This window comes from Gadus macrocephalus, chromosome 1 (genome assembly GCF_031168955.1).
Source record: "Gadus macrocephalus chromosome 1, ASM3116895v1".
Classification (NCBI taxonomy): Eukaryota; Metazoa; Chordata; class Actinopteri; order Gadiformes; family Gadidae; genus Gadus; species Gadus macrocephalus.
In genome coordinates, this window is record NC_082382.1 from 13411521 (window position 1) to 13477056 (window position 65536).

The window sequence follows — 65536 nt, forward strand, 5'->3', positions numbered from 1 at the left end:
AACCAATACGACTATGTATCATACTATTGTAACTCATCATTATCTTTCTACTCTGGTACTTTCACCTGAGCTCAGCTATTCATCATGCCTATACATCTTCAACAATTAACCTTTTATTCAGCTCATTTTACACGACAGAACCTTTTCTAACTGATGTTCGCTCTCCTTCTCCTCAGCTCCACGAGAGCAGCTACGATGCCGGCAAGGCTCTTCAGCGGTTGGTCAAGAAGCCCGTACCCAAACTCATAGAGAAGTGCTGGTCCGAGGACGAAGTGGTAAGGCACTGTTCAAAAATGTATACGTTTTTGTGAAATATAGTTCATGTCTCTTTGTTTTTAATGAACATCATTCACACGTTCCATCATTAGAGGTCTCTCCATATGGCTCTGGCATCAGGCATGTATCTACGGCTCTACTTGGGTTGTGCGCTGTGCGTCTGCTGTGGCTCCTGTGAGCAGGCAGGCTTGTGTCTTTAGAGGGTGCTGTTAGCCAGTTAGAGGCAGCACTGCTGCTGGACGGGGATCACAGGACGTCACTCGCTGCCCAGACGCCGCGCCGAGGCTGAGCAGCAGCTGCATCCTGTTTATCGCCCTCTGAATAAATCCTCACCGTGAAACGACAGCAACGTGGGATAGGGTTGGCGGTCGTGGGTGGGGGGAGGGTTAGGGGGAGATTGAGAGCCGCTCACGTTGAGCTCAATTTGAATTTAGATTTGAATTTTGCTGCAGCAGCGGTGTGGAAAGGATGGCAGCCAGAAAATGGCTGCTGCCCTTTCTCATCTAACAACACACAGAGATCAGTAGCAGGAGGGGGTTGAGGGAGCACTGAAGATAACCATGTCAAAACAGTAAAGATGAAAGGCTTTGTCCTTGCTGCTACATGACATGTACTATGCACTGTTTGAATAGTAGCCACGCTACTGGAAAGCTTAGACGTCTCACACCCAAGCAAACCTACATTTGTGTTTTGGGTCGAATTTTTGATAATAGGAAATCTCAAGGGCTTTTCTCCGTCCATGACACCGGTAATGTGGACGCTGTACCCAGTTCATGGTAATCCAGATACTTTACTGGTCTGTTACTATAGAGTCTAACAGGTAGGCTTTCCATCCACTCAGATCAAATTACAACCAATGGGGGTATTTATCCTGTAATTGAACACACGGACACATTAGAATAAGGACGGCAACCGTAGCAGGGCCATAGAATAATGCAATTATTTAAGTCGTCCTTCCTTCAGTTAACAGCATTGAGGTATTTTTATTCATGCAAGCTTGGGGCTGGCTAAGGTGGGCTGGAAAATAATGTTTTTTCTTTTGTGAAGTGTTTTTAGAATGAGTTATGCATGTCTTGCACTACTTGTTCAAATGGTAAAATTTCTTATTTGCATATTTCCTTAGGCATGATGGGGCAAAAGTACATAAAATAAGAAATGAAATGGTTTTAACCATATCATTGTAGTTTACTGAAGGATTTTAAGGAATCTGTTTCACTGTATTATAATTGCGTAGCTGTAATCTGCTGAATTGCAATCCATAACAGAATGAATTTAAACAGCTATGCAATCCAGACAGTCAATGAGCTGTGTCTGTAGCGCTGTCCTTCATTGGGCCGGGCTCAGGCCAGCCAGGCGCCCCTCACTCGTCTGATTACCGTTTGTGCCTTTCCAGCCGCGCAGCCTTGAGGGACAGGTGTAAACGCTGGCCTCGGCCTTGACACTGCCCCACATGCTCCTCATTTATTCATCATCTCTGCGTGGCCTCTCCTTTTCCTCCTCATGCCCGCGACCAGTCCCCTCAAGGAACAGGGTCATTATCCCTTCCTCTCCCCTTTCTCTATACATCCGGAGATGTGAATAAAGGTGACAGTGGCAGCCACTAAAATGACAGATTCAGCCTGTCTGCAAGGTCTCTTCTACCCATCCACCCTCCAGCCCCTTTGACACCCCATGCATGCGCCTGTCCCCCCACCCTCGGCTCTTCGTGTCTGCAGCTGTGGCCATATACCACATGCGACGGCCCTGTGTCTGGACTCTCAGACAGTCTGTAAAGTATAGTCTCTCTCAGGCTCTCTCCCTGTCTTTCTCTGTCTCCTTTTCCACAATGGTATTTTTGAAATGATCACCAGCACCAACAATGACTCTTAAATCATCATTATTAAAGCGGTTGAAGAAGGTGACGACGCTAACACTTTTATCGCCATGCCAATGTAAACATAAAGTAATGCTTACATGGTGACAGCTCAGCGATCTATTAATGCTGTAATACTTCCACAGCTTCCATACAGGCCAGTACATTTCTAGCAATGTATCATGTTTCCCTTTTTTTATTAAACCCTACAAACATCCCAATTCTTACCCAGCTACTTACTTAATAAAATCAAACTACAGCCGAATAATGGTAGAATTATAGCCACAACATAATGGATTTAAAATGAATGACTGAACTTGATGTGAACAAAGAAAAGATTATGGCTGACGTTGACATGGATAGTGTCGATGCTTTTTAATGACTTGGCAATCTGTAATTATTAGCTTTATTTTGCAATATATTTAATCTAATGGTGCAGTAAGTAGATCGTTTTTTCACCCACAGTTAAATGCCTTAATTAAGGCTTAATCTTTTCAGTAAGGCATTTGTTTACACTGATGCACCCGCAGGCTTATATTTTTTGCTTTTTTCATAGTCCTTAGACCCCTGAATATGTCTTGCATATCTATTCAATGTGTAGGTGTACTCAATATAGAACAAGCCCTGTTTGAAAATATAATTATAATATATATAATAATAATCAAAGAAAATACATGTACTCGATGCAACGCCATTTTAATAAGTGGCATGACATTTGTCAGCAAATACATTTGCTTTCAGATTCTTCAGTGAGGCATATAAGCCGTTCATAATTTGAAAATCCTCCTCAAACTTGAAGTAGTTCATTCATCTAGTGGTGTATGTAAGGCTCTGGCCAACAGGAGGTGCTGTCTAGGCAGTTGGCCTTCCCAGCAGCTCCTTGTCCCTGTGAGAGAGAGAGGGAGCGGTGTGGAGAGGGGGGTGGTAGATCTATCACTGACGGGGGACACGGGGTCAGGCGAGTGGGGGGTTCTAGTCCTCAGCCCAGTGCGCTGTGCCTTGGCTTATCCCCGGCAGGGTCCTCAGCTGACGGATGGCTCGTGCGGGGGCCTGACAGCCCCGCGGCTGTGCCCGGCGGGGGGGGGGGGGGGGGGGGGGGGGGGTGAGCTGCAGGCCCTCAAGTGGTGAAAAACAAGCCTACATACCGGAGATGAGCGCCCGGCCGAATGCGCCCTGAGACGGATAGTTCAACCCGTGCCTCATGCTCCATGTCCTCCTGTCTTCATCCTGTGTAGTCTTCTTAATGTCTGCCTCGATGATTACCTCCAACCCCCCCCCCCCCCCCCCCCCCCCCCCCGGACTGGGAAGACACGGCCCCGCTGTCGGGTTCAAACCGGAGCACGGTGCTGACAGCATATTTTATTACCGTTATGCTGCCCCGCCAGCAATGCTCTTTACAGTTGTTTAGAAACCAAATAGCGAGGCAGGATGGGTGTTGGCTGGAATTTCCTGTCACCTTTTGTGTACACAGGAAATATAGGATGTTTCTCGCCTGCCAATACTTGGCAGCATCTAGCCATGAATACACTGTACTTTTTTTAACAAAACAAAATAACAATCTCCAGCACGTCATCCACTGGAAAGAGATATAGACGGTGGCCGTGAGGGGATACAAAGTAGTTTGGAATATCTAAACTAGGACGGTCATGCCATGTGAACACGGGGACGTTTCATATCTGGCACTTGTGATTTTCCCCCAGTGCACCGTAGCCAATCTCATTACGAACTGATATTTCATAGCATACAAACAGGGCTTTTTTCCCATTGGTTTTGGATAGCTGGCTGATTGTCCACAGTTCCTCTGGGTTTATACACAGCATGCCCGGAAAGGTCAGCTTTAAACAACGAGTCAAGTACAATGACTCTGTATTGACTCAGAGTGGCTTTGTGTGCCTTTTGGACAAGCCGTACATAGAGAGTCTGAACATTTCACTTGCGTCAGTGTTTTCCACCGGATGACATTTAATCTGAATTGCGTTCCCCTCCCTGTGCCTTTGCCTCTTATCATTACGATGCCATCTCTGTGCATATCCCGTGTGATCCTAACCAGTTCTACAACTTTTAATAATCCGCTCCGAGGCAGGAACTGCGCACGCACCACAATGACCTTTTGAGCCATATGCTCTCTTTCTACTCCTTCCTTTATGTTTTTCCTCCCTGGCGCCACAATAGTGCTCTGTTAGACACAAAGGGAGAGAAGGGAGGGAGAAGAAGGGTAGCCAGCTCTCTGGAACGATCTCTCACTGAGAGAAGCCTGTTGTTTTTCTTGTTCACTGGCTGGCCATTTGGTAGTGCTGCCTTGCTGCCTTTTTCTCTTGCGCTTGCGTGCGCTCTCGCTGGCTCACTCTATCTCACTCTATCTGGCTCACTCGCCTTCTCTCTGGCGCGCTTAGCCCCCCCCTCTCCCCTCCTCCTTCTTCTGTGTGTTGCCTAGCAACGGAGGGCTGGAGTAACCGGAGCCGGGGCAGAGCGATTCATGGAGCAGATTGGCGGATGATTTATTAGCAGGGCTGGGGAGTAGTGAGCCCAGGCAGCTGAAATGGAGCCTCAAAATGGAGCCGACGTGCAGAGAGGGAAGGGTGAGGACCGGGGGGGGAGGAGCCCACCGTCTAGGGAGAGGAGGGTGGGGAGGGGAGCACAGCCCTCACACCCCACGGCAACCACAGACAGATAAGCAGTGTAAACGGTACTGTAGGGAAATGTTATTAAATAGAGATAATCAGAGGAATGACATCGGTTGGCTGTGATAGAGTTCCGTGTCACGGCGGGTCTTTATCCAGACACCAGGTAACTGAAACGCCAACCCCCGGTCCGGAATACAATATGACACCCCAGAGCATATTAAAGACCCCTCCCATACCTTGACGCAAACTATGAAGACGAATATTAGAGGAACCATTTATGGTAGGTTGACGTGGGTTTGTGGTCACCGACTCCGTAGCCCACCCTGTTGTTGTATCCTAATCTCTCCATCTCTCGCGTCTGGTTCATCTCCACTGACTGACAATCATGTGGTTGTCTGCCCTTTAAGCCCTCGAGTGTGGTTAAGGAACCCAAACTGCAGCGCTGGTACTGGAGATGGCTCCATCTACTGGCTAATCAACCGCTACACCTTGGCTCTGTTAATGCAAATGAACCCCCCTCACGGCCGCCGCTGATAAACATGCCCTCTCCATTACGGTGCCCCGAGCACAGCTAGGCACACCTGGCAAAGACGTGTACTTCTGCTTGTTTGTTGTTGGGGCACAAATGTTTTCCTGTTGAAGCGTGTCATTTTTTTCTGAGCTTGTGCATCCTTGTTTGCTGTGTATTTTTTCAGCAGTAGTTTCTGTTGATTTAGACGTCTGGTTGTGTCTGTGTTGCTGTAGCAGACGAGTCATGTGTTAACTCAGTAATATTGCCCTTTCAGTCCCCTACCAAAGCTCACTATGTAAACAATCTGGGGTTACATAATATACTGTAAATGGGCTGGAAAGATTACTTTGCAAGCTCCATGTCTGGTTTTCCCACCAGCTTGTCTTTTCCCGACATGTCCAAAGCCCTTTTTTTCTGCACACACACACACACACACACACACACACACACACACACACACACACACACACACACACACACACACACACATTGCATCTGCCCGCCTGCCCTCTCCCACTCCCGCTAGTAAGGCTTGTGCCTCCGAGTGCGTTCCAAGTACTGCTGGTCTTCTAAAAGGGAAAGGGTCAACTTTGCTTTAATAGTGAGAGAGAAAGAAAGGGCTCCAGCTTGTCTCTGCAGGCGTGTGTGGGGGGGGTGGACACACGCTAAGCCTGCCCTCGTGTGACAGCCTGCACAGCGTCCTGAAACGGAGAGCTGTGTGTGTGAATCCAGGATGGAGCGCAGAACTCCACCCCGGGTTTTCCAGGCCACTGTGAACCAGAGGCTCTCTAGCAGAAAGATCACATGTAAAGCCTTCCCCTTTGTAGTGGAGGAGCAGAGAGTGACAAGCTATTTCTTGCTTGTAAAAAAAAAAGAAGCGATGTACCGACAGAAGCATTGTGGATTTGCTCCCTAATTTTTCCTTTTACCTGTGGCTGGACGAGGAGATTTGTACCCCGTCTCCCTGAGGACTTTTCCCCGCTTTACGCCGGAGTTACTTGCTTGTTACTTGGAAACGGTTGGTTGAGAGCACGGAGGATCGGGGCTTGCCTCTGGAACAAGAAAGTAAATCTGTTGGTTGTCTGCTTCGCTGGTTATGAATGTTTTCAGCCTCGGCTTTTTATGGCTCGCGCTCTCTGTGGCTCTCTTAAAGGAGAAGAAATGCATTTAGGTGGGGATTACCTTCTCTTTTCTCTAACGCTTTATTCCTGTTTGCTGCTGTGGTTTGCTGTGTTTGTTTTGGACTTGACCGTATGGTCACAGTTAAGTTTTACATGTCAGAATTAGGCAGGACATGTAATGTGGCAGCGATTCCTGTAACTGCGCTGCTCCCTGTGTCCTTTACGTATTCTGCCTTTTTGAAGGGATTTGGACATTTTTGTTTATTATCATGTGTTTGTGCCAGTTAGACATGGTCAGATTTCAGATATATTTATTTGTTCATAAATAAGCAGTAATATTTTATAGGACAAACAAGCACAAACAAGCCTGTGTTAAGGGCATTGGCATTGCTTTTTGTAGACTCAAGTTTACATTGTGACTTTGAACTTCGGAGTTCTATGATCAGCAGTGCCATCCACTGTTCTGTGGGAAACATTATAATAATTTATAAATCTTCCTTGTGCACATTAACACGGCAACATCGTCTTAGCTTCTCTCTTACTATGACTTGTCCTTTCCTTGTTTGTTTTGTACCCAGACAAATCTGTGTTTAATCCGGACTTTAAACTGAGGCTAGTGTCGTTCACATGTCACATTAAGTGGTTGGTCTGACCTAACAAACCCAGCTGATGTTGTTGTTGTCGTTCTCTTTGTGTCTCTCTTCTATGTTCATCTCCAGAAACGCTTCATTAAAGGCTTGAGACAGTTTGGCAAGAACTTCTTCAGGATCAGGAAAGAGCTTCTTCCCAACAAAGAAACGGTAAGTTCATGTTCATTCCTTCTTGGTTAGAACGGGTGTTTGAGAGTGAAAGAGAGACGTGTGTACCTTTTTATAATGTTCGTTTTTATATTCAGACATGGCACATGGAACGAGCCACATTTGTCTCAGGATACGCAGAACCGCTCCAACAGTAAACATTTATTTTTAATTTGGCGTTTAGTGTGCAGCTGTTTCCTAACCTGAGGCCTTATTGATAAGCACTTAGATCAGCCTGCCATCCTGAGCCCCCTGCTTTGCAATACCTAGTTCTCTCTCTCTCTGTGTCTGTGTGCGTGTGTCTCTCTTGCTCTCTCAGCACGCTGCTATGAAACATTTAGTTGTACCCAAGCTGAGTACCAGGCCGTGGCCATGTTTGCAGCCATTTAAAGTATACATCTGAACACATTGAGGGTTTATAAGCACCTACAGTTGGCAGGCAGGTGATGAGAGGTGTAAACGTGACGTGAATCATTATCCACAGCACAGTTCATTGTGTTTATTATATACTGTTCTTTCACTATAATTGCATCGGAAGTTTACTTTTGAACTACGCAGAATAGTATGAAAGTTGTTATTCCAAGTTCAGTGAGATTAATCAATTATTATATCGACCTGCCTTAATAAGCTTGTTACACTGTTTATATAATGAGGTCAACAGTTCTTTAATTTCCGTCACAGAATACCCGACCACCAACAGGACCGATGTCTCATTTGACATCCGGTTGAGTGCATGAAACACTTCTCCATCCTGATCAGCATGGATGAATGTGAATCCTAACCAATCAAATGAGTCGCTCACTGCATTTCACTTTGAAGTGACATGTCTGTTGTTTTAAGCCTTGCCATTTGCTGATAGGCATGAAATGTAGGTAGACAGGCTGAATTAATATCTGTCGCACCCAGCGGCTGAGATTGTTTTGTTTATATTCCTTGGCAGAGAGATGTACCTCTGTCAGAGCTCCACCCCTTATACATACGTGTGTGTGTGTGTGTGTGTGAGCATTCTAACATTATATTAATCGTTAAACCAACCTGTGCCCTGTTAACGTAGCAGAAAGGGAATCATTCCGAACAATGATTAACCCAGAACCGAGCAGTTTACCCTGCAACCATCCGGCAACCTTGAAGCTGAACATAAAGAATGTCTGCCATACATGGCATGGGTTGTTTTCTTTCCTCGTTTTTTGTGGGGACCAGGCTACATGTATTTTTCTGTTCAGTAATTCTATTAAAGTTGACATTTAGGGTTAAGGGTAAAGCACATTTTAGTTAAGTGACATGCAAAGCAGCTAAGACATTTCCCACGGCAGGGAAAAATGTAATCATATATAGCGGAACACAATACAGTGATACACACCATGCTTTTTGTAGTATGCTGGCTATTTCTAGAAGTGGCAGATGATTGCCACAGTCTTGAAAGGGAAATCAAAGGGGATTGTCACACCCGTCACTATTTCATCCCCTAGTTGGTTTGGAGCTGAGGAAATGTCAAAGATGTCCCTCTCAAACCTCTATCTGTACATGCAGGTATATGTCTTGATTTCTCCCTACCACTTCAGTCTTTGCATCATTAGTTGTGTTTGTATGTGTATCAGTGCGTTAGAAACGTCTTATCTTTTTCTTCCCAAAAATCTATTTGTACCTCTTTAATGTAGGATTACGGTCCCTGAATATTCATTTTCCTGATAAAAAATCATCTGCACTTATTTGTGCCGGGTTAAAAAATATGGCGTGCGTCTGTGATTGGCTTTTGAGGACGTAATATAGCCTGTGTGTATGTTCATGGGCGCGCGCGGTAGAAGATGTAATACAACCCCAGGACTCGGCACAGACACCCCCAGCGTGGAGCAGGGACAGATTAATCCTCGCGCCTCCCTCTCTTTGGCTTTCAAATGGAAAGATAAACTGCCCATTAAACATAGGCAAAGACGAGTGGATGACTGGGAGAGAGTAAGGTAGCGTAGTTCGAGCCGGCTAAATGTAGCCGCTGGAAAGCAGTGTTGCAGGGTTGTTACCGAGGCCAAAAATAAACGGCTTGCAGAAGCCTGCTATGGAACCTGTGCTTGTGATTAGAAAGGCTGATCTGTGAACTTGCCTGTCAATTCAGCCCCCTCAGGAAAGCTGCTGAACATGGAAGAACCACAATCTCACAAGATTGTTGGATGTCCGGGAAATGGAGAGAGGGCAAATTGAGGGACGGGGGATTTCTCCATCGTGCAATGCCAAGCCATGCGAGGAGATGTGCTCTGTATGAGTGCGGGTGTTCCTGTAGCATGTCCTGCCCAGGGCCGTGCACTCGATCACCCAGCGTCCTCAGCCAGAGCCCAGGCCGGGAAGCGCTCTGGTCATGATTAGCTGGAGGGTTAGGCTTCAGAATGGTCAGTCCTCTACTGCCCCCCCCCCCCCCCCGCAATACAGCAACTAATAGCTGTGCTGGCCCTGAAGCGTCAGGGGCACTGCAACAGCCAGTGCCAGGGCCAGCCAGTACGCTGTGTAAACACACCAGGCCTGACTAGCGCTCAGGAATGCTTTATATAAAGTCACATAAAAGCCCGGAGGGGGAAGTGGGTGTGTCGCCTGGATGTCTGCAGCGATCCCGCACCGCCACCATTTTCCTTCCACTCAGGAGAGAATGTCACAGAAGTTGAGCCGGCCACTACTATCGTTCCCAATGGTTCACTGCGCTGAAGCGGCTTGATCAGGTCTTAGTCTTGGTCCCGATATTTTCCACTGGACAAATAGTTTGGTTTGGCTTAATAGAGGCTCAACGGAGCAGCGCTACATATGCTCTGGTTGCAATGGTGCAGAGTTTAAGTGGTCACAAGTTAAAGTGGATGAGTTATGGGACAGTTTCCACTTTAATTTTATGAAAGGAACAGTTAGATTTTTAATTTCCCTCAGATACATAGCAATAAAGTTTAATCTTGCTAATGATAATTAATGATAATTTTATTGAATCCTTTGATAGATGTGTGTACCCTTTTATCATTGCAGCAGTTAAAAAACATAACAAAAATATGCAGCACAAAGGATATTAAGGGGGTGAATAAATATTATTTGTTGAGCTGGTTCAATTGTATTGTCAAATAACTATTAAAACTAAATTGATATTCTCTCAAGAGAAATAAAACATTTAGATTGAATTATTATTTATATTTTTTATTCAGCATTGTTTCGAACTGTTAGAAAAATATAATGCACACCAAATATCATTGCAGTCTTTTTATCACCCAATAGCCGTTCTTTGTGTAGAATCACAAACGCCACAGTGTGTGAACATGTACCGCGGTACCACTGTCGATTTAAAAACACATAAACCAGGAGGAGATCTCCTGAGATGCTGTCAGAGGAGCATCCAGACGAAGGGGACATGTGACCCTCCCTCCCTGCCTGTAGGCACTGTCCTTCACAGGCAATGTGGTGGGCACCATGCGAGCGCTGTTTACAACACAGCCTCACAGCAGATGTTTGCCTCTGCACAATCTGTACACATGTCAAGCCCGATTCATTGCCACGTCCTTCGACCAGCGGCACGGGGGCCCGGGGTTGAGCCTGATTATGAGTACTTTGGGCCCGACGCTGATTAAACCAGACCCACGTACTGCCAGGCCTGCTCTGCAACAGCTGCAGCCAGATTGAGGGAATAGCGTCCGTGTGCTTAGTAAACGATGTAGCGTGTTCAAATGAACGCTCGTCAGGGATAAATGATCCTCCGGCAGGCTACTGGCGATTTAGCCTCCCTGTGAGTGTAGTCAAACCTTGTTGAGCCTAATAGATGGAGTGGCTGGAGGAAGGGCGCTTCCGCTGTAATTGAGTTCTTTGGTCAGCTCCGTGTTGTGATTTTTAGGGTGGGACCAGCTTATCAGCAGAACGACCCCCCCCCCTCCCCCTTTCTGCAAAAAGCTCTGTTGTTATCCAATCGGCTTTCATTGGAAAAGCGCTTACAGCAGGAAAAACATGAGTGCTGATTCTTCAGCGTGTGCATCCCTGACCTGTGAAAGCAGAGCTTATTCAGTCATTCTCCGGCAGAAAGGCTCCGCGCAGCAGGGAAAGGCTGTCTATTTAACTGCCTTTCACACACATGCACACGCACACTAGTGGCCCAGCCAAGAGCCTTTCAGTGTTCATTTTCACCCGCCTGTCTGCTTGGAGGCATTACTGAGCAGAAGGTCTACTTTTTATTGAGCTGCGTAAGGCCTTTACTTATAAGGTTAACATGGTCTTGTGCTGTCACTGGTAAAAAGAAAGGCTGGTTCTAATTGAGCCGTGGAGCTCTTTTATATATGTATATTGTACTTCACCATAAAAGTGTAATCTTTTTTTTACCGGTATTCAGGCAATTAAAGTATCGCAATTCATTGTATATTCAAAACAAATGATAATGCTCCCACAACTGTATGGTAGCATTGAGAGCGTTTCTTTCTTGAACAGCATTTATTTTTATGAAATGCTAGTTAGTAAATTTTAAAAAGATAATGCAGTTTAGCACCCGACAAACTAGTTGTATAATATTCAGTAGTGATTCAAATCTTTTTGCAGAACTTAAATCTGGATTGAGGGACAGATTTAGTTTTTCCAGATGTGGCATGAAGGAATAATATTCCCCTCCTAATAACATTAAGCCAAACCTCGTCCTTTCCAAAATGCATTGGAATGATGCAAAAGTACCACTTACTGGAGAAATACACTGTATTAACCATTCGACTTAGTGAGCAGTGGAAAGCACATGCGTAGAGGTGATGTGTCACCATTAAGCCTCGGTTTAATTCAACCCCAAAGATAAACATTCTCCTCTGCCTCGCTCTGAAGTGAGCCTCACAGCTCCTTTCTTCCTCCCACTCCTCCTCTTCCTCCTCCTTCCTTCGGCTGCACACTGTGGAGGGAGCAAGAGGGGAACAGACCGGCAGCCCTAATGGAAGTTTACACAACTCAGTATCAGCCACCAGGAACAGACACACACATACACACACACACACAAGCACACAGTGAGGGAACATATCTCCTGCTGTTTTCTCAACTCCCTAACTGACTCATTGGTCTAAAATGTAGGGGTGATTTTTTTTTTTTATTGGGTGATTTTTTTTTTAATGTTGATTGTCCATTGTTATCCTTCGCTGGTTCTCTCCCCAGCCCTCCCCTCCCTAATTCCCCTGTTCTCTCCTTCCTTTCCGGCTCCTGCCAGTAACGGCCTTAACCGTTTGGCTCTGTGTCAAAGTAGGGGCCTTTTGTGGCCGTGTCACAAATCTGCCAGGAAAAACAGAAACCATCTGCTGTGGCCTGCGCCCGAGAGGGGATGAGAGTGTAAATACATGAGTTTAGCCCTCGCCCTCATCCCCGCCTGCAGGCCACACGCTGTCCTCTGTAGGCTTTCAGGATGATGGCTCAAACATACCGGAAAGGAGTAGGGGTAGGCTGTAATTACCCTGCAGACGCTCAGGAGAGTAAATGCACACCATTATGTGTGCTTGTGTTTGAATCAGAAGTATTTTGAAGACATCTCGCTGGTACTTTGTAATGGTTCACTTTTAGGTCCAATTGTCTACTTCGAGAAGTGTAGAATATCTCTTTTTGAGCTGCGAAATCCCGTTTGGCAAGACACTGAATCCTGCTTCAAAGTTTATATTATTTTAAGCTGTCAGCTGTTAACTGTTTTAGAGGAATGATACATCATATCTGTCTAAACAGCAACAGCTTTCTCCACTGACCATAAAGGGGACATATTCTACCACCAGGTGTGAGTGTGATTAGCCTTACAAGTCGTTTAGAAAATCTGCCACATATGACATCATTAGTGGGTGTGTCCACCTAGATCTGTGCTGGATAGATGAGCAACGTTTACTTCAGTCCACTTGGTTGGCTGGTAGACTGATCTATCCAGCACAGATCTAGGCGGACACGCCCACTAATGATGTCATATGGGGCAGATTTTCGAAACGGCTTGTAAGGACTAATCACACTCACACCTGGGGGTATAATATGTCCCCTTTAACTCCAAGCATTGCGAGCTAAGTTTGCTAATGTTGCCACTAAAGGTGCTAGTAAGGTGTTTTTTTGCTAGTGAAAGTAAATGAGAGTATATAGTAGTATAGAATACAATTAATTGGCGAATTTGCCAACGATGGTCAAACTAGTGGTAACATGGAGAAAGATACACAGCTGCAAGCAAAATGAAAATAGTTGGTAGAGTTCAAACATGTACATTACACACGCTACCATTTCAAGAAGCAATAACTGGAATGGAAGCCCTGAGTGTCGTGATATGAGGTAAGCCCATTCCTTGTCGGATAATCCACCACCCAGAGCGCTCCTGCAGATGGAAGCATTTGAAAAAGGCCTTATAATACCAAGCTTATGTTGTCACTATTTCGTGTTAGTGGGAGCAGACGCGCACTCTACAATGATTTAGTGGCTTGGTAGAAATGATGTTGCAGAGGCCAGGGCAAGTCTTCCATTTCATTTTACAGCCTGGTATTTATTTTGTTTATTATGTACTTCATACCAGTGCGGTTTATAAAAATGGTTGGGGAGAAATGCCAAAAACATGAAATGGCCGCACTATCTTTGAATTTTAAATGAATGCAAGGCCATATTTGTTTAGCCCAGCCAAGGCCATGATATTTAACGCTTTAAACTAGAAATGTAGCCTTGGGCGTATGCCTCTATTACAAAGATTTAGTGACATTTATGGATGGGGTGAGTCAGTGATTGGATTTTAGGCTTCAGAGAGATCCCACTTGACTGACAGGCAGATCAGTGGAGCTATATCAACTGTCAAGCTGTCTGTTAACATAAATAGCACAGGAATGACATTTTCATAGGCAACTAAGAAACCCATTGGGGTAATAGGCAGTTAAGGGAGTTAAATGCCTATTTTTCTTGATCATTATATTCTTGTTATTTGTGAAAGGAAAAAACAAATCCACCGTATGCAAGCAGTTGTGCATTGTCTTTTTCCCTTTTTTTTTTTTTTTTTACCTCTATGAGGTTCACACTGCGCCAGGCCTTTCACTGGGTCATGAAGTATCTGTTCTCTGACTGAAGAGACTACCGGTATATACCCATACCCAGTTATTTTTTATTTTTATTTTTTACACTTTTTCACACCAGTTACCAGCTACCCCTCGGTTGCACCTGTTAGGTCCCATTCAAAAGCCCGGGCTAATGTTTTCATTTGTCCCTGCCCAATATAATGGCACTTGACACAGTGCAAGTGATGGAGGGGCAGGGTGACCTTTCCCCCGCGTCTGTGGAGACCATGTGGTTGTCAGCCTGCAGCGGCCAGGCAGAGGGCCACTGCTGAGAACAGTCATTAAGCACCAGGCAAAGCCAGCGCTCGGCACCACTCGACACTTTTGATCTGCACATTTCAATTAGATTTCACATCGGGGCGCCCGCCTCTCCTCAGTTTGCACCTGCGCTGGCTGCCTGTTCAACCTGCCCCTTCTAAAGAGAGAGGCAGGCACACAACAAGGCAGCCCTGCATCCACTCAATAACAGGGAGAAACACATGCTAACTCAATAGAGCCTGAGGAGCACTGGGGCCGAATGACGGGAGGGAAATAGCTTTTTGTTTGTTGTTGTTACCATCCGCACATTCTCCTTAATAGTTCTTCCAAAAGGCTTTATTTTCCCGGATAATAGTATTGCCGCTCTAAATGCTACGGGGGAGTGTACCATTCCCCATTTTGTTCCGATTTGTCTTTGGGTTATGAGTCTCCCCTTGTGATTGGTCTCTGGGTTACCAATCCTCCCAGGGTGATTTGTATCACGTGAACTCCCATTGGGAAAGACATGTGGAATGCATCCCACTATTCCAGATGCGTGCTCCACTGCAGTCGTCCTCCGAGCTGGTTGTGGAACTGCTTCCGAGCTCGTAAGATTCAGGCGACTTTCATGCTGGAATAAATAGCTTCTGCCGCCTCCCCACGGTTAAATTCCCCCAAGCATGCGAGAGGTTTCATTGAGCCGCTCAATATCCTCCCTTAGTGTTGCCAGCACTGCTCCGCCTGATAAGATGGTAGTCCTACAGGCATGGGTGGATACGCATCGCATATCCCCACAGCGCTACATAAAGGCAGATCTGGTTAAAGGGGCATAAGCTGCCCAAGTGGAGCTCTTTGCCAGTCAAAGCAGTCACTGAGAAAGAATTATCTTGTACCGTTAATGTCAGATATTTACCCGGCTCGTTGGAGCGATAGAGGGACAAGCCCGTGATCCAGGCATAGTGTTTAGGCTGGCAAACATGGGGAGGAGCCGCTCGCCAGAGACAGCTCTGCACTTATCCGGATAAAATATTATGTTGAGGAGCAGTTATACTGTGAGAATGTGTTTGTTCCTAACCATTATATTTTTTGATCATTGCATGCATTTAAAAATAAATTATTTGATGTGTCTTACGGCTTCCTGCCTCTTGCAGTTAATGTCGGTCATGGAGCTTTGAAACGTTACAAAGTAAATGCATTAAAGCAACTTGGCACAAGCTGGTCTTTGCAGCAAAGCTATTAACATGTTTTAGAGCAACGCACCTCTTTAATTCATGTCAAGTTTCTTAGCCAGACCTGGAAAGAAAAAACAATCGATGGCCATTAAAACTGAGAGCTTTGTTGAGCAGCAGTTTAACAGACCGCAGGGCCCATATCTTAGACAACTGCCCTCTGTGCCCTAAAGATTACAGGTGACTTACAGCTCACCCAGCAATCCCTTCCACTCCCACCTTCATGGATTTATTATGGCACTGGTTGAGGACCACTAACAAGTTAGAGTTCACGACATGGCAGTCAGGCAAACCCCCACAGGAAGCTGCATAATTGCTACTGACTCCGGTGGCCAATTTTCAGGACTTATTTATTATTATTTTGAGTGTGGCTGGAAAGCGGCAGTTAATTTGCACAGACTGCCCCGGCAAAGTGCTTTCTGATCCATGATTGCATGTGTTAATGTTTCAGTTGGCTATTGATTTCCTAGCAGCCCTTTTGTGAACTGGATTTATCCGCCTTGCTCACTGGCAAGGGCGCCCCTCCGAATGTTTGATTAAAGTTCAATTGACTCTTCCAGTGGAGGGGCAAGGAGCCATTTCACTCCCTATTTGTAGCGCCAAAGCTCTCCCCGACATGTTCTTTTGTTCCCATTCAAGCCCCTGCCACCCAGGCAGCCAGCACGGCACTGATCCTTATAACCCTGCATTCAGCCAGCCTCCTAACCTAATCCTGGGGCAGACACGGTCGTAGCACAAACACACCCGGACAGCCGCAAAACCCGGCATGGATTCTGTGACCATGCTCCATTATAATGCTGCTCTTGTTGCAAACAGTTGGCCGGATTAATCTGCGTTTCTTTGAATGTATCAAAATTTGGGTGACGTTGATTGTGGAACACATTGTGACAATGTGGATTGTGAATGTTCCCTCTTTTAGCGGTCTATAAAATATATTGTTTAATTATCTTTTATGCAATTGAGGATATGATACCGTTCTCCACCACAGCATGGGTCCCTCAACATCACTATTGTTTTTTTCCTTCCCAGGGGGAACTAATCACCTTCTACTACTATTGGAAGAAGACCCCAGAGGCGGCCAGCTCCCGAGCCCACCGCCGACACCGTCGCCAGCCCGTCTTCCGGCGCATCAAGACACGCACTGCCTCCACCCCCGTCAACACGCCGTCAAGACCCCCCTCCAGCGAGTTCTGTAAGCAAACACTCGCGCTGCCTCCATTCGAAAGGCTGGGGAATACATATCACGCTTCCTGTGGTTGGTGGACCTGTCTGTGGCGTTTCCGTGGCAGGATTAGGATGTATTAAATTGTGTTGTCTCCCCTCTTGCAGTGGACCTCAGCTCAGCCAGTGAAGATGATTTTGACAGCGAAGACAGCGAGCAGGAGCTGAAGGGCTACGCCTGCCGACACTGTTTTAGCACCAGTAAGATACTTCTATTTCTCACTTGGCAAATTGTCACTTTTTTCTGTGCACACGTCCGGATAACCGCTACACCGCAGCCCCACATGACTACTCCCATCATGATTCTGATCCGTGCCCCCGCCGGCCCCCACCCCTGCCTGCACCACACAGTGCCGGGTGACAGATGGGCATCAGCGGATGTCAGGACTAATTTGATCAAATCAGACACAAGCCCACAAGCCGGTTGACTTGCTGCAGCTCATTATCCCGGCCCTCTCTGCACACAGCTGGCTCCCCGTGTCAGCTCCCCATCTGACAGAGCTTAACATGGCTGCTGCCACAACAGGACCGGCTCATAGCTAGGCCTTTATGGTGTTAACTCCTTTTAACCTCGTCTGTTCTACGATACAAATAACAGAGGCTTAGGAAAGGGCTTGCAGCTAACCCTCTTACTACTACCCCAAGCTTTTGTTATAATTTTAGTTGTTAACAAACAGGCGGTCATATGTTTTCAAGTGTCAACATGAGCATAGCCCTCAGATGTCACATTAGAACGTCGTTTAAGGCCTGTGTTCCCCTTGTGGTGACGACTGGTTACGGGCGAGGTTCCTCTCACGTTTGGTTGCGGTACCTCTCTGTAAACTGCCTTTCCCCCCCCCCCCTCCCTCCTTCTAGACTCCAAAGACTGGCACCACGGGGGCCGGGAGAACATCCTGCTGTGCACTGACTGCCGCATCCACTTCAAGAAGTACGGCGAGCTGCCGCCCATCGAGAAGCCCGTGGACCCTCCGCCCTTCATGTTCAAACCTGTCAAAGAGGAAGAGGATGGACTCAGCGGGAAGCATAGCATGAGGACCCGACGGAACCGCGGCTCGGTGGGAACCCTCCTCTGCCCTCACACTCTCCTCTACCCTCCTCCTCCTCCTCCTCATCACACTCTCCTCTACCCTCCTCCTCCTCCTCCTCCTCCTCCTCCTCCTCCTCCTCCTCCTCCTCCTCCTCCTCATCACTCTCTCCTCCCCTACCCTCCTCCTCCTCCTCCTCATCACTCTCTCCTCCCCTACCCTCCTCCTCCTCCTCCTCATCACTCTCTCCTCCTCCTCCTCCTCCTCCTCCTCATCACTCTCTCCTCCTCCTTCTCCTCCTCCTCATCACTCTCTCCTCCCCTACCCTCCTTCTCCTCCTCCTCATCACTCTCTCCTCCCCTACCCTCCTTCTCCTCCTCCTCATCACTCTCTCCTCCCCTCCTCCTCCTCCTCATCACTCTCTCTCTCCCCAGAGCCTTGGCTTGAGAGCAGTTATCCATCACTCTGTACACTTAGAGCAAGCAGTAGCACGTTGAGACGTATAGTTTATGTTTAGTCGTTGCGAACGCTTTAAACTCTCTCACTCGGTCCCCGATGGCATGTCAACACGTCTAAAGGACACCGAATAACAAATGGAAATGATAAAAAGGTAATCTCGGCCGCCTTACCGTGTGCGTGTTGCTGTGCTAACCGGGGGCTTGTGGTGTCGTCTGGGCAGATGTCGACGCTACGCAGTGGTCGTAAGAAGCAGACGGGCAGCCCCGATGGCCGCGCCTCGCCCACCAACGAGGACCTCCGCTCCAGCGGCCGCACCTCTCCCAGCGCTGCCAGCACAGACAGCACGGACAGCAAGATGGACCCCATGAAGAAGACCAGCAAGGTACTGCGCCAGCCACGAGGCGGCCATTAGGCCCCATGTGGGGATCACCAGTCCTCATATATTAGCTGAACCACATTAAGCAACAGCATTATAATGGCATGGACCATTCAGAACTAGTGCCATCCTAATAAACGGCCCACCAAATAATTGATCATGAGAGTAACGAAATGTTGGACTGTGACCAAGCATAGCAAATTTGGCCAAAATGAATGTACAGTGGGCCGCGTGAAGCCGCGATGAGCAGGGAAACGGAGTGAAGCTCGTGTTCCGGGTTTAGACTTGAGGGACGGCGCGTCCTGATAGAGTCTCTCCTAATGCTGTGTTTTGCACCCACAGAAGATCAAGGACGAGGCACCTTCACCCATGAAGAGTGTCAAGCGACAGAGAGAGAAGGGTGCGTCCGACACGGAAGAACCCGACCGGGCCGGCCCCAAAAAGTCAAAGACACAGGTGAGCGGTTGTGTTTGTTATGGCGAAGCATTATTGCTCTAACTGCTGTTCTAATTAGCTCCTAAATTTGACCAACCAGAAACAGTCATTCCCTAACCTGTGTGATACAAACAATGTAGTCTAGTATATAGTAGTATGATGCAGGTTCCACCTTCCAAGAGCTGACACCTCTCCCGTCCTCTGTCCCTGAAGGAGCTGAGCCGACCGGACTCGCCGTCAGAGTGCGAGGGGGAGGGCGAGGGCGAGAGCTCGGACAGCCGCAGCGTCAACGAGGAGCTGAGCAGTGACCCCAAAGACATTGACCAGGACAACCGCAGCTCCTCGCCCAGCATCCCCAGCCCCCGCGACAACGAGAGCGACTCGGACTCGTCCGCCCAGCAGCAGCAGCAGCTCCAGCTCCAGCTCCTACAACAACAACAACAACAGCAGCAGCAGCAGCAGCAGCAGCAGCTCCTGCAGGCCCAGCAGCACCCTCCAGTCATCCACTGTCAGCCGGGCACCTCCTCAGCCCCCGCGCCCCCCACGTCCTCGGCCCCCCTCATCCCCCTGCCGCTCCCCCCTACAGCGGCCTCGGCCTCCTCTCTACCTCCCCAGCTTCACCCGCAGGCTGGCCCTCTGTCTCTCATCCAACCGGGGGGCGCCCTCCATCCTCAGAGGCTGCCGTCTCCTCACTCCCCTCTGACTCAGCCTCCGGGCCCCCCCCAGTCGTTACCCGGCTCGCACCACGGGCCCATGCCCCCCATGTCTCACCCTCTTCAGGCGGGCCCCTCTGGACACATGCCCCACCCTCCTCAGGGCTTCTCCCCCATGGGCCAGCCTCAGCTGCCGCCTTCCTCCATCGCCAGCCAATCGCAACCGCGGTCCCACACGCCCCCGTCCTCCTCCCAGGGCATGGGCCAGCCCCCCCGGGAGCAGCCGCTGCTCCCCGCCCCCATGTCCATGCCCCACATCAAGCCCCCGCCCACCACCCCCATCCCGCAGATGGCGAACCCCCAGTCCCACAAACACCCGCCCCACCTCTCGGCCCCTCCCTTCCCCCAGATGCCCTCCAACCTGCCCCCTCCGCCCGCCCTCAAGCCCCTCAGCTCGCTGTCCACCCACCACCCGCCCTCGGCGCACCCGCCCCCCCTGCAGCTCATGCCTCAGGGCCAGCAGCTGCACCCCCCTCCGGCCCAGCCCCCCATCCTCACCCAGTCCCAGAGCCTCCTCTCGTCGTCCTGCCACCAGGCCCCCTCACAGCCGCCCCCCCTGCCGCCGTCGTCGGCCGCTGCTGCTGCACCCCCCGGCTGTGGCCCCCTGCAGTCGCCCTTCCCGTCCCACCCCCCTCACCCCCCTCACTCTCATCCCTCCCTGCCCTTCAGCCCTACCCTGGCCCCCGCCGGCCCTCCCCCAGCCTCGACGAATCCCATGGAGCGCTGTCAGCCTCCCTCCGCCGCCTCTTCCTCCTCGTCATCGTCGTCTTCCGCCCCCTCGTCTTCGTCCATCTCCATGCCCCTCCCCGCGTCCGCCTCCTGCACCAGCGGCGGGCCCCCGCTGCAGGCCGTGCACATCAAGGAGGAGCCCCTGGACGAGATGGAGGAGCCCGAGAGCCCGCCTCCGCCGCAGAGAAGCCCCTCCCCCGAGCCCACTGTCGTCAACACTCCCAGCCACGCCAGCCAATCGGCGAGGTATGTACACGAGCCCCCCCCCCCCCCGCGGGCGTTCAGAGGAGGTCGTCGGAGTGAGGTGCAGCTTGACTCCGGGTTAAGATGATGTGTAGCTCAGGACTTCCTCCCAGCCCGTAGGCTTTCAACTGCATATCTTCAGCCTAACCCTTCGTTCAAAGCCCAGATTAGCTTCTAGCTCTGACTGGCTGATCAGAGCAGGGAGATTAATCACAGTAGGATGGGTCCGGAGGCTTCTTAAGTGGCCTTGTGCTTAAGTGGCAAGGAGCAGCATTGAGGCTTTCTTTAAACTCATAATGGAGGTTTAAACTGACGGACAGGGTAATGGGGTTCCTGTTGGATACCGCAGGATAGCATGGGGTAAGACCAACAACAGTAATGTATCATAATGTATTTGTTTATTTCTGGACCACAGGTTTTACAAGCACCTGGACCGAGGCTACAACTCGTGTTCTAGGACAGACTTGTACTTCACTCCGATGGCTTCCTCCAAGCTGGCCAAGAAACGAGAGGAGGCTCTGGAGAAAGCCAAGAGGGACGCGGAGCAGAAGATCCGGGAGGAGAAGGAGAAGGAGAGAGAGCGAGAGAAGGAGCGGGACAGAGAACGGGAACGAGAAAAGGAGGCGGAGAGAGCAGCGGTAACCCTTTTCATACGATGCCCTCATCTGTTGTTTATTCTGAAGCATAATGTAAACAAATAGAACCATTTGATCATACTTAACTTGTCCCTACTTCTCCCCCCTCACAGAAAGCCTCCAGCTCTCACGACAACCGAATGGGCGACCTCCAGATGGGGGGCCAAGGCCACGGGCGCCCCTCCTTCGAGGGGCCCCCCACCACCATCGCCGCCGTGCCGCCCTACATCGGCCCGGACACGCCCGCCCTGCGCACCCTCAGCGAGTACGCCCGCCCCCACGTCATGTCGCCCACCAACCGCAACCACCCCTTCTTCGTGTCGCTCAACCCCAACGACCCCCTGCTGGCCTACCACATGTACAACGCCGACCCCGGCATGAGGGAGCGCGAGCACCGGGAGCGCGAGATGCGGGAGCGGGAGATGCGCGAGAGGGAGCTGCGGGAGCGCATGAAGCCCGGCTTCGAGATGAAGCCGCCGGAGATGGACGGCATGCACCCCTCCACCAACCCCATGGAGCACTTTGCCCGCCACGGGGCCATCAGCCTGCCCCCCATGGCCGGCCCTCACCCCTTCGCCTCCTTCCACCCGGGCCTCAACCCCCTGGAGCGGGAGCGACTGGCGCTGGCCGGCCCCCACGGCCGGCCTGACATGAGCTACCCCGAGCGCCTGGCGGCCGAGAGGCTCCACATGGAGCGGGTGGCGTCGGTGGCCAACGACCCCATCGCCCGGCTGCAGATGTTCAACGTCACGCCGCACCACCACCAGCACTCGCACATCCACTCACACCTCCACCTGCACCAACAGGACCCACTCCACCAAGGTGAACGCACCCCCTGCACCTCCACGTGGAGGCTGCTGTAGAGGCTTTAAGAGACTGACACCAAGTGGTCCATTTTATACGCACATTTGTTATCGTAAAGGGATACCGATTATAATGATGCCTAATATTTTTTTATTAAAAGCTGTAGAAATATTTCCAAAAGTCAAAGAAGTGTCTGAAGTTAATACCCGTTTTATATTGATTCATGTGTATGTTACTTATTTCTTTAGTCTCTTTACACTGCAGTTACAGTGATATTGATGCGTAGAGCGTGCCACTCTGATACATGATGCTGTGATGAGTGCCCTGACCCTGAAGATACTAACCCCCAGAAGGTGGTGGCGAATGCCTTGTGTGTCCTCCAGGTTCCGGGGGCCATCCGCTAGCGATGGACCCCCTGGGAGGAGGACCCCACTTGGCCCGCTTCCCCTACCCACCCGGTGCCATCCCCAACTCCCTCATGGGCCAGCCGCAGCACGAACACGAGATGCTGCGTCACCCCGTCTTCGGTACGAGACCCCCCACACTTCCCCTCACACCCCCTCCACCTCCAACACCTGCAAAAGCCTTGCTTCAAATACACTCTATACTATACTTACACAGACACGCTCAATCACTCACCTCTCTGGCTTCCCCCCCCCCCCTCCTCTCCAGGGACCCCCTACCCCCGGGACCTCCCGCCCGGCCTGGCGCCGCCCATGTCAGCGGCCCACCACCTGCAGGCCATGCACGCCCAGTCGGCGGAGCTGCAGAGGCTGGCCATGGAGCAGCAGTGGCTCCACGGGCACCACCACATGCACGGGGGCCCGCTGCCTGGCCAGGAGGACTACTACAGGTGAGCCCCGGGCCCCTCTACTGGACTACTGTCAATCTCCTGCCCCGCTGGCTCGTTAAATGAGCAGTTAAGGGGTTGGCTATTTTGCTCAAGGAGGCCTCCATGTTGGTGGGCAGACATTGGGCCTCGGAAAGAACACTCAGAATGTTCTTGCAGGAAGTCAAACCCGCTTACCGCTAAACTATCCTTCCCTCTATTGGTCAATTTGTGGATGTTTCTATTCAAAGTGACTTTCTGTTATTTTGATCATTAAGTCGTTAAGGAGAAGGTAGGCATAAGGCATCTTGCTCAAGAATGCCAGCAGGTAGACAGGGAACACAGAGGTTCAAACCCTGAACCTTCTGGCTGGGATTCAAACCCCCTAACCTCTAGACCAGCCTGCTCGCCCGTATCAGCTCTGTATCTAACGTACGTAATGTTGTTGCGTTTCAGTCGACTGAAGAAGGAAAGCGACAAGCAGCTGTAAGGCCCGCCCCCCCCGTTTCCCTGAGGGGGGAGGAGCCTGACTGACAGACACGGAAGGACGTTGTTACGTACTGGTCTGGGGAGGGAGGCGAGAGCTCCTTTGAACACACATTCAGTCACCAAGCGCAGAGCGGACGAGCGGATCGTCTGAGAACTGTTTGTTTCGGCTTACGTTCCTGTCCATGGACCTTTTTTTTTTTCAAGACATTGACTTTCTTTTGGTATATAGCCAGTAGTAACAACATTCTCAAGGCTCCTGCATGACAAACTTCCTTGACATTTTTTGTAGGTGCTAGAACAAGACACTGTGCTTATCAATGACAACCACGAAAAATATTTTAAAAAAATGAGACCGGTCAGACAGTTTATGGAAAATATACAAGTGCTATTCTTAAATTCAACATTTATTTTAATACATTGTTGGGTTTTTTCATAATTTTAAGAAAAGCTACAGCATGGCATTTCTGAGTCTGTAAATAGTATATATAAACATATAATTATTATTATAATTATTATTATTACTACTAGGTGTGGACTCCAACCCAAGTCGTCTCAGCCTCCAGTACATTTGTTTTTTTCGAAGCATTATCCCTTGTTTCAGAGGGGAGAACCAAGGCATTACACAGGCAGCCAACCTTTTTATTGTTGTCCTATTCCCACCCCCCACTGCGAGAGTCATGATTCAATGTGGACTTATCTCGTTCATCCATCCATCAACTGGTCCATCACACACCACATTGCGAGAGGCACCAGAGTGTCAGACCGGGCGAACTCAGCGTGAGTTAAACTGAATTGAAAACACTTGAAAAGGTGACGCTGTGGTCACCGGGGTGCCTGTGACATACACCCCGGGGCCCGACGGGGGAGGAGAGAAAAGACAAATTGCACTGACAGAACATCTTTGACCTCCATCCATTGGATTCCAACGCTTCACTCATAGAGCTGAGAAATGTGCCGCCACACGTTTTAATTTCGGACCGAACTGAGGGGTTTACGAGAGGGTTACTCCTCCGGGTCCTTTTAACGCCTGTTCTATAGAAACAGATTTTAACATTTCACCACAACTGCAACTGGAGCCCTATAAGACATTTCAGATGGCTTGGTCCTCAGCCAGTGCCATAAGACATGGTGTTGCTCAAACCAAGTTCTGTATTACGGTTCCCGCCGTCATGCTTCATCCTCCATCCCTGGCTGTTGACTGTGACACTACGGAGCAGAGGGCGGGTGGAGGGTTGTGTCCCCTGCACCCAGGACCCCCAAGAGAGGGACCACCGGCCTCGTCCATTCCTCTGTGGAGGATGTGTTGAGCCTGCGTGTGTGTATGCGTGTGTGTATGCGTGTGTGAGATCACTGACTGTTACATGTATGCTCACCTGTCAACCCAGTATGTGTACGCCCATGTGTGATTTCTCTCCGGGCTCCCTGCCTTAGCATACGTAACAAGGTTTTTGGTGGTCCTTGCGTTGTTTGTGCTATGCACCAAGAACTAGTTATCTTACTTTTATACTTTATATTGATACCCGGTAAACTGTGGCTACACTCGTTTTTTTATTATTATCGTTTATCCGTGAACGCGTACAGAGGTAGGGCTCTTATGTTTGGAAGATATCACACTATCTAACGTGTCTGGAAGCTTGCGGACGTAGGCCAGCTTATGTCCCTTAATAATTAAGTCTGGCAAGCCCTGAGAGAATCTGTTTGTCACTTCATCTCAGTCATCATCTACCCGTCTCTCTCTCTCTCTCTCTGTGTCTCTTTCTCTCTGTCTGTCTGTCTCGATGTCTCTCTCTCACTATGTCTGTTTCGATGTCTCTCATTATCCTTCCTGCCTCAACCCCCCTGCCTTCCAAGTCCCTCTTTTCGTGTCTCCAAGAAGCTTTGATGTTAAGTGTTGTCAATGGTTTAGCTTCTTGTTTCAAAGCGGCAATAGCAGAATGTAAATTCTGACTGCTAAGATTTATATATATACTGGTTATCTTGAAGCTTATTGTACATACTAGTAGTTGCCATGGGATGACACAATGTAAACAAAAAGTAGAAATAATAAGAACAATTGTGAGTCCTGTGTTCTCTCCATTTGAGTATTTTGTATTTTTTTTTGGAAAAATGTGTGGAATTAAAATAAATGACTAAGTTACACCACATCACATGAGTTTATTTATGTCATTTGAGGCCCCGTCCACACGAAGCCGATTTCATGGCGAAACCGCAAAGGTCTTGTACGGTTCAGCCTTCCGTCCACACGAAGCCGGCGAATCCGCTGACCGAAACCGCAAACTTCTGAAACCACCCTCGGAGGTGGTTTCAAATCTACCCGGTTTCGTTTTGGATTCGTGTGGACGCCTGAAACCGTAAACAATGACGTCATCGCCCCACCCCTCGACCCTCTAGCCAATGACTGTTAAGCCCGCGGAGTCTCAGAACTCACAACAACATGGATTTCTGTAGCAGAAGCAGCGCCCCTTATGGGCCTGGAATGTGTACTACAGCGTTTCTACAGATCTACCCGGTTTCGCTTGACTCCGTCTTTACGGAGATACTGCGAAACCGGATAGATCGAAACCGTAACGGTTTCGCCTGTTTCGGCTTCGTGTGGACGGGGCCTAAGTAAAGAGCAGCTTGCTTTGTTGTAGTGATGAACAGTAACCGCATTAGCCAACACCGCGATATCTGTATGCTTAAGCGGTTTCACAGTCTTTGTACTGCACTCTATTTTGCCCCCATCGCTAACCGCAAGGAAATGTGTTTAAAAGGTCACTTTATTATACTACTGCCTGCCATCATTCACTCTTGTAAACTTTATGTGCCTCAATCCAGCAAAAAATGTTTTGCACATTTTAAAGGCCTACTCACATAATACCAATATTATAGATTTGCATGCTAGTTCAATAATACGTCTATTCTGAGATCACCATAAAGGCAAATTATCAATGTATTCTTGTCACCAATTCCCCCACTTCCCCATTGCAGATGTATTTATATTTTCTTTGTGGGACTCGGGTCCGGGGAAATGGCAGCCCTAGTGCTGCAGGCTGTTTAGTATAATAACATCAGAGCACAGCTAAGCCCGAAGCAACAGCTACTCTGCTGAGATGTGGAGTGCTATCCATTGGCCAGCGCTGTCATTTCATCCTGGTTGGGCGAGTGATAGACCAGCAATCTGTTATGAGGCGCCATGCCGCGATGGCTGTCATAGTGCGAGGGAGCCATTATTTCTCCTCTGCTTTCTGAAATAATGCCCTGTCCTCTGGAGAGAGCAGGAGAAATGGAGGTTGCTTGTTTGCTCTATCCCGAGGCTGTCATGCGACGAGAGGGAGAGGTGCTGCTGCTGCCTATTGTTACCGGCTCCCCTCGCCTTCCCCGAAAGACACAACAAGACGTCAGAAACAATGCAGCGCTGTGCTGCTTGAATAATTCATCTTCCGTCCTCCTCGAAGATGGAGCGACTGTGATTCGTGTCAGCTCAAATCCTTTTCATAAGACTCTGTGTATCCCTCAGGCAGCCTCTAGACGAGACACACACACACGCACACACACATTCTCTGTCCCGAATACATCTCCCAGCTCTTCCTGAGACTGAACGGCAATATGTCTTGTGTTACCGCGCCAAGTTCGTATTGTCTGGGTGCAACAGAATCTCGGATGCAAAACCTTATTTGTTTTCTTCTCCCGTTGTCCTTCCCTGCCCCCCTCTGGTTGCCGCTCCGGTGGGCCTGCCGCTGAGCGTTATGCTAGGACCTTCATGTTCCAATGTAGCGGCATGCATGCTGGCAGTGCGTGTGAAGGTAGCGGTGGTGGTGCTGAGCAGGTCTCTGCTCATCCCAGACTCTTGGTGTCACAGCCGGGGAGAGACACTGCTCCTGAGTTTGTGTCAGGCCACTCTCCGTGTTGGGCAAACCTCAACTAATGTTTTCTATTTCCTGTTCCAACTACTATACTTTATATTACAGTAGTGTAGGTTATATATTTATATTTAGTGTGTTATTGGTGTCAGTGAGGCCGACCCCAAACACACACATAACTTGTATTGCCTTGTTCACATATCAGTTAATAACATGGGAATAGAAGGAACTATAATATTCCATTAGTCTTAATAATATTCACATAATCTATTCATATTCTAATTTATATTCCTCTTTTAAATTGTAATCCAGTCATTCTAATGCAATGTGCAGTTTGTTGGATGAATAACAGAGGAAACCATAACATTTAATGAAAAGCAATCCAGACGGCAAATTACTTTCTCCGTAAAATGGTTCAAGCCATTTAAAACAGTCAATTTGTTCAAGTGTTTGCAGTATCACAACATTCAACTTCAAACGACCTTGGATCCCGGTGGGGGGGGGGGGGGGGAGTCAAACACGTTGGTTTTGTGTAAGTCAGTGAGATGCCACGACCAAACCTTGGGTAGTAGGCCTTCTAGTACTCATTCATGTTCAGAATAACAGAGCTAAGACAGACTACACTTTCCAGTTGCAGACTCTTTACTTTCCAGTACACAAATGTGTAATTTGGCAAAGAATGTCCTAGACGCATCCTATTCAAATATATGAATAAAGGGCCCATGGCCCATTGCACCACTAAGATCATTAGACCTATTTAGAGGGTTATTTTACAGCAGCATTTTTTCCAAAACTAGTCTAGTGAACCCTCCCCCCTCTTGCACACGCAGCATTCTCCAGATCCATCGCTAATTGCCTCGCTTGTAGTTCTTCTGAACCCCCCAACCGCCACCACACGCACACACAAACTCAAGATAGTTTCTGTAATCATGGCCTGCTGTTCTGCATCAGGCGGTGCAGATGTTTCATCTCAGCCTAGGATACTGCTCAGGTGGCTGTAAATGCTGTCAAACTTTAACCAGTAGAGCTTGTCTGTCTGTCTGTCTGTCTGTCTGTCTGTCTGTCTGTCTGTCTGTCTGTCTGTCTGTCTGTCTGTCTGTCTGTCTGTCTGTCTGTCTGTGTGTGTGTGTGTGTGTGTGTGTGTGTGTGGTCTGAAACTGAAGCCGCAATTCCAGACCACACACACCCACAGAGCTTCTCGTGCATGAATAAACGACTTCCCCTTCGTGCAGGCATTGAACTGCGACGTCTCAAATTCCAGTGTTCCCGATGGATTACAATAACTTGTTATATGTGTATCACTATAGGCTATATAAGTAAAAGCAGGTAAACAATTGTGTACCAAGTGGAGCTGTAGTGTGGTTTTAACATTATAGATCATAGATTATACTGACTTTCTATATTGTGCAAGTTTGTGGAAACTATAAGAGACTTTCTTCCACACGAAACAATCCCTCACTAATAATGGTACATGATTGGTGGCTGGCATGGCAACCACACATCCTAGTAAAATAGATTGACATTGAAATCTTATTTTTATTAGGTCTCCCAATACATTACTTTTTCGTGTTTCCCGGAGGTCAGGGGATTAAGGGCATATGACGCCATCGACAAGCGGCCAAATGTAACTGACTGTTATATTGAATAAAACGACATTTATATGGATTTGAGAATTGTTTGAAACAATAGGGATAATATATGGTCACAACTCAACAAAATATAGTTCCAATCATTTTTAGATATGTTAATGTTGAAAGGTTTCAAATTCTACTTTTAACGTCTCTGTTGATCAGCCCCTGGGGTCAGAGTGGTGCGGTCACGGTAAATGATTTGATTCAGCCCTCTTCCCTTCTCTCCACTCTCCTCCTTTTCCTCTCCACCCTTCTCTCCTCCTTTACCCTCATTTTCCCTTCCCTGTCCGGCCTTCTCCCCTCCTCATCCTTATCCCCTCTCCTGTTAAATCGCTCCAAGTTGGTGGCTGGCAGATGTAATAACTGATTTAGCAGCTGTTGAGGCAAGGCAGCCAGAGCCTGTAGCATACGCTCTGGTCAGAACAAAGAAAGGCGCACCAACACCACGCAGGCTGCAGCCGCCGCAGTGAGAAGCTGCGGGCAGCTACGGAAACGGCAGTAAACGATACACTGCTGTGTAGGTCCAGCGCTGCGGTCTTTGTATCTTGATATTGCCTTCAATTTGTTTTTTTTATTTGGTGTTCAGTGAAAGCTCCCCCGAGCGCTTTGATCACGCCCCTCGATTTTGCAGGGTTCCAGCTATTTGGTTACAGGGTAACTCGAAGCTTTGGCTGTGTTAGCTGATGGTTCGCATGTCAGCAGAGGGGCAAAGCTCGCTGTGTTCCACTTAAGGGTCTCAGCACAAAACAAACGTGCTTGACTAAACCGCTCTCTTCGGGGAGAGCGGGCCGTGCTCATGCTCATAAGTTTTTCATTCTCTAGCAATGGACGGCTATAGGGCGCCCTCTAGTGGGATGGTGTGTATAGTTCACAATTTACGAGTATTTTTATTTATAGCCTACTATTGTGCAATATGAAGATATAACTGACCTTCTGGGGGAAAGGAATCTTCCTCTCTCAATTTTATTTTCTTTCTGCCATCACTTCCAATAAACCAAAGACAAGGAGTACAACTAACAATTTGACACAGAACAAGCATAATAATCCTACTGTTTGTTTGAAAAGTCTGACATTTTGTAGACCTATAATGACCCATCTTATTTGTTTAATGTCACAATAGAAACTGACTTGATCAACTCTATCTATCTATCATACTAGTTGTGCAGATACAATATTAACTTTAGTAACTGGCAAAAATGAAGCCAACTTCCTAGGTCTGTTTTGGTTCTTTTATTTATTCCGCCAGTGGTAAAAACATGTATTCAACATAAAATGGAACAGACTTAAGTGAAGCTGTAGATTTAAACTCTGGATTGTGCTAACATATTTTCGAGGGCCCCAAAAATGGTACAGATGTCAAAAGCACAGGCGTAGAAGAGGATAAATAACATTAAAAAAAAATCGTTGTTAAGACCTGTGAATAGTGACTCGATAAAGCACAATCAAAAAAAATGGACAAAGGACATTAAAGTGCAATATTTCCAAAAAATATTATCATGCGGTTCTACATAAAAACATTGAGTTTGAAGTGGCCGTCCATGATAAATTCAGCATACTCCAGGTATGCTGAAGGCTTAGGCCTTTTTGTGTGGTTCAAAAATGATTTAATCTAACAAGTCATTAGGTTATTAGAACAGACATGGAAAGTAACTCCAATATGCTCAACATAACGCAATGCACCTGAAATAAACTGTTAGATTGAGAACTTTTACAATTACTTAAGGACCATTGCGACATAGGCCTACCATGAAGTAACAAAAATAAATCCAAGTCTGAATTGGTGAACTTCATTAACGTGTATTATCAGACCATTTCTGAATACACATTTCTATTGCTCTTTAGTTGCTGAAGTTTAACTTCAGAAAGACTAACCTTTCAGAGTCCATCTGGGATAATGTTACTGACGTTGCTTCCTGAACTATAGCAGTCTGCTGACCTCTAGTGGTGACCTCGAGTTATTCAGGTCACCAACGCTCCGGAGGACACCCTCGCTGTGCCGCGCTTTAGCAAGACGCTAATCGCGCTTCAAATGACACGAATTACAGAATGGATCCCCACCACCATACAAACAAAAAGAGGTTCATGGGACCCTTTGTGTTCTGAGGTAAGTTTGATGTTTATTTAGTTGCAATAAATCTGAATCTCCAAAGAGATGCAAAGTATATTCAGATCATTGGATTAATCCTGGTGTTCTGTTTTAGCTTCAAACACTGCTGGCCACATCTTAACTTGAGCCAGCCGGCCATTTTAGTTCTTCAGATTGCAAAGTGGGTGTCAGGTGTCACACAGGCAACAATCTTAGTGAGATACGGTAGCGTGAGATGGAGCCACCTGCACTGGCCTTGGCGAGTGTAAATGTCCCGGTCAAAACCTTGTGAATTCAAGTCAAATCCATGTTAAACTTGGGAGTCGGCCTCATCCCGGCGGGGCTGCACGGGGCGTTTCTTCCTCCTGGCCGGGGCCTCTGGTTGGCTGGCTTCTTGCTCCGCCTCGGAGGACACCGACTGCACCAGGAAGTGGGGGGCGGGGTGGGGGGCGGGGACGGGGCGTCGCTTCCTGTTCTGGGTGGTGCGTTTGGTGAGGAGGAGCCGGGCCACGCCCTCTATGTCGCACGAGGTCGCCTGCATGGCCTCCGTCATCTCCCTCCTGGTCACCGAGACGATGTCCGGGTCTGCGGCCAGCGAGTCCAGACCACTCCCCATGAGGGCCTGGAAGGAGAGAGGGTCATGTACCTCACGAGGCTCACGGCTCACTTGTTCAGCCGGACCCTCCACAGCCTCCCCCTTACACCCCCCGCCTCCCTTACTCTCCTAACATCACCCCTCCGACGCACTTGTTGTATGTTGTATGTCCTGGCACTTAAAAATAGTACTTAGCATTTGTGTAGTGTCTTATCCTAGCTATCTATGTGGGGAATGGGTTAACCTTGCAATTGTTAGGGCTTGGCACTTGTTTCTATGAACATCTTTACTGTACCGACAGCGAACTATTGTTGTTTCTCTTCTGACAAATGTTCTTATTGTAAAGTTGCTTTGGATAAGTTGCTTTGCTAAATGACCTACATTTAAATGTATATGTTATGGCTTTGTAGCGTTGTTTTTTGCTGAATGGCTCATTCAATATCATGAAGTGTATTCATTCACACCCAGAACCACCAGTTATTTCCTTCACGACATTTAGACCTCAGAAACCAAAATGCAATAGGATGGGAATTGTATCCTCTCTCACCTCCTGTATGAACTGGTCTGTCGCGGGCAGGTTCTCTGCACAGTCTGTTTTCCGGGCGCAGGTGGATGAAGGCGGATGTCATCACCGGCACAGGGGGAGAGAGAATGAAAGGATCAAGTGGACTGCTAGATAAGACTACAAGAAATGTTGCGTGTTGTTTGTCTGTGCTGAGCCCCCTCCTCTGAACTCACCAAGCTCTTCATCGTCATACAAGTCCTGCTGGCTGCCTCCAGAGGGAAACCTATAAAAAAACATAAACACTACTCATCAGATCGTGTTTGTGTGATACAAAGTAAATCCAAAGCCCTCTGCAAAAGTTTCGCTCCTAAATATTGAGAACCAGTAATTGTTAACATCATCATAGTCATTACAGTTCATGTAGTTATTATGAACGTCATCATATGGAGACGCTCACCCAGCCATAGCATTGTTGTTGCTGTTGTCGCTGGGGAAGAACGTGGGGGCAGGCTGGAAGCCCGAGGAGTCCGGGGGAGACTCCGGCTGGCTCTCAGAGAACTGGAGGGGCCGCTGGCTGGTCTGCTGGGCGACGGCCGGGGGGGCGGCCTGCTCCGACGAGAAGGAGTCCATCTGGGTCCCGAACAGGCCGTGGGTGCGCTGCACAGGGTAGACAGACAAGCAACGCCCACTTGACCAGGCCGTTGGTGCCCCACACACACCAGGGGAGATCAGGCCCCATGCACACATGTATTCTATTTGACTCTTTATATGAATTACATCAGAAAATTAATCAAAATATTGGTAGGATGGCCGTACAGGTGTACATACACACAGGTAGGCACACACACACATGCGCGCAACAAGTCCACAAATAAAATGTATCGCAAGAAGAGTGATGTATTGACCCAGACTCCTGAGTATAACTGTCCTTCTGCTCCAGCGTCAGGCAGTGCCGGTCTCACCCTATAGATGCCCTCTTCTCCAGCCAACGCCATGGCGACGTCCATCTCCTCCTCGTTCTGGAGGTCACCTGAGATGGCCCGGTGCAGCTCCGTCGCTGCCTCCTCGTCGATGCACCTCAGACCGGCCTGGGACAACATGGAGGTACAGTGACGCAGACCACAACACCAGGGCACAATGCTGACCGCTGCGGTGCAGACAGAACATATTTCATTTTCTCTTTGAAAAGATTTCCTTGGTTGTTTTTCCTTTAAAAGTCAAACGTGTTTTTGTGAACATTTAAAGTTATCTCTGTGTAAAGGGTTAGTGCTTTACGTAGGAATAAGGTTAACCCTATGTCCAGCACCCACTCCTTACACACAGTATAGTCGAGGTTTACCCTGGTGAAAGGGTTAGTGTTTTACGTAGGGTTAGGGTCAGCATCACGTGGTGACACAAACAACCACAAAGGCTGAGGATGTTCCACCATGAGCCCCTCGTGAACAACACACAGCTAAAGGTCGGTACCTGGATCTCTGGCCCCGAAGCAGACTTCTTACTGGGCCGGTAGCCGTAGTACTCCTCCTGTCGCTGCATGAACTTCCGGAAGTATTCCTGGATCAAGAAGGTGGAGTAGAACTTTCCCACCGTCACCTCGTCGTCTGGAACCAAACACAGCGGTTGTCAAGGAACCGGAACCGATTAGCTCTGGCCCAACTGTGTTCGGTCCGACCGCCTGCTGGTAGCAGGACTTGGTCCGGCCGTGTCACGCTGGTCACACGGTAACCGATGCTTGTCAAGTCTGTTCCACTGCGGTGGGTCTTACCTCCTATTGGTGGAATGACCTGGTCCAGGAGTTTCATGCTGGTGCGTTTCCAGATGGACTTGATGATGGCCCTCAGCTCCTCGTTGGCCTGCTCGAAGTTGCCTTGTCGAGGGAAGACACGGGGGACACCATTGGTTTGGGTTCGACACTCGGATGACTTCATGGGTTGTTTTCTATCGTCAAGCTCTGAGATGTGTACCTTCTGTTTTGATCTTGAGGGCGGTTCTGACCAGAGCGAACAGGGTGGCGTTGAAGGTGACCGTTCCGTCACTGTTCAGGGGCATGTTCATGCTGATTAAGCGCTTCAGGAGACACAGAAGAACAAAGTAATTAGAGATTACTCCAAAAAGTAGAGCATGGAAAAAGTGGTGTGTGCAAAAAAAATGCCTCAAAAAGGGAAAGCTTGTGGAATAGATAGTGTTGATATTTGTGAACCATCGGTAGATGTACTAGGAACAGACTACCGGTGTATGTTGGGTACCTTGCACGCAGCGCGATGGGGACAGAACTTGCCGAAGCCGAGCGGCGGTTGTATGCGTCTCAGCAGCGTAACCACGTCCAGATGTTTGATTCGCCCCCTGCAGGTCAGAGAGCACAACACCGATCACATCCTACTGCCACTGGGAGACAGAACACTTATCACGAAAGGGATGACGGTTTGGATAAGAGGTTAAAGTGGGAGGATTTATCGATTCGTAATTCAGAAAGGACTTCCATCAAATAAGATGGTTGTTCAAGGTGACATATTATACCAGGTGTGAGCCTGCTGTTTTGAAAATCTTCTGCCATCACAAGTGGGTGTGTCCACCTATATGCGTGATGGATAGATCAGTCTACCAGCCGAACTAAGGGACTGTAGCAAACGTTGTTCATCTATCCGTCGTACATCTAGATGGACACGCCCACTTGTGCTGTCAGAAGAGGCAGATTTACAAAACGGCTTGTAACGGCTAATCACACTCACACCTGGTGGTATTATATGTCCCCTTTAAGTGCGGTTAAGTGCGGTTACTCTATTAAATTAGCATTGTGATAATGGACATCCGTTGTCTTTAAGGTGTCTTATTCGAGTGAGCCTCACGTGGCTTCAGGGTCATATTCAGCCCAGATCTTCTTAAACTCGTCCAGATGATGCGGACCCAGGAGCGACCAATCACGTGTCAGGTAGTCAAAGTTGTCCATGATGACGGCGACAAACAAGTTAAGAATCTGCGAGAGGAGATGAAAGCAGTTTGTACAGTGTTGTGATTTCTAAATAGTAAAATAATTAGCAGCCCAGACCCAGAAAAAACATATTTGGGGTTTGACTAGCATCACTGGAAGCTGTGACCCTGTATCTCAAGTCTATATATCTACCCTATACCCTGTATATATCTACCCTATACCCTCTATAATATCTGCCCAATACCCTGTATGTATCTACCCTATACAATATACCTTATATATATATATACCCTATACCCTGTATATCTCTACCCTATACAATATACCCAATATATATACCCTATAGGCCTATACCCTATATATATCTGCCCTATACCCTGTATATATCTACCCTATACCCTATTTTTTTTTATAATTTATATCCTCTATAATATCGCCCCTATATCTATATATCCATTCAATATTTCCCCTATACCCTGTATGTATCCCTTCTATATGTCCCCTATACCCTCTTTGTATATACCCTCTACATAACTACCCTATACCACACTATGTACCCACCAGGAAAGCACACAGACAGTAGAAGGTGAGGAAGTATATGACAGCGAAGTTGGCCCCGCAGGTGAACTCGTCCCCGGGCAGGAAGTCCGACTTGGGGTCGCACCTCTTCCCATACATGCAGGCCAGCATGATCTCCTGCCACGCCTCGCCCGTAGCACACCTGTTGTATACACACACACACACACACACACACACACACACACACACACACACACACACACACACACACACACACACACACACACACACACACACACACACACACACACACACACACACACAGTGTTGGCTCAGTAAGCGTCTGGCCTCCTGTCACCTTTGACCTTTTGCCTCCCATGCTTGGATAACTAGACTGACCGGAACAGCATGAGGACGGCCTGGGGGAAGGCCTGGAAGTTGTTGTTGCGGTCGATTTGCGTGCCGTCCTCTAAAGCTATCTTTCCAAAGATCTGAAAGGGGAAACATGTCGCTTGGTTGGTCTGCTCCAATAGGGGGGGGGACTGCAATAATCATAGTTTCAAGCACTCACTGAAAAAGCATTATCAAGACGTTTCCAAAATTCTATCGGATGTGAAACCATTAGTCTCTGAGGGCCTGACCTGCATCCCGATGACAGCGTAGATGAAGAACAGCATGATGATGAGCAGGGCTACATGAGGAAACGCCTGCCCTCACAGATACGTGCACACACACACAAACAAACACACAGAATCAGATGGCCGTCCTCAGACCTGATCATGATAAAGATGATGATGAGGATAAGTGTCCAACCTGGAAGGACTTGATGAAGGTCCACAGCAGGTTACGGATGCCCTCTGAGCGGTTCAACAGTTTGACCAGACGCATGACACGGAACAGTCGGAAGAACGTGATGGACACCCTCGCGTTCTCAGAGTCCTTCAATACAGAATGTAGTTCACAATATTGTCACGATAATGAGGATATATAAAACGGGCTAATATGCTGGATATGTTTTGTTGCTTACCGCTATAGCCTGCATTGGATTTGTCTCCTGTGATGTGTGGAAAAGGAAGTTATTGATTTGGGGAAAGGTTGTAATATTAGAGCTAATCAACATGCAAAGGGTTTAGCGAAGCTCTGAGACGTTTTCACAAAACCGCGTCAAAATAGTGTTACTACAAAAGAGGTCTAAGCAAGGACTGATGAAAAGCTACTGTGTAGCTCACGCTAAAAACATAGCATCCACTCCAATTCAAATGTCACAGTATTAACATCCAAAGTGTAAGTCTATAAAGGCCACATAGATTATCCATATTAGCGATGGAGACATACAGTTTGTGAGCACGGGCAATTCACAAACACGGACTACCTGAACCCCGGTTAATAGGCCCATCTTACCGACCTAAGTTTAGAGGACACGTTAAACCCAGACGCAACCGAGATCTCTACGCTACCGGTCGCCAGAGGGGAGGGGGGGTGGGGGCTCAGTAGAGACCAGTAGTCCCGTTAGTAAGGAGGGTAGTAGGAGGCGTGTGTCACTCAGTGAGGCCCATGCAGCAGTGATGCGGTGTGGGTGAGATATTTACAGCACAGCCGTGGAGACAGTACAGCCCTCCACTGGAGGCCAGGGCAGCCTGCGGGACGACAGACAGATGGAGGAGAGGTTAGATCCAGGAATGGAGGCAGATGGAGGGTGAAGAAGAAGAGAGGGAAGGAGAGCCTCGTAGGTCGATGCGTTGGTGTGGCAAAGTTTGGGCGGGGGGGATTGAGAAAGAGGAATAAACAGATGGAAATTGTTAATAAAAGGTGTGTATCTCATAAAAAAGGTCTGAAAACACAAACACATGAATCAAATAACTGAAACCGCTACTATCCTGTACTCTCCAGGCAAAAAAAAACAAGCAAAGAAGGTAAGCAGAAGAGACTCATTTAAAGACGCTTGGATAACGTCGACGTTATGTAAGGCTGAGTGCTCTGGTGATGATCTGGTGCGTCGGTGCGATGGAGCGACCAAGTGAGGCAGTGGCGGCCAGTGGATGCGCTGTTGCGCACGGCAACAGAAACGGCGGTGGGAGCGATGGCCCAAAAAAACGGTACTGATACTGACCCTGGTCTTTGACCCAGCTTTGCCAGCCCCGAACGGCTGTAGGGCATCCACAACATGCCTCTGGTCAGAGCATTGAATAAACATGGCAACATTCAGTCATGTCAAAGCACAGTCAGAGGGACCGCTGATGCTTCTCGTGAGGAAGAAAACAGGGAAACTGTTATCAAGATCTTGATAGACTTAAGACGGATGGCCCAGTTGTCTTCACCTCAGGGAAGCCAAAAGAAATGAGCAAACACAACGAAAGGTGTACTTACATCCACCTCACTGAGGATCACGTCCACAACGCTGCCTACGACGATGAGGAAGTCAAACACGTTCCAGGGGTCTCCAAAGTATCCCTGTGGAGACGTGAAGAGAGAGTCTCAGCTCTCTGTAAACTGTCTCAGCAAACTGTCGGGGTGGACGGGACTTGATCAACACAGACGGTGTTCAGGGGCGCTCACCTTGGCTTTGAAGGCCAGGAGTTTGAGGATCATCTCCACGGTGAAGAGCACGGTGAAGATGAGGTTAAGGGTGGAGGACAGCTTGGTGATGTGATCCGATTGGTTGCAGTGCTAAACGGACACGAAGAGACAACAGTCATCTCAAACAGACATTACTTCAGGCAGACGGATGCGTTTCTCTATGGGAACTTTGAACGATTTTTTTTATTATTTATTTTGGTTACATGTGAAAGAAACATTGCAATAAATACACCATTGCTGTTTAGTAATTAAATAAGCATTATTTAATAGTTCAAAAGTAGGATTACCCTTAACCTAACTTTCGGCCTTTTACAGCCCATAGCTAAAATACAGCATGCCAGAGAGAGACTCCCATAGCAACAGGCCCTTGGTGGCTCATACCTGCATCCCCAGACACAGGGTGTTGAGCATGATGAGGAAGAACATCAGGTACTCAAAGTAGCAGGAAGTGACAATGTACCACACCCGGTACTGGTAGGGGTTCTTTGGGATGTAGCAGCGTAGGGGGCGGGCCTTCAGCGCATACTGGACACACTGACGCTGGACAGGAGAACCACAGGACACGGGTTCAAAACAGTGCAAAATGGAGCAGCTGAAATAAGGCTCATGCCGTGGATGTTGGGAGTAGGTTGGCCATGGTGTAGGACTGTGAAGTGGAGAGGGTGTTTGATCCTAGTGGAATGGTAATGGGTTCAATCCCCAATGGTCGTAGACTACTTGAAGCATCTTTGTATATTCACCTGTATTCACAATGTGTTAAATAGTGAACTGTGTTTGTAATGGGACTGGGGTCCATGCTTCATTAAAGTACCGGTATGTACCATAGGTTCTAACTTAAGATTTTAGTACAAAGCACCTTAAAGGTGACTTATTGTACCACCAGGTGGGAATGTGATTAGCCATTACAAGCCGTTTTGAAAATCGGCCTCTTCTGACATCACAAGTGGGTGTGTCTACCTCGATGTATGATGGACAGACGAGCAGCGTTTGCTACAGTCCACTGGGTAGGCTGGTAGACTGATCTATCCAGCACACATCTATGTGGACACCCCACTTGTGATGTCAGAAGAGGCAGATTTTTCAAAACGGCTTGTAATCCCCTGGTGGTATGATATGGCAGCTTTAAGGGTTGCGTGTATCTCATTTAAGTGTCAATGTCTTGCATTTTGGCGCCCCCTGCTTGTGTACCTGGTTCTTGTCCAGCTCACAGTCCTTGTACTCCTGTTCGCCCTGTTCCTGGAAAGTGACAATGACGAATCCGACGAAGATGTTCATCATGAAGAAGGCGATGAGGATGATGTAGACAATGAAGAAGATGGAGATGTCCACACGGTTATTGAAGACGGGTCCAAAGTCCTCTTTGTCTGCGTCGATGGCTCTGTACAACAGCCTGGGAAGGGTGGGGGGGTTAAACATTAAAATAAACATTAAAATTATAATAATAATAATTATTATAAATATATACATTTGAAAAAATATAATACAAATTATAAGCTAACATTTTTTCTGTGACCATTCTGCTGCGACCCACTTTTGGGCCGCGACCCACCGCTTGAAACTCCCTGCTTGAGATCAGGAGGTGGTTGTACTTACTGTGGCCAGCCCTCAAAGGTGGAAACAGTGAAGAGAGCCAGCATGCCGTTGAGCACGTTGTCAAAGTTAAAGTCGCTGTTCTGCCACTCTCTGTCGGCCAGCACGGTGTCTTGCAGGGAGTTCTCCATATGCTTTATGAATTGACCTCTGTGGAAGAGACAGGAGGTCATAGGCCTGGTTTTCACCCATTGTTTTCAAATGTTCCTGATGAAAGTGCTTGGACATATCTTACTTGCATTCTTCCTCTGTCATTTTGGTGGGGTCCGTGCAACTGTAGAACTTCCCCTGAGAATGAATGAAATCACTGTTAAAAAATGGAAGAAATCAAAACATTCTGAATATAATGACGGCTTTGATTGTGAATGGTGACTTTTGTTGAAAGGCTGAGATGAATTGTATTCAACCTACCTTGAAAAGTTGGACTCCAATGCAGGCAAACATGAAATTCATCAGCATGGTAACCAAGACGATGTTGCCGATGGTACTGATGGCCACAAACACGCACTGGACCACATGCTACCAACACACGGACATGACGCAGTTAATTCACATAGCCCTTGAGGTGGCCAAGTACCAAAAGAAGAAAAGGGGCTTCTGATGGATAAGGGATACCTTCAGGCCCTTTGCCCTGTTGATGGCCCTTAGAGGCCTGAGCACCCTCAACACCCTGAGGATCTTCACCACCGAGATGGCGCTGGACCTGGACACCAGAGAGCAAAGGGCTTACAACGAAGTAGGAGTTGAGACCAACGAAACAGATCTGAGTCAGCCACTAAACAACAAAGGAGTCATGAAGACCAACGCAACGATTGATGAGAGGTTTAAAAGGTGAGCGTGCTGACTCACTCCATCCCCATGGAGAGCAGGGACACCGTCACCACGATCAGATCAAGGATGTTGAAGGAGTTGCGGCAGAAGGAGCCCTCGTGCATGAACGCACCGTACACCGTCATCTGCCAATCAGAGTAATACACCCGTACATGTGCGTCAGGATGACGGGGCACTGCTCAAGCCCCACTCATTTGTATGAGAAGCTAGCATAGAGTTTGAAGGGCACATCTATATCAATATTCCCCCTGTGTCTTACTTTTTGATACTCTCTGCCTTTTTACATTATATCTTGTGTTTTTGCTGATGCATTGTTTCATTGTGTTATTCCATATTACTGCTGTAACACTGACCATTCCCTAGCTGTAGAGTAAATAAAGGATTATTTTATTTATTCTTATAAAACCTCTAAGGATATTCAGAGTAATTATGTAGCTTTTGCATTTCTAAAATAAAAAAAACCACAGGGCTGACTTTACCTTGAGTACAATCATAATGGTGAACACAGAGGTGACTGTACCTTGAGTACAATCATAATGGTGAACACAGAGGTGACTGTACCTTGAGTACAATCATAATGGTGAACACAGAGGTGACTGTACCTTGAGTACAATCATAATGGTGAACACAGAGGTGACTGTACCTTGAGTACAATCATAATGGTGAACACAGAGGTGACTGTACCTTGAGTACAATCATAATGGTGAACACAGAGGTGACTGTACCTTGAGTACAATCATAATGGTGAACACAGAGGTGACTGTACCTTGAGTACAATCATAATGGTGAACACAGAGGTGACTGTACCTTGAGTACAATCATAATGGTGAACACAGAGGTGACTGTACCTTGAGTACAATCATAATGGTGAACACAGAGGTGACTGTACCTTGAGTACAATCATAATGGTGAACACAGAGGTGACTGTACCTTGAGTACAATCATAATGGTGAACACAGAGGTGACTGTACCTTGAGTACAATCATAATGGTGAACACAGAGGTGACTGTACCTTGAGTACAATCATAATGGTGAACACAGAGGTGACTGTACCTTGAGTACAATCATAATGGTGAACACAGAGGTGACTGTACCTTGAGTACAATCTCAATGGTGAACACAGAAGTGAAGACGATGTCTGCATACGCCAGGATCTGAGGATAGACCACACGGCAGCGTTAGGGTTGCTACAGCAACCTCTCTCCCGGTTCACATGCTGTAGCGCTCCATGGTGTACAGACGTATAGCCAGGCCTCCCCAGGGGTCACCTTGTTCCTGTAGGACTTGGGGTCGATGGGGTCCTCGGCCGCCAGCGAGATGGAGGACAGGAGGATGAAGAGGAGGATGAGGTTGGTGAACGCAGACGCATTGATGATCTTGTAGCACAGCTTGCGGATCCTGGTCACGTATAGGGACGCACACGCAAAAACAGACACGCACACACACAACAAGCACAAACAAATGTGTACACAAACAATAGTTAGTTATAAGTTATTAATTTGGCTGGAAAGTACATTGTTTTTATGCAAGATTTGTTTGTTTACTATTAATAATTGATAATTTTAGTGATAATAATTTTAATGATAATATCATTATCATTATTAGTATAATAACAACGATCAATTATTTTCCATTCTCACTTGTTTTGAGGTCCAAAGATATAGAAGGAGCTGGCTTGGGGTAATGGTACCGCCTCCTCCTTAAGTTGCAGGTCCGCCATTGGTCGAGGCCTTGGGCTGATGGGAATCGCAGGCTCCTCCTCCTCATCGTCGCCTACAGGGTGGAGGTAAGCAGATGTTGGTGGTGCTACTTGCTAATGCTACCAGGGCAGTCTAGTATCACAGAGAGGAGTGGAAGGAGCTGGTCACCGAAGGAGGTTTAGGCGATGGAGAAAAGATGTCTTGAATTTCCTGGCTGGTTGTACATTTCAGGTGAACAGTGTGCAGGCCTTGTCTGCTTGAGGGGGCTGTAGGCGCTTAAGGCCTTTGCACAGTAAGGTTTTACTTCCTTCCCATGCCCTCATGTAGTGGGCTTTATATGGCCATGTGAAATCAACCCCAACTATAGACCATGGCTATATAAGCTCTGGCAAATCCTTAAGGTCTAATAATAATGAGTCCCACTCACTAAAGCCAGTCACTTGTACAAAGATACTAATAAGAGATTTACACTTCAAACACCTCTCGCTTGTATTATTCAGTTCAAAACACATGTTAGAAGTAAGGAAAGTAGAAGATAAGCACATGCTGGGTTTCTTAGGTAGTTTGAAACATTACCTGGGAAATCTGCAGGTGGAAACGGATCTTTCACTTCATTGACATGGGACTCAAACTCGTCGATTTTTAGCTTTAAAGAAGAAAAGTGATATTTTTATAGTATAGTGATTTTTTTTCAAAATACAAACATAACCATACATGTACCATAAAATGAACTAATACAGGAACATAACAGTACCATGATTACATAACCTAAAACATGAACATAACAGAAACATGTACCATAACATAACCTTAAACATCAACATAGCAGTGTAATTTGCCGTCACATAACCTACAACTTCGAACATAACAAAGCCTAAACCACTCAACACAACAGTAACATTTACCATACCATGACCTAAAATTTGACCATAACCTTACTTAAAACATGACCTAACCTAAAACATCAACATAAGTCACCTTGGCCGTGGTGGGCATGCCCTCAATCTTGGCCCTTTGCTCTGCCAGCTTCTTAGCCATCCTTTCCCGTTCCTCTTCAGCCTTGTCCGGCTTCTTGGACCTGGGAGGTATAAAGGTACCTTTCACCTATGTTGCCAACTAAAAGTGTAAATAAGCAGCATGATCCCACGCATAAAGATCTACCTTTGGAGCTTCTTCCGGATCTTCTCGTCCGCTTTGTCCTTCTGAGCCGAGGTCAGACTCTCGGCCTCAGCCAGGTTGTCCACGGCGATGGCCAGGAAAACGTTCAGGAGGATGTCTGTTATCTCCAGAATCAAGGAAACCAACGCCAAGACAGCTTCGGCATGCCAAAACAATGCCTAAGTTTCACTTCAATTAAAAATAAATGTTAGCTCCAACTTTATTACCATTTTAATAGGCCTATTCCTAAATTAGAATTGGCTGGTAGCTGGCATTGGTTTGGCACTTGAAGGATACAGTTTCCACAGACGTAGAGAATGACGAAGTAGATGCTGACCAGGATGCCTGGGAAAGCAGGGCCTCCATAGGACATGATGCCGTTGTTCATTATGCTGTCCCAGTCTTCTCCTGTTAGCACCTTGAAAAGATTGAACAGATGTCTCACCGGTCCATCAATAAACCACCAGATATAGGCACTCTATTTCAGTATTTCCACCTGTGAAAGATGCACGCCAGTTATGTACCAGACTTTTTTTATCATCTCTAATCAACTTCATACGTTTCGTAGATCAGTACATGGTAAATATATTAAAGATTAAGCCTGCTAATGACAAGAGAAAACTATTCAGGCAACAAACAACATTTTTAAGCCTCACCTAAATATAATTGCATGAAGAATGATTGATTGACTTTGATACAAAGTTGCCAGGACTTAGAGGCCCTTCTGATGATTGCACAGCACAGGATCCTATGAAGAGAAAGAGCCAGGCTCTCCATAGTCCTACCTGGAACACACTGATAAGGGCCTGAGGGAAGTTGTCAAAGTTGCTGCGCCTGGGCGTGTTGTCTGGGAAGTTGAACTTCCCTCCGAACACCTGCATGCCCAGCAGGGAGAAGATGACGATGAAGAGGAAGAGCAGGAGGAGCAGGCAGGCAATGGAGCGCACAGAGTTCAGGAGGGAGGCCACCAGGTTTCTGAGAGACTTCCAGTACCTGAAAGACAGAAGGTGGTTGGAGGAGGAGGACATCTTGATGCATGAGAGAGAGGTGGAGGAGGACATCTTGATGCATGAGAGGGTGAAGGGGACCTACTTGGTGACCTTGAGGAACCTCAGCAGCCGGATGCACCTGAGGACCGACAGGCCCAGCGGCGTGATGGACTGCACCCACAGCAGGATGATCTCCACGATGCCACACACCACCACGAAGAAGTCAAAGCGGTTGAACACCGACATGAAGTACATCCTGGGGCCCAGAGCGTACATCTTGACCATCATCTCCAGCGCAAACATCAACAGCAGCAGCCTGCTAATAATGTCTGGAAAAATGGAAAATCACATTGTCATTGAATAATAATGGAGTAGGGAAGGGTTTGTAGAGTGTGTCGATAACAAAATAAGTCAGTCCATTTGTTCACGGAAAATTAATGTAAATAGATGACACATGCTTGGCTCTGGCCTCAAACCCACAACCAACAAATACCCAAACCAAAGAGGTGATAAACCTTACAGAACAAGGTTTGATTCCGACCCCCCTGTCATTCCCCCTCTCTTTCAGCCCACTGTCCTGTCCATAAGGTACAAAAACCCCATCAAAACCTATTAGTAAACCCGGTTTCAATCCTTTGTCATAGAACATGCAGTCGCAGCAGTCGAGCGTCGTAGACGGACCTTGTAAGATGGTCAGAGAGTAAGGCTGGTGGTGGTGCTCCGTGGCGATGGCCAGGGTGTTCACAGACACCATGATCATCACCGCCCAGTAGAATTCCCTGGTCTTTATGTAAATCAGACACTTCATCCTCATGAAACGATTCCACCTCCGAGCTAGCCGGCTGATTGCAAAGAAAAACAGACAGGGTTTTGCACAAGATGTCTAAACTGAAACGCTTCTTCAATGGTTTGGTATTTGACTGAATAGTGCATCCGACTCACTAGTAGTAAACGATTTTACTCTTGCCTTCCATGTCGTAGAGGCTGTCTGCGTCAGAGTCCCCGGTCAAAGGCAGCAGGCCTGAGGAAAGGAAATGGGTTTCAAAATCATGACCCTCAGCCTGGAACACCTCGACATGTGCTCTTAGATCAAACATGTATTCTTGAGAAATGTATAACAACGGTTGACCTTGTCCCTCTCTGTCCATTTCCAAAACCTCTGCCTGAGTGATCCACTCCATGTAACCATGGAGATCCTCGTCCAGCTGCGCGCGCTCTCTTGCCTCCTGGAACTCCCCACGAGACTTGGCCTTCTCTCGCTCCTTAGTAAACTCCCTGTGGGGTAAAGTACAAAGGTACTGCACTTTCTTTACCTCATTTTTGATCTTTGGCACGCATAAAACCCACTGAGAAACCTTGAATTATATGGAGAACTGTAGTTCGTCGGTTGGTGAAGGATGTGCGTTCCCCTACCCACTGAGCACGCCCAGGACGAGGTTGAGCACAAAGAAGGAGCCCACCAGGATTAGGGGGATGAAGTACAACCAGGGCCATTCGTTCCCTATGGCGTCGTTCACCTGAAACACGCGGGACTCGTGTTAGAGAACCACCAATCTAATGTGTTCTAAGATGGCATGAAATGGCTAACTTTAACAGATTACAATTTAAAGATCGCATGGTCAATCACTGGATCACTATAATGTATTTTCGGCCCACTTTGTATGTCACTTTGGGTAAGAGTGTCTTCTAATGACGTGTGGCAATCAAGTGTCACTGACCCAGTAGAGGACTTGGGTCCAGCCCTCCATAGTGATCGACTGGTATACGGTGAGCATGGCGAAGCCGATGTTGTCAAAGTGGGTGATGCCGTTGTTGGGCCCCACCCAGTCCGGCCGGCACTCCGACCCGTTGATCGTGCAGCGGCGGCCGTTACCGGCCTGAGCGCAGGGCGCGGGCGGCTCGCCCTCCGCCGTAGCGAAGATATCTGGAACCAAGATGATATTAACATGGGAGAACGAATCTCTGTGACACAAATAAGAGGGGCAGGATGGTCTAATGGTTAGGGTTCGAATTCAAGACAAAAGGTACTGGGTTTGATCCCCAACGTCCAAGAAGGCTAACCCCGACATGCTAACACAATACCTGTTTAAATAGTAATTTAGTATTAATAATAATAGTAGTAGTCATAGTAATATAAGTAGTTATTTTAATAGTAGTAGTCAAAGTAATAGTAGTAGTAATAGTAATAGCAGTAGTAATAGTAATAGTATTAGTCATAGTAACAGTAGTTGTAATTAGTAAGAGAATATGGGTTAGCCCAGAACACAGGATAGTAATCATACTCATTAGGGCTGGCTACACTGCTGCAGTATATCATAATGATCCCTACTTGTGCCCGTGTAGTAGCAGGTCTTGTGCATCTTGCACTTGAAGAGCTCCAGCCCCACGATGGCGTAGATGGTGACCAGCAGAAAGACGAGCAGCGCGATGTGCAGCAGGGGCAGCATGGCTTTGAGGATGGAGTTCATTACCACCTGAAGGCCTGCGAAGGGACGGGGAGAGGAAATCAATGGGCCTGTGACAAGTGACCGATGCTGTTCTTCCCTTTTAGAGCAACAGAAGTGAAGAGACAGGTTTCACGAGCTATGACCTGATGGACACTTTGAAACCGACACACAGAAATGGTTTGATTCTTTTCTCGTCTCTTCACAGAGCTTTATAAGGATGTGAGCCGGTGTGGTTCGATACGAGAAGAGATCAGAAACTTTGCTGGGCTTTTATAGCGGACTGTAAAATGAGGTGAAGGTAAAGTGGAGGTTTGAAGCACCGCAACACAACAACTGCAATGTCTGGACCCTTAAATCCAATCTGATTGGAAGAAGGCATTACATGACTTCATCTTTGTTTGTGTCCACTTTAGTTTCATCTATGTTGCTATGTGTTCTCGGATGGAAACCTACTGGGGACCCCGGAGACCAGACGCAGGGGTCTGAGCACTCGGAAGGCCCTCAGCGCCTTCATGTCAAAGCCCCCGCCCTTCTCCGGGCGCACGCCCATCACCAAGTTGATGGTGTCGATGGCAAAGGTGAAGAGGCTGCAGAATGAAGAACCGATGTACACAGTTTACATTGAGTTTGTGTTGGGCTTGCCTTAAAAATAATGACAAATACTTTTTCTGTAAGTGTACTGTACAACAAATGTTTTTTTAATTAAATGTAAAGACAAAGCTCATGTAGTTACCTAATCAAAACCTTCATTGTGTGATGTGTTATACACTTACCCCATGAAGACTATTACGAAGTCCAGTATGTTCCAACAATTTCGTAAATAGGCTCCTTCGTGTAGTATCAACCCATACGCCACTATCTTTAGGAAACATTCTAACGTAAAGATCACCATGAAAATGATCTCCAGGCTCTCCTGAAAGAATCACAAAGAACAACAACCACAAATTCAGTTTATGTGAGACAGAATTATACACTCATAATGTTTAGAGACATCATCCAAAAACATTTCTTTGAGCTTCTCTTTTCAGTTATGGTCGGATGTATGTTCTCGAGCCTTGAGTTGAATTTCTATCATAGAAATTGAGCCAATTCCGATCAATGCCACAATCAATGAGGTAGGCTTATTGAAAATGATTTGCAGGTAAGTAGTAGAGTCCAGCTTTAGAGTGACATTGACAGTGCTACGTTAGAACCCTCTCCTACCCACCAAAGGTTCATGGTGTTGGCTAGCTGACCTACTTCTGTCAGTGGGGGGGCTAAAGTTTTACTTCAAACTATCAACTACCAACCAGCTCTACTTACACCTCTGAAGACTCTGGAATGACACACAGGGGACGTTCTTAGAAGTAGTGGTTCAGTGGTTAATAAGAGGTAGCTAGAAGTAGCATTTAAATACTGAAGTAATCCATAAGAAAATCATTAAAATAATCATAAAGGGACGGGGTAGCAGGGATGCAATGGCCGTCGGGGAGACTTTCCCTCTCCCTGTGGGCCAACGTGCCTGCTGGGCTGAAGACACCATCTGATCGGCCCCTAAAACAAGTGGGCTCATTTTCTTCCTCTTTCTCTTCATCACAGTTAAAATGAAAGTCGATAGAAATATGAATTCCTCAGCAAAGTACAGATACTCGGATACTGTCGAAAAGTATTCATACTTTGTTACTTTACACCACTGATAGATGGTGTCTAAGAAGTAACTAAAAGTACATAAGCTACGGATGATTTGGGGGATGAAAAGGTTCATTTCAGGTTTGGCTGGTATTGAGCTCAGTGGTTGTACCCCCTCCTCCACGCCTCACTACAGCGTAGGAGCAGATGGCGCGGGGCAGGTGTCGTTGCACCAGGGATCTTTTATATTAGCAGAAGCTGCTGAAGGTCACGCTTCCAAATTAGGGTCACTGGCTGTAAAAGCCTCCACCTCGATTAATACTTTAAGATACTAACACATAGACCGACCACAGGCATCACTGGACCGATGCATACTGTGATCTATGTGTTACGTAATGCCTGGGATGAGCCTCGCCGCTCCCAGAGAGGCATAAACACACTCCGTCAAGATCTAAATTTAAAACACTGAGGTGCACTTACACTCCTATCACAGTGGCTCAGATACTTTCCATCTTAAGGCAACAAAAACACACGTCTCTACTTTTGAATACATCAACTATATTTTCGTGAGTAATGATTGTCAGATTTTTTTTTTAAGTATATGATCGAAGATGGAGCTTTGGATTGGAGAAAATTCTTTATGTTTTGAACATTAATACAAATTATGATTTAAAATAAAAAACGATATTTAAGGGGGACTTACACAGATCTAGGTGGACACGCCCACTAGTGAGGCTAATCACACTCACACCTGGTGGTATAATATGTCCCCTTTAAAAATGTGTGTTAAAATGTTTGTTATTCCAAAAACAGATCCTGAGAATGTTCCTTCTCATAGTTTTAAAAACCACATTTAACAACAAGGCTTTCTGAGCAGCAGACACAATCACAAGTTATGGAGGTAAGTCAGGCGTAGAGGCGTGTAAGTGGTGATGAGGTGTCAACAGACTCCATTGTAGACCGGTTCATGAGCAATGTCTCTGTGGACAGCTTGACATTGTTATTTCAAACCAAACACCATACAAGTCAGAATGATGAATAGTTCAGATACTGTCTGCTCTTCAGGATGAGTAATACTACAGAATAGAAGAGTGCATTTAAAACAGAAGGCCTCTACCATCACCACTTCATGAAATGTAATGGGTAACTATATTAAATCACCGTATCAGTAAGACAAATGTTTCACCATCTGTGTGTGTTTGTGTAAGTGTGTTACTCACAAGACTTTCGTTGGTAAAATTGCTGTCCTCCTCAGGCATGGGCAGGAACACAGCCAGCGCAATACAGTTAGCGAAGATGGTAACCAGGATGATGTATTCAAAGGTTCTGGTGAGGGAAGTTCAGGATAACAATAACAACTACACACAGACACACACACTCACATACAGCATATAGACACATGCATACACACATATGCATACATAACGAGGGCATACACACGTTAATAAACACACATACAGATAGCGCCCACGCATGCACGCATACATACACACAGACACACACACAAATAGCATATACGTACACACACACACACACACACACCTGCATGCATGCAGATAGCACATACATGCAAACACAAATTGAGACAACTGGTGAGATGAATGCTTGGATGCAATACTGCTTAGTTTTGATTTGATAACATTATGAACACTACAGAGGATGGTTTAATTTGAGTCTGTTCAGATTTTGTTTCATTTAAAAAAAGGCTTAATGTGAGAAACATTTCATTTTTAAAGTCTCAACATGCTTGAATGAATCCTCCTTGTGAATGTAAAATACAGTTACAGTAATGTTAACAAGAGGATACTTGTCCATATGCCAGATCCTAAACTTGTGTAATATGTGTAATCCTGCCTTGTGCCGTCCCATTCTCGTCTATAGAGGGCGCTCTAACAGAATTCCCCTGCTTACTCATCATGATGTCTCCCTGTGATGCCACCAGACAGCTGCACATCCCAAGAATACGTCCAGACCATTTAAAAGCAGGCAACTTATTGCCAACTATAAACTTGCCAGTTATTCAAACTAGAATTGATTCTCAAACTGTTCTTATTTTGGGTGGTAAGATATATTATAATTTAGAAAACTAAGAAGTATAGAGAAACGTTTTTCTCTGGCTTTCGTTGTTTTGTTCTATTTCTGTAACATTCCTGTGTTCTGACGTCCCTACAACCCGAGGGCTGGGTTATGGAAACCACCAACATGTGAATGACTTGCCTGGTAAAAAAAATAGTTTAAATTAAGAAATAAATCAATATGATCATATCAGTAACTCTGACTTATTACACTATCATTACTTTATTGAATCACTATCCCTCATCCTTCATCTCATAATGTTTAAACCCATGGTGACTATGACCACACTGATGTTTTTTTTCATACAGACATCAACAAACCAATGATGACTGTGAGGGTGACAAAGGATCTATTTAAGATGCAGTGATGCAGAGCCGACCTTCGGGTTCAGGTGAGGAGAGCCAAGTTCAACCCCTCCTAACATCGCATGGCAGAGACAACCCTAACCCCTATCCCTAACCATAACCCTTCCAGACAGCTCTTTCCATTATGATAGACGACGTATGCCAACCAGCCAACAAGTATCAATTCATTCAGTGGCTCTCATTCAATTGTTTGAGTGTTAAAAGCGTTTGGCTTAACAGGAGCTCAGCGCAGTGAGGAGGCCGTGGTCGCCATACCTGAGGCTGGCACAGGCCAACCGGATAAATAACAAAGGTCTTAGCACCGAAGGCAGGTTTAGGCCCTCACGCATTGTGAGGGGATTTCAGGAGCAGTGATGCTTATCATAGCACAGAGCTAAACAACAGCTGCCATCTGTCGGCCTTGTGTACACTCAATTCCCCTACGATGGGCCTTTCAACCAAGTTTAAGGTATCTATCTTAAAAAACATTGAGATACGTATCCTTTCCTACACTGTTAACACAGAGTATTGAACTGGGAGTGACACCGTTTAGCGGAGTGGATTACTCGTATGGGCCATACCATCGCTCTCCTATGCCCGTGTCTAAATATGTTCCCCTCTGCTAATAGATGTTCTAGAAGGAGCCCTCAACGGGACACGGGGTTCAGTGTGATGAAGGATACTTCCACTCCACGATCTTGGTGCAGGCCTTGCGGAAGGGGTTCTTCAAGCCGAAGAGGAAGAGGGTCCTGGCGGGCCGAGGGTTGCCCCCCGTGGCCTGCAGCTTCTTCAGCTTCTCTCGCTGTTTCCTCTTCAGCTCCTCCTCGTTCATGATCACCGGCTTGGCCACCTCGCCGTTTGACGCCATCTTGGAGCCGAGGGAGGGCGACGACTCTCTAGTCCGGTCCCTGGGCGAATGTGTCGCCTTTGCACCCGAGTATTCCACAAACAAGACACCAAAAGGCCGCGGTCAGAGATACTCTGGTTTTAAAAAAATCCCTGGTTCCCGGTCGGTGTGTAATCCTGTGCCCCTGGACGGTGTACCCCCCTCACTCGGAGCCGCAGGCCTCTGCTCCTGGCCCTGGATGTCTGACCGAAAAGTCCACAGGGCAGGGAAAAGTGATAAGATCACCCAGAGCCACAGGAGGAGTCGCTGGCCCCCACTACCGTTTAAATATAGACTGCAGGACAGCGACTCGCCATGCTTGGGAAGGGCTGGGTGGGGTGGGGGAGTTGGGTGTGTGGAGCGGAGGCAGAAGGGGAGGCGAACCTAGGGAGGGGCGGTTGGGGTTCTTTGGGGTAGGAGTAGAAGCACACACACACACAACCTGCCCCCCACCGTTCACCCAACCCCCACCCTTGGTGTCGTCAGCTCAGCTGTGGCATTTTCTGGCTCCTGGTCTCACACCCTGAACTAGGAGTTGTGGGAGCGAGAGGGGTTGATGCTAGTTGGAACAGATTGTTGAGGGGTGTGTGTCTGATGTGATCAAGGACTAGGTCAAAAGGAGGCCAGAAATTGACCGGAATAATAAAATGTGCGGAGCTGGCTCCAGGACGCAAAACGCTTGAATATTTATATTAGTTAGAAACGTTTGTAGGATTGAAAACAAGCTGTGTTTACTATCAATTATATACATGTCCTGTCCTTTTTTAAATGATCAAAGGAAAATCTCAAACACTTTATTTTTTATTTTGTGTAGACATGAGAACAGAACACTTGACAGTCCGAATAAAATCCAACTGGTGCCACATTTAACAACATTATAATTAATAATAAATTACATATAAAATGTGCAAACTCTTGTACGGCAAAGAAACAAAACGATATAAATAAATTGTACCATAAATGTATGACCTATGACTGCGTGTGATAAAGCATGGTTCCAGCCTTTCTTTAAGTTTCAGTAGTACGGTGTCCGAGCGAGTGCAATGACATAAAGACACACACAGCCAAGCACTCTCATGAGCCACTAAAGCGTACGGTTGACGCCCCAAAGCACTGCTCTAAGGTTAATCACTATACAAGCTAGAAAAACACATTGGTGAGGGAAAATAATATCAAAACATACCAAGCAAACCACAAGCGGCATGCCCAATAAACACACTACACACAGGCCATCTCGAACAGAGATGGGCATTGCTTTGCAGTAGCTTCTCGCCAAGTAGGGTGCCGTTACCTCCATCAGTGTATTGACCGTGAACAAAAAAGTTTACCTGACCCTTGGCAACTTGACAGAACATAGGGTTAAAGGCCATAAGAAACAATGCTGGGTGATCCCATTACATGTAATGGATGAGACACACCCCTTATCCCCAGCCAACGCACCACACACGGATAATAATGTACAAGACGGGCCACGTGTGGAGGCTAACCCTGCAAAGATCATTATCTTTCAATAACAGCACAACTCGGAGCAGACGATCCAGTATATACCATGGCCACATTGTTTTATATTGCACTGTTGCGTTATGCCCACCCCTCGCCACTAGACTTTTCCCTTTGGAAGTTGTTACTTGCCTAATATTGCTGATAAACTGAATTTATTCATAACAATTTAACGGTTTCAAGCAAGGTATTATATTTTGATACCTTGCGTTCTTGTCATTTGCAAATTATAGTAAAATGTTACTATAGTATTGATTTACTGTCTGTTGCAACTATGACTCAACTTTGTACACTTTTTCTTTAACTAATATATTTAAATGTATGTTTTTGTCTCTGGAACATAATGTAATGTAAATGCTGTTCCGTAACCCTAATTGCAGTAACTGCCATATTACATGAATGTTAGCAAACATACAAACAAACATTAATCTTTTCTAAAATATACGTCATTAAAAAGCAGTGGCAGACAGTTATTACTTGTGGGGCTGTTGACGGCCAGGTGTGTTGACCTGCTCTGAGATAAGCGAACCGAGTTTAACTCAGCATCTTGTGGCGGTCAAAGACAGTCTTGCGCTGTTCCTGGACCTGCTTCTTCCAGCGCTGCTGCGCCCCTTCAACCCGCTCCAACATCGTGTTGTTCCTGTCCACCGCCGACGGAGGCTCCTAGACACACACACACACACACACACACACACACACACACACACACACACACACACACACACACACACACACACACACACACACACACACACACACACACACACACACACACACACACACACACACACCATTTATTCTGCTTGCGCATCCATCTAATTTGACATTAAATATTTTCATCTCTGAAATTATTGAACAAGGCTATCTTCTCAATTTGTCTCCAGCCTGCGTACCTCAGCCTCCTCCTCGTTGTGTAAGGGCTGGGTGTAGAGGTCGCGTTTACGGATGAGCGGCTCCACGAGCAGGAGGAACACCATGTAGAGAAGCAGGGCGCCCACCACAGTCAGGTAGAGGATGATGGTTACCTGACAGGCACACAGGACGTATTCTACTTTCCACTGGTAGGAACTCAGGTTATACACAACACATGTTGTCAGATGTTCTGTAGTACCTTGATTGTGTTACTGCTGCGTTCCTCATACTTGCACTCACAAAGCAGGCAGTAGGCCTCCACGTCATGACCAGGCACTGGCATAGGATCCACTACATGGAGGCAGTTACTGAAACACACACATATTCCATGCTAGATGTTGCACACGTTGATTATCACTTGAAATGGCCTAAATATTTGAGCCACGGAAAAGGGGACAGATCATGGGATTAAATGAGACCAAACGAAAAAATATGGTGCGAGTGTGAGAGTGACAGATGATCTCTTACCAGTCTTTCTGAGAGACATTTCTGTTGTATATATTGCCAGAGAAATTTCTGTATGGTGGGCAGATACATTTGCAGCGTACATCCTGGTAGTTCTGCAAATGTAACACAAACTTAGTCAGGACGCCGGACGCCGGTAGACTGTATTACTTATTATGTAATGGCCCAACACGTTTGCCTTTGAGACAGACAGGCAATACTGGCAATACTGTACCACTATATATGTGCGATACCTTGGACTCAGCGACCACGACAGCGTCCAGAATAATTATTATGGGAATTAAGGTGATAACGGAGAATCCAGATCCCTTCCACCAAGACATTTTCCCTATAACGTTAAGCAAAGAGAACTATTCACAACAAACCAGTCAGCTGCTATGTGAGTTAGCTCAGTAGCAGTACGTTCCACTACATGGCAGCAAAATACCTGCAATGCAAACATCTGCTTACATTAGAATACTAGTTAGATGCCTTTATATGTTGCGTCATGCATAAAATCCCTTAGAAATCCCTATATTGCTGCGTACCAAAGTCCTCGTTCAATCTCTTCCCTTGTCGCTGGTCCTGGATCTTCTTCTTTCAGTGAGTTTTGGCTAAAGCAGAAATGTTTCGTTCAATACTGCCACCGTCTGAACAGGAGCAGGAGCAGGAGCCAGGAATCCTACTTCTGTAGAAAACCCTAACATTTGGTTTATCACATATTTATTTTATACTGATCACTTATTTTAATATTGTTTCTGATCTCTTTACTTTAAACAAAAATGTATGTTCTAGTGATCTGTCAGCTGACGATGACAACACCTACCTTGGATGATAATGTACTATTAAGTCTTAGTTTTTTTGCGTGATTTACAGAAAACAGAAACAAAGAACCACACTGCCGTCTATTGGACTAGAACACAATAGGCTGCTCCGCTCATTGAGGTAAAATACCTGTAGTAGAGGGGCCTCAATCAAGACCACGTCAGGTGTATTTTTTATTTCCTAATATTACACCACCAGGTGGCAGCAACTTCCCAATGTAGGCTCTATACCGCACTACGCCTTCCAGCATGGAAGCTGGCCTGCGAATGTCTGAATCAAGGGAGCTTCGTCTAATGTGTTTTTTTTTTTACAAATCCTTTTGAAGAGTAAGAAGGTTGTGATTATTTGTATATGTTGATATCCAGGCCACAATACCGCTACCTCTATGATACATTTTATGGTCCTGGTCTACACTCAAGAGCATGATCTCTAGCGCTGTGATTACCCTCACCCGGACTGTTCACTCTAATGACCAATTTGCAGATGCTCAGCCACCCAAAATAGTTTTTAATAAGTTAAGTTAACACTGAAATGTAATTTAAATTAAGAAGGACAAGCCCACTAAATGTAGATTCAAGCAGTTTATTTTAGCTATTGGAATGTCTCCTATGTATTAATGGGGTAGAGGTATCCTTACATTTTCTCATAGTAGGCCTCTTCAGACATCCAATGGGCAATGAGTCAGGAATATCAATAAAAGAAGAAAACGGGCCGGCCTGACCTTGCACACTAGCTTTTATTCGACCATGTCACAAAATATTCTCTCAGTCTTCTCCTTCCTTCTAGACTTCAGACCAGTAACCATTGGAGGAGGACCGACAGAGGAGCTGTCATACTTTGAGAGCAACTGGTGGAGGAGTTGATCGCAGAGACGGAGGCAGAGATGGTTTCTGTGAAACTCTGAAAAGTGTGTACTGTGGACTCAACTGTGTCCTCTGAAAAGAAAAGGAGACTGACGAGAACAGCAACGCAACGAAAGCATTCTGCTCTTCTTCAGCACAGGACGGGTAGGAGCTGCTATGGCCTTCATGGGATCTGAACTCTACCTCTCAACTGCTCAGATTTGTTAATTTCTTTTGTATATTTGTATTTTAAGCACTGACTTGGGGGTCTTGTTTTACTGTCATTTTTATTAGACACTTGTATTATTTTGCACAATTTATGACTCGGTTAGCCTTTTTATTTACTTAACTGGAATTGGTCATCTTTATGTTGTATAGTTTTATTTTCTATAAAGGGCTAGTATACAGTTTCATAGTGTTGTCTGGCATTTAAAAAGCTAGTGCTGTGTTGCACACACACACACACACACACACACACACACACACACACACACACACACACACACACACACACACACACACACACACACACACACACACCCACACCCACACCCACACACACGCACGCACACACACACACACACACACACACACACACACACACACACACCCACACACACACACACACAACCACACACGCACGCACACACACACACACACACACACACACACACACACACACACACACACACACACACACACACACACACACACACACACACACACACGCACACATTACAATTCCCAAAGATACAGTTTAATGCAGCAAATCATTTATCCAACACTAACAACAGTATAGTATTCTGTCTGGCTACGATGGCAGTGCATTGTAAGTTCACCAAATCTTTATCCATCTTTCAATTGAACACTTTCTCCCCCATGTAGCTCAAATCCTCAGTGTAACCCTGGCTTCTTGACCAGATCAATACCTCTATTTCCTTGTAATCCTGCTTTCACATCCCTCCGTATAGTAAGCTACTCATACCTTTAATAAGCCGTGGAAATCAATGGCTCACAAATTCAAGCCCAGCCGCAGGAGCTTGGGGCCACGGAGATCAATTGAGGCCACTGTTGTTTTAATAATGAGGACAGTGGCACTGTCCTGTCTCCACTGTCCTGTCTCCACTGTCCTGTCCCCACTGTCCTGTCCCCACTGCCCTGTTCCCACTGCCCTGTCCCCACTGTCCTGTCCCCACTGTCCTGTCCCCACTGCCCTGTTCCCACTGTCCTGTCTCCCTGTCTCCACTGTCCTGTCCCCACTGCCCTGTTCCAACTGCCCTGTTCCCACTGTCCTGTCTCCCTGTCTCCGCTGTCCTGTCCCCACTGTCCTGTCTCCCTGTCCCCACTGTCCTGTCTCTGCTGTCCTGTCCCCACTGTCCTGTCTCCCTGTCCCCACTGTCCTGTCTCCACTGTCCTGTCTCCCTGTCCCCACTGTCCTGTCTCCACTGTCCTGTCTCCCTGTCCCCACTGTCCTGTCCCCACTGTCCTGTCTCCCTGTCTCCAGGACACTGCCCTGTCTCCCTGTCTCAACTGCTCAGTCTCCAGGACACTCTCCTGTCTCCCTGTCTCCACTCTACTGTATCAACTGTCCTGTCTCCACTTCCCTGTCTCCAGGTCAATGCCCTGTCTCCACTGCCCTGTCTCACTGCCTCCACTGCCCTGTCTCACTGCCTCCACTGCCCTGTCTCACTGCCTCCACTGCCCTGTCTCACTGCCTCCACTGCCCTGTCTCACTGCCTCCACTGCCGTCTCCCTGACCTCCGACCCTTTGGACGTTTGTCTCCCTCTGATACATTGTTTGGCTTCTACGACACTATGATTCTTTTTGTTGTTTGCACTTCGATATTTGTCTGGGCAGATTTTTACAGGTTTCCAATTTACTTGTGTAACCTTAAACCTCGTCGAAGAATTAAGTCATGCCTTATTCAAGTTCTGTAGAATTAATTAGAGAATTGAAAATTATCACTATCATTTGAAATTCAAATTATAGTTATAGGGGTATTCAATGGATTAGAGACTGACTTTACTACAAATCCTAATAAACCAACACTTCATCATAAGGTACGTTATCGAGTCAATGCACTTTTTGGGGAAGTCATTAATGTAAAGTCTGGGTATGCCACTGTGTGATCAGCTTTGTTCTGTCATAATAAGCCACTTAATTTTCTGCATATCCTGAAGCTCAGTCCGAGCCTTTACACCATAGGCAAGTAATGAAAAAAAAAGGCTCATTATCTTTTCAATCATATTTGTTTAGGATGCAAAATCACAAATAACATGTTATTTTTTCATGTTCATTAGTTAACATAATATGTTACTTAATTCAATATTACAGCTTTAAGCAGACAATTTTTGATAGTAGCCACAACATGAAAAACTCCCATTCTGTGAGAAAGTGAATAGTCGAATACCTATTATACCTTATGATAATTAAGTATTGCATCTCTAATGGTTTGCTAAGCAATACTCCGTGGGTGTATGGATTCAACATCAAGAAGAGCCATTGGATCAGTTAATGTTATAATTTCAAGATATTTCAAGATATACACAAAAATGAACACACTTAATTCCTAATAATGTTTTGAGATTGAAATCCCCAGATTAAGCTATCTGGACATATATACACACAAAATTGAATCAATTTATATGAATAAAGATCTTAACCTCTTGATGTAACACCATAGAGTTAAGAAGAAACTTAAAGCCCCTCTATTCTATTCTTACCACACGACTGTGGGCCTTCTAACCTTTTACTGTACTCCCTTTTGACCTTTATCACAACGTCTGTGATGCCTTTTCTCCCTCCTCTATAATGTGGGGCTGTGGTAGTGTATACTGTTTGAATACGAAATTAATATAGGAGAGACGTGATATAGAAATGCATGGAAGCTGTATACATAGAAGTGATATTTATGATATATATATACGTTACAGAGTATATAGAATATAAAATGCATGTGATATATATATATAAATATAAATAAATAGAAAACTTACAAAAGGGTTTTAACAGGACTGAAATATATAAATTTAACATATATATAGAAGGGAATATAACAGGAGTGAAGATGCAAATAGAATGGAAAGCAACAGAGAAGGAATGTCGATAGATTGAATATATGTATAAGTGAATATAACAAAGAAGTGTAATATAGAGAAATATATAGAAGATATACGTAGCAGTAGGTTAAACAGAATCGATATATATAAAATTATATAGAAGATATTTATATAAGTGAATATTATAGAGAAGTGATAAAAACATAGCGAAGATATAAATAAGGGAATACAACAGAGAAGTGATGTATAAATAAATATATAGAAGACATATAGAAGTGAATATAACAGAGAAGTGATATGTGAAGAACTACAAAGAACATTATTATTATTTATGTAAGTGAATAAAAATATAAATTTTAAATCTCGAAATATGCCGAAAATATATACTGAAGTGAATATAACGAATATTTCCCAATCTAGTTACTATTTAGTTTCATTCCTCTCTTTTTATCTTCTTGCCTCTCCCCTCCTTCGTCCCTCCTGTCATCTCTTTCTTTCTCCTCTCCCTTCCTCCACCTCCTCTTTTCTCCCCCATCTATCCTTTCCTCTCCCCCATCTCTCCTATCCCCTCCCCCTCATATCCCCTCTCCCCATCTCTTCTCCCTCATCTCCCCTATCCCCTCCCCCCAACTCTCCTCCCCCATCTCTCCTCTCCACTCCCCTCATCTCCTGTGAGGTGATCCATTCTGTGCGGAGGTCTTATTCTAATAGACACACATGGTAATTACAGTAGTGGGAGGCAGCAGACACTGGTGGTCCAGGGACAACAGCAAACTATAAATCAACCACCACTGGTTCCGCCCTTGTGAGCGTAGACGATGAAGCTCAAACAAAAAGCAATTCTGCCAAGATGTGTTTTCACATTTGTCTTCATCAGCCAGTGGCTTATTTTGGAACCAGGCAACTGAATTCTATTCGTTCCCATGGTAATCAAACATGGTCTACTGTCAAAACGGCCCCCATGAAGCTCTGACTAGACATCACCGGTGGGGGGACAATAACACACAAACAGAACGCCATTTCTGCACGGAGCAAATAAAAAGATCGGCTCCGAATCCGCTTGGTTCGCAGGGAGAGGAAGCCGCCTGATCCGATCTCGCCTCACCAGTCAGCAGGTTCATTCCAGAGGTGGAAACTACAGAGCATGAAAACGGAAGGCCATTCTTCTCCGGGAAGAATCCATCTTAGGTGGGTAATGGCGGAGACGTTGAAGCAAACTAAAGTATACATGCTGTGTTGGCTCAGGATACACAGTGTCTACTCCTGTTCCCATCAGAGCCTGGCTGCCAGTTAGCCAGCTGAGCCCATGCAGAGTGGAGGTGTGTGCTGAGGAGCCGGTGTCAAAGCCCGGCCGCGCAGAGCCAGCCCTTCCTTCCTCGGAGGGACACACAGGGAGTTTGATTTATTTTTTTTGGGAAGGAAGGATTCAGAAGCGGGGACCGCTGGAGCAAGAGACTCAGCCAGACAGAACATGAAAGCCAGGAGAATCCATGACACATGATGGACACACACGCACGCGCACACACACACACACACACACACACACACACACACACACACACACACATGCTTGCACACACGCACACACGCACGCATACACACACACACACACACACACACACACACACACACACACACACACACACACACACACGCACACACGCACGCACGCACGCACGCACGCACACACCAACACACACACACACACGGACGAAAACACCAACACCTGGGAGACCACCTCCGCCTCTTCCTCCTTCTCCTCCTCCTCCTCCTCCTCCTCCTCCTCCTCTTCCTCATCCCTCCTCCACCTCCTCCTCCTGCTCAACAGCACCGCAGAGAAACATAACAACAGCCAAGAGGAAGAGGAGGAGGAGGAGAAATGGAGAAGAGCGAAGATGTTTGATGAAGCGACTGCGATGTGAACTCTGGCCTTGCGTAATGTGCGGCCGTTTCATGTTCTCCACCGTTTTTAGAAACCAAACCTGGGGAAGCTTCAAAGGCTTCCGTAGACAATTGGGAGAGCTTGACATGTTTGGGGAGAAAGGGAAAGAAAACAAGATGAAGAAACGCTTACAAACCTGCAGGGGGCCACATGCATCTCACATGACACCTGACAGGCCTCCGCATGCATCTCTCATGAAGGGGTGGGGGTCAGACAGAGAGACAGTCAGAACAACAATGGTGAGGAATGAAAAGTGACATGAAGTGAGAGGGGATGAATAGCTTCAGGGAATGATGAAAGTTTGTTGCCTGCGCAAAGGCGAGAGATGTACGCTTTGGTCTTCAGAAAGCCTAGCAGACGGGTTTAACAGGCTCTGGCAGGCCAGTCGATATACTGTCAACAGTTCCCATGACTCCCCACCATTAGCGAGCCTGAAGACTGATTTATTCAGCCGGGGGTAGATGAGCGCTGAAGACCGGTTCACGGCAATCAACACATTAAGGGACACCAAAAACAAAAACTCTTAGACATGTTCATGTAAAAACCGCACATCACCTGTTCTGTGGCATCAAACAACAAGGCGCTCAAAGCTTCTGGGGAGCTGAGGATTCACTCTTGAGGTAGGCCCTCTGATCAGAGGATGCTGCACCTTAGACGCTTTGAACCGACAACTAGCACTTTTATCCTCGGTTTGTAACACCTGCTGCAGGCGGCAGGTGTGTGTGTGTATGGATGTGTGTGTTTGCGTGCGTGCGTGCGTGCGTGCGTGCGTGCGTGCGTGCGTGCGTACGTGCGTGTGTGTGTCTGTGTGTGGTTTGAATGGGCACTTTCCTTGATAAAATAGGACACGGGCTTTCCTTGCTGTAGGCTATTAGATAACTAACAAACATCCTGGTTGAAGTTGATTGGTTAACACTTGTAACACACTTCCTAGTTTGCAAGTCACATAACATTTAAAATGACTTGAGTGATGGCCCTCTGATTCTCCAGTCTCTCTGCATGGGGGTGAGAAGTCTCCCTCTCTGGCCATCAGAGCTCTCCCACAGCATTCTGAGTGAAACATTTTGAGAGAATGTTATGTATTTGAAATGTGTCGGAGACCTTGTACTGCTTCGCTAGTTAGCATCCCTCCTTTATCGGTCTCTCCATCCCACTCTCTCCACGTCTTAAATTGTAACCCTCTCTCTATTGTAATTCAGTGGGACCACAACCCCACTCAACACAAACACACACACACACACACACACACACACACACACACACACACACACACACACACACACACACACACACACACACACACACACACACACATACACACACAGACACACACACTCACCCTCACACACACACTCACCCTCACACACACACACACACACACACACACACACACACACACACCCTCACCCTCACGCAACGCACACGCACACGCACACGCACACGCACACGACAGCACCGCACACGCACACCACACACACACACACACACACACACACACACACACACACACACACACACCCTCACCCTCACGCACACGCACACGCACGCACGCACGCACCGCACCACACACACACACACACACACACACACACACACACACACACACACACACACACACACACACACACACACACACACACACACAGAACCACACAACCACACAAATACACATGCCCATCCCATCCTTATTAGCAGCATTTCCTCAAAACCAAATGAATTCCCTTTGTCTCCCCCCACCCCCCCCCCTCCCCTCCAGCTCTGCACCTCGACACAACCTCTCCCTCTCAGCTGAACTCGTCCCTCTTCCTCCGTTTGTCACTGATTGTCTTGTTTCTTCGTCATCCTGCCTCTGGGTCTTTTGTGTTTGACTTCATCAACAGGCTCTCCTCCAACTGGAAGAGGAGGAGACACACACACACACACACACACACACACACACACACACACACACACACACACACACACACACACACACACACACACACACACACACACACACACACACACACACACACACACACACACACACACACACACACACACACAGACAGAGGTACAGGCACACACAAGCATACGTAGACAAACAGATATACACACACACATGCACACGGGTGAGTGCAAAAGGATAGATGGATATTTAGAAGTGAGAGAAAGAGACAAAGAAAGATAGGGGGGGGGAGTTAGAGGGATAGAGCGGGAGTGAGAGATAGAGGGAGATGGAGGGCGGGCCTGGGAGAGAGATAGGGAGAGAGGAGGGAGAGAGAGAAAACGAGCAAGGAGGAGCTATAGGGAGGTTAGGGTGAGACGCTCCACTGCTTGGCTGACAAACAGAAGGTCCCCCCAGAGCCGCACAGGAGAGAGAGAGAGAGAGAGAGAGAGAGAGAGAGAGAGAGAGAGAGAGAGGAGAGAGAGCGAGAGCGAGAGCGAGAGCGAGAAGAGCGAGAGAGAGAGAGAGAGAGAGCGTGAGCGAGAGCGAGAGCGAGAGAGAGAGAGAGAGAGAGAGAGAGAGAGAGAGAGAGAGAGAGAGAGAGAGAGAGAGAGAGAGAGAGAGAGAGAGAGAGAGAGAGAGAGAGAGAGAGAGAGATGTGGGCAGTCAAGCCCACCACATCAACCCCCCCCCCCCCCCCCTCCAACACACACACACACACATACACAAAATCTATGTCTGCTTCCTTAGTATTCCAGCCGACTCGCTCTGAGCTCGGCCGAGGGAAGAGTAAGACAAGAGGACTGCCAGTAAGTCCTCTTGTAAGTGTATGAGGCATACACTTACAGCCTCATACAATAAGAGCATGAGGCTGGGAGGCTCGCGGGGGTCTTATTGGTAGAGGACAGAGCCTCCGGCCGCTAGAGACCACCCTCCAGGGAGCAGTAGGATGCCTCCCCCTCCTCACCCTAACCCCAACCCAGGAAGCTGAACCTCCCCTCCTCACCCTAACCCCAACCCAGGAAGCTTAACCTCCCCCTCCTCACCCTAACCCCAACCCAGGGAGCTGAGCCTGTCTCCCCCCCCTGACCCCAACCCTGCCCTCCATTCTCCATTCTCTCCACCCATACCTTGTTTTGTCCGTCCAGCCGCTGATCAAGTCAGCTACCCTCATCAGAATATTCCCATACACCAGCCCCTCTCGCCATTGTACCCCATTCATGCCTACAGACGCTGACACAATGATCAGCTTTGCTCCAATCTCCTCCATCTTCCACTTTCACACCTTCAACTAATTGACATTTTTTTGATTTCACCTCATTCTCTTCAAGCTTTTCTTGTCACCTGGTGGCAGGTCCGTCATGCTTGTATGAATCGCGCTTAAGGGTCACCGCTTGTGCTCACTGTCATTAGCTATCCCCCCCTACCTCTCTCCCTCTCTCTCCCTCTCTCTTTCTCTCTCTCCCTCTCTCTCCCTCTCTCTTTCTCTCTCTCTCTCTCTCTCTCTCTCTCTCTCTCTCTCTCTCTCTCTCTCTCTCTCTCTCTCTCTCTCTCTCTCTCTGTCTCTCTCTCTCTCTCTCTCTCTCTCTCTCTCTCTCTCTCTCTCTCCTCTCTCTTTCTCTCTCTCTCTCTCTCTCTCTCTCTCTCTCTCTCTCTCTCTCTCTCTCTCTCTCTCTCTCTCTCTCTCTCTCTCTCCAACCTTAGTCGGATCTTTGAAGGTTAAGAGCAAAACGGAATGATCCTGTGTTCCCAAAAAAGAAATGCGTGCATGTGCGCGTGCCAGTGTGTGCGTTTGTGCGCGCGCCAGTGTGTGCGTTTGTGCGCGCGCTGACACATGTTCGAGACTGGCTGATAATGATAGCGCTGGAACATGTTATCATTAAATAATACACTGTTTCAGACAACGTGCCTGTTACAATTACAACATTATCTGAAGTTCATGCCGTGGTTATCTGAGTATCTATTATTTCATTACCCCGTTGTAGAGTGTAGGAAATAAATCGTTTTCCCCCACCCTGCACTTTAGCTGGCTAGGCTAATCAAGGGGCTGATTGTGAGTGTCCTAGACAGAGGATAAATTAATTGGATTGGTTGTTAGGGCGGCATCAAGAAAATAAGTGCTATATTGCTTCCTG

The 65536-nt window shown here is 47.0% G+C and overlaps 3 protein-coding genes and 2 long non-coding RNA genes across 15 annotated transcripts in view; 3 read left to right on the forward strand and 2 right to left on the reverse strand.

Moving 5' to 3' along the window:
• Positions 1 to 25780, forward strand: part of rerea (arginine-glutamic acid dipeptide (RE) repeats a) — a 126298-nt gene extending 100518 nt beyond the window's left edge. For 5 of the 6 annotated variants that reach the window (XM_060046723.1, XM_060046714.1, XM_060046729.1 and 2 more), the window contains 13 exons: positions 177 to 275; positions 7104 to 7184; positions 16708 to 16870; positions 17008 to 17100; positions 17755 to 17954; positions 18604 to 18765; positions 19102 to 19215; positions 19408 to 20882; positions 21295 to 21517; positions 21628 to 22336; positions 22672 to 22845; positions 22991 to 23171; positions 23604 to 25780. In XM_060046723.1, coding sequence (XP_059902706.1) covers positions 177 to 275; positions 7104 to 7184; positions 16708 to 16870; positions 17008 to 17100; positions 17755 to 17954; positions 18604 to 18765; positions 19102 to 19215; positions 19408 to 20882; positions 21295 to 21517; positions 21628 to 22336; positions 22672 to 22845; positions 22991 to 23171; positions 23604 to 23637 — 3708 coding nt within the window. In that variant the 3' untranslated portion in view covers positions 23638 to 25780. The remainder of the gene's footprint in view (positions 1 to 176; positions 276 to 7103; positions 7185 to 16707; positions 16871 to 17007; positions 17101 to 17754; positions 17955 to 18603; positions 18766 to 19101; positions 19216 to 19407; positions 20883 to 21294; positions 21518 to 21627; positions 22337 to 22671; positions 22846 to 22990; positions 23172 to 23603) is intronic. The other variant, XM_060046736.1, reaches the window with a different exon arrangement.
• A 4544-nt stretch (positions 25781 to 30324) lies between these two features.
• LOC132453754 (dihydropyridine-sensitive L-type skeletal muscle calcium channel subunit alpha-1-like) lies at positions 30325 to 52222 on the reverse strand. 2 transcript variants are annotated; one of them, XM_060046706.1, is made up of 44 exons: positions 51747 to 52220; positions 49864 to 49969; positions 47809 to 47948; positions 47489 to 47622; positions 46918 to 47070; positions 46307 to 46512; positions 46002 to 46105; positions 45718 to 45863; positions 45531 to 45609; positions 45270 to 45430; positions 44692 to 44917; positions 44385 to 44592; positions 43897 to 44017; positions 43603 to 43717; positions 43420 to 43519; positions 43018 to 43087; positions 42382 to 42514; positions 42010 to 42139; positions 41836 to 41895; positions 40760 to 40866; positions 40526 to 40613; positions 40322 to 40429; positions 40146 to 40198; positions 39914 to 40060; positions 39509 to 39710; positions 38702 to 38860; positions 38300 to 38410; positions 38111 to 38194; positions 37333 to 37380; positions 36771 to 36797; positions 36557 to 36682; positions 36385 to 36450; positions 36143 to 36234; positions 35786 to 35945; positions 35142 to 35269; positions 34542 to 34638; positions 34260 to 34362; positions 34061 to 34162; positions 33763 to 33896; positions 33258 to 33383; positions 32753 to 32952; positions 32529 to 32578; positions 32338 to 32381; positions 30325 to 31817 (listed from the first exon to the last, which is right to left on the reverse strand). In XM_060046706.1, the coding sequence occupies exons 1-44, from the start codon at positions 51929 to 51931 to the stop codon at positions 31506 to 31508; spliced, it is 5451 nt and encodes a 1816-aa protein (XP_059902689.1). In that variant the 5' UTR covers positions 51932 to 52220; the 3' UTR covers positions 30325 to 31505. The 2 variants fall into 2 exon arrangements, with proteins under 2 accessions (XP_059902689.1, XP_059902684.1); XM_060046701.1 differs by having other exon boundaries at positions 31201 to 31817; positions 45531 to 45863; positions 51747 to 52222.
• LOC132453839 (uncharacterized) lies at positions 47065 to 47778 on the forward strand. The gene is made up of 2 exons (XR_009524820.1): positions 47065 to 47333; positions 47449 to 47778. It is a non-coding gene; the product is annotated as an uncharacterized LOC132453839 (long non-coding RNA).
• On the forward strand, positions 49963 to 52044 carry LOC132453836 (uncharacterized). The gene is made up of 2 exons (XR_009524817.1): positions 49963 to 51110; positions 51693 to 52044. It is a non-coding gene; the product is annotated as an uncharacterized LOC132453836 (long non-coding RNA).
• A 510-nt stretch (positions 52223 to 52732) lies between the features above and the next one.
• On the reverse strand, positions 52733 to 55490 carry tmem9 (transmembrane protein 9). 5 transcript variants are annotated; one of them, XM_060046826.1, is made up of 6 exons: positions 55354 to 55490; positions 55060 to 55154; positions 54830 to 54921; positions 54561 to 54669; positions 54343 to 54474; positions 52733 to 54112 (listed from the first exon to the last, which is right to left on the reverse strand). In XM_060046826.1, the coding sequence occupies exons 2-6, from the start codon at positions 55147 to 55149 to the stop codon at positions 53984 to 53986; spliced, it is 552 nt and encodes a 183-aa protein (XP_059902809.1). In that variant the 5' UTR covers positions 55150 to 55154; positions 55354 to 55490; the 3' UTR covers positions 52733 to 53983. The 5 variants fall into 5 exon arrangements, with proteins under 5 accessions (XP_059902809.1, XP_059902783.1, XP_059902793.1 ...); XM_060046800.1 differs by having other exon boundaries at positions 54830 to 54922; positions 55049 to 55154; XM_060046810.1 differs by having other exon boundaries at positions 54830 to 54922; positions 55049 to 55253; positions 55354 to 55423.
• Between the last annotated feature and the right edge of the window lie 10046 nt (positions 55491 to 65536).

Coding starts and splice junctions, on each gene's coding strand:
- tmem9 (XM_060046800.1), bottom strand. CDS start 55,149: ATGTCTTGGTGGAAGGGATCTGGATTCTCCGTTATCACCTTAATTCCC. Junction 54,923..55,048: donor GAGTCCAAGGTATCGCACAT/ATATAGTGGTAC, acceptor GTTACATTTGCA/GAACTACCAGGATGTACGCT. Junction 54,113..54,342: donor ACAACGAGGAGGAGGCTGAG/GTACGCAGGCTG, acceptor GTGTGTGTCTAG/GAGCCTCCGTCGGCGGTGGA.
- LOC132453754 (XM_060046701.1), bottom strand. CDS start 51,931: ATGGCGTCAAACGGCGAGGTGGCCAAGCCGGTGATCATGAACGAGGAG. Junction 34,363..34,541: donor CCCATCGCGCTGCGTGCAAG/GTACCCAACATA, acceptor TGTCTCCTGAAG/CGCTTAATCAGCATGAACAT. Junction 32,953..33,257: donor GAGAAGAGGGCATCTATAGG/GTGAGACCGGCA, acceptor TACCCTGTGCAG/CGCACCCACGGCCTGTTCGG.